General features: G+C 37.9%; 1 protein-coding gene and 1 long non-coding RNA gene across 4 annotated transcripts; both read left to right on the top strand.

The window, feature by feature from the left end:
* Positions 1-1,021: 1,021 nt before the first annotated feature.
* On the top strand, positions 1,022-10,892 carry LOC140250480 (uncharacterized). Its single transcript, XR_011903179.1, has 4 exons — positions 1,022-1,050; positions 7,465-7,550; positions 8,726-8,827; positions 10,107-10,892. It is a non-coding gene; the product is annotated as an uncharacterized lncRNA (long non-coding RNA).
* Positions 10,893-29,156: 18,264 nt separating this feature from the next.
* LYPLAL1 (lysophospholipase like 1) lies at positions 29,157-54,260 on the top strand. Of its 3 annotated transcripts, none has more exons than XM_072332682.1 (5): positions 29,157-29,558; positions 32,705-32,804; positions 42,332-42,501; positions 51,538-51,653; positions 52,266-54,260. In XM_072332682.1, the coding sequence occupies exons 1-5, from the start codon at positions 29,510-29,512 to the stop codon at positions 52,503-52,505; spliced, it is 675 nt and encodes a 224-aa protein (XP_072188783.1). In that variant the 5' UTR covers positions 29,157-29,509; the 3' UTR covers positions 52,506-54,260. The 3 variants fall into 3 exon arrangements, with proteins under 3 accessions (XP_072188783.1, XP_072188781.1, XP_072188782.1); XM_072332680.1 differs by having other exon boundaries at positions 29,159-29,666; positions 52,266-54,255; XM_072332681.1 differs by lacking the exon at positions 29,157-29,558 and adding an exon at positions 29,586-29,742.
* Positions 54,261-72,089: the final 17,829 nt, after the last annotated feature.

Below are 72,089 nucleotides of genomic sequence, written 5' to 3' on the forward strand. Positions count from 1 at the left end.
ATATCATAAAAAGAAAAAACTCCACTTACTGCTGTGGTTGATTCTTGCAAATACAGTATTAACCCACAGGGATCTGACCTCATCTTCTAAAGTATGGCCATCTATGTGTGACCCATATGATGGGAGATCTCACACACGTGTGTACTTGAGTCTTTTTTGTATCTTGGTGGATTGGAAATTTCCTCTCTGACCTACATGGCCCAGTTAATTCCATCCTGAAGGAGACTAGTTTGGGTGCCTACCTCACTGTACTGTCTCCTGATGAAGCCTAACTGAGCACTACTGAAGCCAGATGAGACAGACCCAACTCTTAGAGATGGTGATTCACTGATGTGATTCATTGCAGCCCCTCGGATGTTTCTGGGAGAATAGAACTATCTGGCACATATACATTTCTCACAGTTAACTCATGATGCACCCAGTGGAACCAGTACAAGCGCAGGGACTCCAGGCAGATGCGGCCCTACTGATCCTACAGCATCCAGACTTCAGAGGGCCTGCACTCACCAACCAGAGAGTGAGAGATTACACCCACACAGCCTCAGTGATTTCACTTACATGACACTGAAGATACTATCCAGCTCTTAATGTTTAATCTCAAAGAACACACGATAAGTAAAATCAAATGTAACCCTTCTGTGATATGTTGCAGCTGCCATATTAACTGAAGCTCTGCTCAAACACCATTATCCTTTTTGTCACTAAAAGGTATTTAAAATCTCAACAGAAAGGGATACAGACTAAATCTCTGAAATGCTCTCATGCCATCCCTAAATCTCTGTAGCTTTTCACAGATACTCCATGAATAGTTTTTAAAATATATTTTGGTGGCAGCGCATGACAGAACCTCATAAAGGAAAATTGGCCATTCTAGTGGAAATGCTAAATCACAGCCTGAAACTGTGATTGAGCACCTGGTGGGAAGGCAGGGCCAACCCAGGAGAGCTCAGGTGCATAAAATCCACCCCCTTCCCAGACCTTATTTAAGGGTTGGCAGTGGGGGCAATGGTATTTTGCTGTAGATTCCTGCTTAGCTGAGGCCTTATTGAGGTTAGTAACTCCTTCATTGCCATATCTGTGGTTGTTGTGTTTGGGCTTGTTCTCACTTGCTGTAGCTAAAGACTTTGTCACCCTGCTCTTATAATGGTATTTTCCTTCTCTTTATTGCATTAAAACTATCTATGGGCTTAATTATTCTACTCTTTCTTCATTTTATTAACACATCCACTCTGTATATGTATTCCCTATTTCCTTTCTTCTGGTTTTCTTCTTACTCCATTTTTTGTTTCAAGTCAAGTTAATGTTTAATTTTTGTTAAACTTGTATGACTAAAACAACCAACTTTCCTTCCTTCTCTGTCTCTCACTCCTTCTTCTTTTTTCCTCTCTCTTCTTTCTTTCCTACGTATTATTCCTGATTCATGTTTATTTTCCTCATTGGGAAATGATGTTGCTAAGTACTTCAGAACTGTTTATTTTAATCATTTTCAAGTAGCAGAAATATCTTTAGAACTGAAGCATCTTTTCATGGGTTTTAGAAATCTAGTGAGACACACGCACTATATATATATATATAATTTTTCTTCTACTCACATTTCAATCAGTCTTTTTGTTGTTATCTGTACAGCTACTTGTGTTTATGCTGTACAATTAATGTCTGTAAGTTTTCCAAACTCAGTGTAATTCAAGCTAAGGATAACTTTATCAAATTCCTACCAGAAACTACAGTGATCTAGGGTTGTTCTACTGCCTTACTCTTCAAATTAATATGAGCAATACTCAGCAATCGTGTTTGCTTTTAACTTCTGGTATCTTTGATTTATTGATTGGCTCCAGTTCACAAGCAAGCTAAGTTCATATGGATTTTGGTTTTGAGATGGCAGCTTTGTAAACAGGCTGGTAAATCAGACTCCCAGAACCATCTCTAGCAGAACAACTATTTTTACTCCTGGGAGATAATTCCTAACAGGATTGCAATATTACAGGTATCCCTTTTTAGTAAGACATACAATGGTCCCTTTTCCATCTCTTAGTTACTTTTCTCACTCTCCTTTGTGCCGGGGAAAATCTTTGCCTTTAGTTTCTGTGGCTATTTTTTTTGGGTGAGAAAAGGAAAATCTTTGAAGAGGCTAAAGTAGATTTTTGAATCTCTAATGGATGTTAAGATGCTTACTTTTGACCCACTGTCTTGGTTATATGCACTATTGCCCTCTACTGGCCAGGAGCAGAGCTATGTTGGGTCCTTCCTGTGGTAAAACAGCTTACTTTCCAGAAGATACTTTCACTGTGTGAGGATAACAGCTGTACCAAGATGCTTTCTTTACTCTCAGAAAGGAGCCAGGGTCTTGCAGTAGTACCAAGTTAAGGACAGCTGCCCCTTTCCAAGTCTGTACTTCCCACCTGGATAACCTCTTCATGGTGCTGATTTTTATCATCCCAAGTGTGCTTGAACTATGTATTTTTAGAAAGTGGTTTTATGTTGTCATATTTCTATGAAATTTAATTACTTGGTAAAAACAGTGAAATGCTTCATCTGCTGGAAAAACTACATGATGAGCTGTAGGCAATCCAGGGGGTTCCTGGAATGCATGAAGTGTACCTTCTTAAGCCAAATAATAGACAGCCCCAACAGGATGCATGCAATACTGGACCTGTTGCTTGTCAACACAAGTGAATTGATTAGTGACATCATTGGATGCTGCCTGTGCTGCAGTGTCCATGTTGCAGTGGAGCTCACACTTCCAAGGGATATGGGACAGTTAAAGGGTAAAATTAGAGTGCTAACTTTCAGGAAAGCAAAATTCCAGCTTTTCAGAGAGCTGGACAACAAAACCCACTGGGAAATAAGGGCAAGGGAGTGGAGCTGGCATAAGGAAGTTTTCCTCAGGGTGCAGGAGGTCTCCATACCCAGGTGTAAGAAGTCAGGAAAAGATGGCAAGAGACTAGCATGGCTGAACCAGAACCTGCTGGTCAAACTGGAAAGCAAGAAAATGCACAGCTGTGGAAGCAGGGGTAGGTAACCTGGAAGGAGTGTATGAATGCTGCTGTGCTGAGTAGGAATAGAGTCAGAAAGGCCAAAGCCTTGGAGAAATAGTTCTTTTGACTTTTCCATCAGTATTTGACACTACACCTTAAATGCAAAAAAAGAAAACAAGAAGATAAAGCTTGTCTCCTTTCCTACCTGACTCCCTATATTTTCCTATGATTTCAGTGTGCCAGCATATTAAGGAAGAAATTGTGCTGATACCAAAAAAAAAAAAAAAAGTTTTTTCATATTTTTCTTGCAGAAAGCTCATTTTCTAGATGAGTTAATTTCTACATAGTGAATCTTTTGAGTCATCTAAATTAGGGGATACGAGCCTTTTCCTTGCTGAGGGCCAAGCACACTTTTCATGCACCTTTTGCAGACTACACAGATCAATGTTATTTTATAATTTGGGAGAAAAATATTTCTTCAAGACATGGAATAAAGTTGCAGGCTAATCCGGCCAATGGGTTCTCACACAGTCTCTACATGACCTCCTTTTCATGGTGGACTCCCATATTGATACACCTCCTTGAAAGATGACTTGTCAACATTTTATTATGGGAAATACCACATGTAAGCATTCTGGGCCTGGAACAGTTCATAAGGAATGTCTCTGAAATTGTAAAGAATAGCTCATACCTGTCTAGGTGTTTAGCCTAGAAAGATACTTGCTGAAGCAAGAAGGATTACATGTATGTTCTTCTACCAGCTCCTTCTGCTCCCTGCTGTGTACACTATGGAGATGCTGGGCAGTGGCTCCCATGGATATCTGACACTGGATGCACTGCCACCCTCCCACAAAAGTAGCCATATTTGTGGAATCCATGTCAGCTGAGGGTGTGTGAAGTCTTAGGCTTGCAGTCTGCAGGTTTTCTGACATCGGGGCTAACAGTCAGTGCAGGTCTGGAGCATTCTGTGCACACATCCCTGTATCATCTCACAGTTCTAAAAGGTGTCTTATAGACAGATAACTATACATCCACTCTTTCCAAACTCTCTCCCTGTATTCTTGTCTTCTCTCATACATTGGAGGTTTTCTTTGTATCAGAGAAATCCCCCCACAGCTCATGATACACCTTTGTTCTCTTGGCAGTATTTGTTGACAAGGATGGATTAGATACAGAGAACAATCACAGTAAGCATATGAAAACATAACTAAAATTTAACTGGAGTCTACATTAATTGAGAGTCGATCTCAAGGCTTTTCTCTTGCGGATTTTAGGACTTCATATTCTCTTGCATGCTCTCACTTAATGAGACTATAGTACAAACTTGTGAAAAGCCATGCTTATCACGTTGTGTCACTAGCTGAGGTTCCTATACGGTTGTAGTTTCCCAGAATGTATCCTGTCTTTCTGCCTGGAAATGTTCTCTGAGTAGTAAAAGATAATTTTCCCCATTTGTCTGGATAAGTCAGCGCAGAGGAAAGGTAGCTCTCTGGCTGCCAGATGTCCAGTTGCCCCAGGCAAGCATATGTGCAGATCAGTGGGTAGATGCATTACTTGGTGTAGTAAGCCAGATGGACTCCAAACCCATCAGTACTGCTGTGCATAGTATCTGTGCCACTCCTTAGTTTTGGAAATCTGGGATAAAGAAACATGGAGCCCCATTAGCTAAAATTCTTTGGTTCCACATCAAATAGCAGTAGAGTAGTAATAGCCTGCAATTTCTTTTCTTAAAATACTTGTGCCTGACTTTCTATGTTGCCAGCACCTCACTTCCACTTGAAACCATCAGGCTCTGTGCTCCCTACTGCAACAATCTTTTCATCTAATCTGATGATAAGTGTTAGATTTAAGATATCTCACCAGTGGGAAAACCCCAGCCCATGTCTTGGGGAATAAGGGGATTCTGGTAGTGCATTGCTGCTGGGATGACTCCTATAGTATCACCTAATCAAGAGCATCAACTTTTGGCTATCTGAACAGCATCAAGTTGCTGGGAACTAGGCCAGTGGCTGAACCACTGAAGGTGAGGGGTGGACCAGCAACATGTGCTCCTGACCTCTCAGCTTAATGAGAAGCAGTTCAGATGTGATTCATAGTCTGTATATCTATGGAGATGGAGCTGGTCTGTGGAATTCATGTCTCTAACTATGTACAGGGATTCTTGTGTGTGTTTTACATACTGCTATAAAGTGATGTCGCTTGTATACCTAGTTTTGATCACAAGCTCCCTAGTAAGAAATTGGCTAAAGATACATGGCTGTGATGGCTCATGGGATACATAAAAGAAGACAAACACAAAATGGGCAATGGGCAACCGTACTGCTGAAAAGGAGGTCTAAGGTGTGATGTCAGAAGCAGACTTTTACGCTTTACTGTGGCTCTAATTTCACCCAGCAGAAAGGAAAGAAACTGGTGTTGGGTTACCCTGTAACCAATCTAACACATTTGAGAGTTCTCATCTCACCCTACAAGCTTCATTCGTACTGCTCTATGCTTTTCCAGCAAAACAGAGTAGGAATACTGCTTCTTCAAATCTACAGAAAACTACAGAATCTGCTCTGCATTGATATTGGATGACTTTCTTGAAGGTGTAGATTAGCCTCACAAATTTCCTTTGTGCACTGGGAGCTAAAATGAGCTAACCTTCTGTCAAGCAATGAATTTCAGTACATTTTTTCCACTTTTGCAAACATTAGCCTGTTTGAGCGAATCAAGTACTGAACATGGCACAATGAGGGGAACTCTGGGGAAAAACTAGTGAGCTCATAGTCCAAAACTGATCCAGTCACAGTATTCAAAGAAAAAGAAAGAAAAAAGTCTTCAAATTTTCCACTACGATAAAAACAGAAGCAAGTGTTAGAATAAGTAGGTTTTGACATCCATTGTTCAGTGTCATGAGTGTTATTTCTTCTTATATAGCAAAACAGTGGTTAATTCACAGCTCCTGGGATTTTTTTCAAGCATAAATCACTGCAGGGTTTTTTTTTTCCCCAATATCAATCAGTGGTTTGTAAAAATCTGCAGGGAGAAATAAACCATACAAGCTGGCAAGTAGTTTTAAATGCCACTAAAACTGGTAGTTATAAACAGTAAACAAAACATAGTAACCAATTTAAACACTAGAGATTGTTGTATCGTAGGAGCATAAATCATTAACTTAATAATTTCAGCAGCAGTGACTCAAATACAAAATTAAGCCAACAGTACCCCCTGTGGCAATAATGAAGTACTGTATATCGTACAGAAAACAACTGCCACAATTGGTGATTGCAGCATGGAGGTCCTCTGAAGGAGAACCTTGGAAGGGAGGTCTCCAATTCACTTTAGCACAAATGGCTTCTCTATAAGGAATGATGTCCCAAATGTGTTATTGTAAGCACAATCCTGAGCTGGTGAGCAATGGAGATGAGGCTAGAGACTAAGGAAGAGATACACACATGTAAATGTGACAGATCACTGCTAAGATGCAGACCACTCAGTGTTCTCAGAAAACACTGCTGGTCCTTTTTCTGAAGAACCTAGTGACACATCAGTGTTACTCAGTAGCTGATTTAAACATAGAGGGGTCTAAAGCTGCAGTGTTGACTCAGGCTAACCTCCTGTTATGGTAGGACTGAAGGGTTCAGATCCAAGTATCCCAGCTGGCCCTTCGGAAAACAGTGAAGCATATCTGAAGTGAAACTGCATTCTCTTCCCACAGCCAAATCCATCCTACAGCTCTTCCTACTGCCTGGAAGTGAAGTCCAGAGGGAAGCCTTCTCTCTGGCATTAGTCATGGAACTAAGGGGATTGAATCTTTGCTTTAACTCTCCTTTAGTTTTCTGAGAAAATTGCAGAACTTCTAGGATGTGCGAAGGCTTCTCAGCCAAAATTTCTTTTAATTACCATCTTCAGATTTTGATAACTTTTCAAAGAGATGAGAAAGCCCAAAAATGGCTGCCAGAGTTGGTAGAAAATGCTTTCACCTTCTTTCTTTCGTGTTGCTATTTCTCTGCTGGTCTTCTTTCCAGTACAGCATTTCAGATGCAAGAACAAATTGGGTATTTCTGATAATGGTAGGTACTAGAGGGGAAAAAATCCTGTCATAACATCTCACTTTAGAAGAAACATTTAACTAAGGCACTTAGTTAAGGCACTTATACACAACTAGATCTTTTATTCTGTGAAAATATGTCATGACATACATTACGGCTCACAAGAAGTATGAAGTCACTCCCAATACACCAGGGAAGATGCAGACTGAAAAGTATGTGAATGACTGCAAACATTCCTGAGCGTGAATACAAGCTATTGATTCAAGCCTGTGTATCATATATAAAATATACATTAACAAATAGAGATGATGAAAGGAATTTGCAGAAATGACAGGCTGTAGTGTTATGTATTCTAAAAATTACCCCCAATTTCTAAGATAAAATCTTACGAAACTTATCTAAGAAACCATCATCATCTGCAACAGTTTTAACGATATTACGTTATCTTCTTAAAGCACGTCTGAAAACCCTGGAACAATATGAGGTCTTTTTATTCGGTGTATCAGAGAAAAGGAGATACAGCAGAACACTGCTACTACTGGTAAGTAGTAATTAAGTAATTACTGGTAAGCAATGCAAACAGTATGTCTGGGTAACCACCAAGAGCCGAGTCGAGCCTCAGTTACAAGAAAGCTTTTCTCTTGGGAAGGCCTTCTGAAAATCAAAATGCAGAATCAGGAAAAGAGATCTAGACTTTATGCAGATCATTCTGAAGCTTGAAACCAGCATGGCAACCAGGTTATTAGGTAACAGAAAGGCTGAATTCCCAAACTCTTGGCAAAGCCATCAGGAATGCAGGTGGTAAAACTGCAGGGAGCCTGCACAGCAGAGGGGCCAACTGGGAGTCCAGGGGAAGATGAGCAAATGGCAACAGCAAATGGGGTCCAGGGCTCACATCAGCAAGCAGAGATGATTGTAAAAGGGATGAAGGGTCATTATGTCACCCACTGAAATCTAGAAGGCAACGTTCTCCATAAATTTACAGATAACTACATACAAATGTGGAAAGGGTATTGTCACATTTTGGGTAGCTTTAAGATAGTATCATTTACATGCTAATACACAATGGATTAAAATCCTTCAGCCTTGGTGCTCCAGAGTGAATTCTCAGATCACCTTCCAGAGGGATCATTCGTATTAATATCTATTTAATAACATGCAGACAGTAACCTGCAGCCATATACAATACCAGTGTATATGTATGTGCACTATGGCAGTGAGATGTGCCAGGAGATGAATTCAGTTCATATACAAGCATTTATCCATCACATCTAGCAATAACATGTACAAAAAACATCAAGTACTTCACTAGGGTTGAGATTTTCTTCTTTCAGATGTGCCCTGGTGTTTGCTTTAGTTCTGAAGCAGAGTTAGCCAAGAAAATCCTGACAATGGCCAGATATCATTGCTGTGTAGCCAAGCTGAGAAGTAATAACACATTTAGCCAAAAGCAGAAAGTTTAAGGATATATCCTTAGATGAAATGTTTTCAGGTATAAAACACTGCTTCAGATCTTTGCATGCAGAAGGTTTCTGCCTTATTCAAATAAATAAATAAATAAAATGATCAGGGAAAATCCTCTGAGAAGGCTAGAGACTAAATAGGAGGCCAAATTGCTCAGCTACTAGTAAAAAGTTATTTAAGAGGAAGAGATGTTTTGTGGAGTTTTGCATTGGACAGTACATGCTAGGTTTCATTTATTTATTTATTTTTTAGCTCAAGAATACTGGAACCTTTGGTTACATATAAAATCATTAACTTTGTCTGGGACTCCACCTGTGAACCCTTTGGGAAACTCTGAGAAATGAATGTCCACAGGTGAGTGCTCCACCACAGTCTATATCCTGGCTTTTTGGAATAAATAGGATTTCTTCATCAGGGAATTTTCCCACAATGGAAACTAGTTCAGACCCGAAAGCCATCGCTGAGTTGTGACCACCACTCAGGTCATCCACTGTTTAAAACACATTTTAAAAAACACTAAGAATTTGTTTCAGCTGCAGAGTTCATAGGTTTTTCAAAGTATTGCAAAATGGAGACTACTCCACAAAATACATGCTAATGTTTTTAACAATAAGAAATCAAAGAGGTCTCATTTTGCTATACTTAAGAAGGAACTATCTTCCTACTCTGAGTCTGGATTAATACACATCCTTGGAAGAAAATAATTAGGTTCTTATGTGTGAGTCAAATGTCACATTATGAATAGTGCATGTCTGTGCGATGAAGAAATGCTACATATGAGTTCAGTCTCTTAACTACATTCTCAGCCAAATCTTCTGGAAGTTACTTAATATGTGTGAACAACATAAACTGCAAGAAAATCTAGAGAGGGAATTTGGTCCTTGAAATACAGCTTATTTGGTCCTAGGGATTATCAAATCAGCCTGTTTGCTCTGCCATTAGACTCCCTTGAACAAAAGTAGTCTATTTGTCTCTTAAGTGTATGCCATAAATAACAGGATAATGTTCTGACAAAGTTGTTGACTGATGGGTAGTGCAGCAAAGACATGATATAGGGCACTGTGCTGTTCCTGAGCTCCTATCAAGAAATGATCATTCTACTCTCCTTCATTTTCTCTAAAGAGTATGTAAACATTTCATCTAAAATGGCAAGTCCACTTTATGATGATTCTTCCAGTGAACCTTTGCAAGCATTTAATCCTGATTGCCTAGTCTGTTATCTGGAAACATAGCTCACCATAAAGAATGGCTAGAAAAAAACCATAATGGCAATTTTCATGTTGCCTTTATTTTGGTCATGTGAACATTCTGTTGCAAAACAGCCCACTCTTATGCAGAGTGACCCATTAACTTAATCAGGTGGCTCTGACTATTCCAAGTGTCTTACTAAAACTCATACAACCCCTACTGTATCTCTGTAACAGAGAAATCTATAATTTTAACAGCACATACAGGTTAAAACCCTAAAAGCCATTTATGTTTAAAGTGGTTAAGGAAAATGTGACTATTGATACCTCCAGGATAGTTAGAAGTGAAAGGAAATTAGCTTGTTAAAGTTGCTTTATGAGGAGCCTTATATTTTTCAGAATGTGATCTTACTATTGTCTTTCTTTCTTGTTTCTACATCCTACAGCTAAAATTCTGAGATGGCAGCATGATGAATTGTATTGTAAAGCATATTTAAGGACAGAAATCTAGTATACATAATGTGTTTGAACTCCATAAGTAAGTGATAATGAAAAACATACAACCCTTCCAGGCAAAGAAAATCTATTTGTGATCCTTATTTACCACTCCAAAATCAAATGAAAGGATAAAATATGCCCATATAAAAACACACTGACAAGCCGTAACTACAGAAATCACTTCAGCATAATTTTTGAAGATTCTGCACGAGACCATGAATTATAAATAAGCATGTGTTTAATAGTCAATGGTATTTTTTTAATGTTATTTTGAAATGTCAGATACACCCAATAGAAACAGAATGGAAAAACATGATAACATCTGGTGGTGTTGGAAGCAATCATTTTCTTGAATACCACAATCAACGTGCCTGAACACTCAGCATTTCTAACCTGTCTTCTCTGTTGAAACACTGAAATAATTCACAAATATGTAATTATGTATTAGCAGCATCCAAGTATGTTCACAATTGTGTTTCCAACACTGACATGTATAGAAGCATCCATCAAAGTCTGGCCCCATGCAAGGTTCTATTCAAAGAAAAGAGGAAAAAAATGCTATCAACCTAAGTAAGACAAGATGTAATAAGGGCATGAAGAGAATCATGCAGCCAAATGAGAGAAGAGGTATGATAAACTGCTTATGTAGAATCACAAAATGTTCACAGTTAAAGGGGGCAATGTATTCCATCCCTTGCTGCTGCACTTTTTTTTCTGTAGCCCATGCCTAGAAAGGGGAGTAAGTCAGTTGTTTAAGCAAAAAGCAGTAAGTTCTGTATTGTACTAGTTTTTTGCCTCTGACAAAATAAGACATATTATTCATGCAATAATTCTTTGTATGCTTATACTATGATTCACAGTTGTAGCATATGTTTTGAGATGACCTAAAGAACAGGACGATACCTGACAGTCCTTTAAGAATCTAAAATTGTGCTTACATTGTTGATTCTACCTTGCATAAATTTACTATCTCATAGCAAACTTCTTCCTTGCAATAGCAGTTAGAAAAGTTATAAAAAGCTGATCGTGTAGGTGAGACAGAACCAGACTCTTCTCAAGAAGCCCAACCACAGCATAAGCAACAGCTACACTTGATAGAAAGGAAGCTTCTGGCTAAACATCCCAAAAAATCACACTGAAAATGGTGCAGAGTGGCTGTGAAATCACCAGCACTGAAGATATTTAAAATTCAAGCTACAAGTTCCCAAATAAGAGGATCTGACTTTGTGCTGCTTTGAGCAGGACTAAGAGGATTCAAAAGGAAAAAGCATATGCTTTCAGAGTTGTGCAAGAAGCCCAGTCACCTTACACCAGTGGAGACTTCTGTGTGTAAGGCCTGATTTCCTCAGAGGGAGTAAACATCAGTGATGTCCACTGAAGTCTATGAGAAACATCAATTTTTATTATTGTGAAGAAATTAAAGGAAGGTCACCTCAATTTAAAGACCAGATTTTTAAATCTCCTGTATGAAAGGTACTGAAGGATAATTGCAGACACATCTACACACTTAGGTGTCTGAAAACTGTTGCTAAATCTCTATAGAAAATCAGGCCCCTATTGTTTTATGTGTCTCCTTTGTTAGTTAAAAGGATCAGATTTCTTTTGCTATCCCACAGTGCTAATATGTGACGGTGTGTTTATTTTCCAGGTCAAGTAGTTTCATGCACTGGAAATTTAACTTTGAAGAAATAATATGAGAGGGGAAGAAAAAAATAGAAAAGAAAAAGATAATCTTAAATCTACTAAGTTTAAAGGGAAGATAAAAAAGTTGTGTTCACATGATTAACTGTCATAAGCACAGTACATACCATCAGAGGTGCCAAAGCCCAACTTGAAAGGTTTTAAATGTTTCAAGCTGTGCAAGCATGCGTTTCTTCAAACAGGCAGAACTGATTATGATGATCACAGGCAGAACCTTAGTTAAACAGAGGATGTGCAATTTTTGTAAATCGTTATACAGTGATTACTATTGATGTAAATGGCTCAAATGTTTATTAGCAAAGCAGACTTTTTTTTCCTTTCTCCTCTGTAACCCTGCAAAGAAAAAGGAATGCTGCAGGTGATGGTGAAAATACTTGTCATTATTAAAAGATATGCAATGGCTTTGGGCATAGTCAATTTGTTCCAGTGTTCTAGATTTCAATAAGTTTGGTGAACTTTGGGGTAGTATTAATCTGTGAATAACTCTTTTCTAACCCTAAAGAGATTTTAATAAGATTTCTTTACCCCTTTATTACTCACAGCCCACACATTCTGTTAGTAGAAAGATGCTAAATGAACACGTGCTCTCCACTGAGCCAGGAGATGCACACTCCTGTATTCTTCACATGTTACATGAATGGATACAAAGAAGCAAAGGAAATGTTGAAGGTAAGGATAGGATCATGAAAAACATGTTTTATTTTACAGCGCATGTTCTTAACTCTTAAAAAAATGTTTCTCAACCAAACTATACATGTCAGCTGGAGATTCAGCTGAGATTCAGAGCTCCTAGAATAAATCAAATCTATTGGCTACTTTTTATTTCTTTATTTCTTTATTCTGGGGGGAAACAAGAGGGATGCAAGCAGATTTATTTCATTTACAGTGACAAAACATCTTGATTCCAGTGCCTGGCTCTTGGTCACAGTTTATTGTTTCTTCCATTTTGTGATCCAGTACATTAAATAGGATTGGTTACCAACAATAAAAGCGTGGGGATTTTTTCTTTAAATCAAGCATTTCATAACAAACCGATGCATCCATTGGCAAGCTTCTCTCTTCCTCTGTAAATACAGATACATACTCTTCCATCTATTTGCACTGAGCTATTTCTCATATATACATAAACATTTATACTCTTTATGAATATGTATCACTTTCTGCATGCATTATGCAGATGGATAATATACAATTTCTGGTATATTGAGGTTGTCATTCTACAATATCTTTAAATTTGTAATGGAAAAAGCCTGATCCAGTGGGAAATCTGAGAGGTTGATTAATACCAGAAAAAGAATAAATAAGATTGGAAACAGAGTAGATGCCTGAAAATCTGACTTGTTTCTACCTAAGGTCACTAATTTAATTTTCTCCTACCGTCCATGTGGTTTTTGTTTTTTAATTTCCAGGAATTCCTGACTGTTTATTCTATAGCAAACCAATGGGATTCTGAGGCCATGGTATGTTGTGGGAAATGTCTCAGTAGTATGTGCTCTTTGTTAAAAGTTGCTGTGGAGTTGCCTTTGTGTAATTGAATAAACACTAACTATCCCACTTTTAAAAGGGAATGTAATCTGCACGGCAATTAAAGCCAAATGTCTGCTTAATGGTTAAGACAGGGCTATGTGTCATCCTCCCAATATTCAGCAATGAAGCGTTCATATCAAATTGCCAGCATAAAAAAAAAATGTATCTTCAAATAGACGTGTGAAGGCAGATGGCTTGTTTATACAAGATTTTAATAAGAACAGTGTTTTTCTAATAAAATTATGTGTGATTCATCCAACATGTCCAGCACAACAAAGGAAAGCAAGAAGTGGGCTTTAGGCACATGCACACCAGCTCTGATTGTACACAGGCCTCCAGCGCCTGCCCAGAGATGTGCTGCCTCCCACCAGCACAGCTGGCTCAGGGTGGAAAGCTGGAGCTGCAGGCCAGCACTTGGGTAAATGATTGGAACACTCTCCAGTCTTCCTCTCACCCCATTCCTCCCCACTTCTAACAAACCTTTCATGATACATACAGATGTAAACATGAAAGACCACTGTTGTAACAGTGCCACTGGTAGATATGTGCCCCTAATCTCAGTCCAACTTCACTTGTCCTTCCTTGCCTACTCCCATCAATAATATTCCTTCCAGCTCTTTGCAGTTGTTTTGTTATCATGCTACTGTGTGGTTATTTTTCAAGTGGCTTCTTAGAGCAGATGTTCTACAGGCACGTGCTCCTCAGCCTTCTGTTGACACTATTTCTCTTACAAAAGAAGCGTGTTGCTGCCCTACTCTTAAAAGAAAGAAAAATAAAACCCAGGACTTCAAATAAACAAACAAATCACTGGGGATTTTAAATACCTACTGATAATATTATGACATCCCTAATCAGCTTGGATGTTGTTGTTATTATTGCATGCTTTACAGCTCTTTCAAAATATCTCTTGCTCAGAAAGCTCTAGCTACCCTATTTAGTTGCAGAACAAATCCTTTAACACTTAGCAATAAAGGCTACATGACAAATAAAACGAGGCATGAGTACATTTAAACGCACATAACTCCACCAACAGATTTTGATTATTTGCTTTAGCAAAAGAAGTCCCAAAATAAAACAATCAACATTTGGTTTTATGCTAGAATGGGAGTTAATGCACAGTTCATACACTGGGGCATACTCCTACTTGAGCTCAACATCTTTCCAAGGGATGGAACATCCCCCCTTAAGAAGACAGGCTGAGTGACCAGGGCTGTTCACCCTGGAGAGGAGTTGGGCTAGATGATCTTTAAAGGTCCCTTCCAACTCAAACGATTCTATGTTTCTATGACCTTTCTGTTCCATTTCTAATACAGCGTTTCATTCTGATTGCTAACATGGACAAGCAAGTGAGGAAAAATTCATTGTAGCAAAGTATCACTGGAAGTTGGATTTCAAAGAGAAATGTGCAGCAAAGTAGTCATCTGGAAATAAAACTGGGTTGGAGGCACCACCTGGGTGGAGAAAATAAACAAATATCATACAAGTTTGGGAACCAGTGGCCAGGTTTCCCAGCGGGTATAACCTGGAATTGTTCCATTAATTAAAGCTTGGTTTCATAGGAACTTTGCCAGTTAAAACCAGCTGAAGAGCTAAGCCCACAGCCCACAATTTTTGGCTTTGACCAAATTGCACAACTTAGTATGTGCCCTTGATGTTGAAGCACGGACTTGAAGAATGAGCACAAGAGTAGAAAATGTTGACTCAAGCCACCTCGTGCCTCTGCTCCAGTTGGCCTTTCTATACAATCAGCTTATTAAACAATACTTAAAGTGCCTGATTCATCCTCTTCTATGCCAGTGAAATTGTTGGAACTGGACCAGCGTAAAACTGGAGCCACACACAGCTCAGCTAAGCCCAAGGATTTTGAAAGAGTTGAATTAGCTAATGCTTTTCCAGTTCTTGTTAATGTAAAGCAGCAAATGCATCTCTTTCTCAGAGACTTCCAGAAACTTAGAAGTGGAGCTGGGGGAGAGCTGCAGTGTGACAATGACAGGCAGTGAGGGAACAAGGTAGTCTTTTCACCAGGTTGCCTTCTGTAACCCCAATTTCTGCTCTGAAGCCCAGCTTCAGTCTCCTGAACTCATCAGTTTAGGGAAAAAGAATCCAACTTTCTCTGTTTACAGTCTCTCTGTCTAACATCACTCCTCTCTCACTGTCCTACAAACCACCAAAACATCTGGGCTGATGGCCTGTGCCAGAACTCACACCAAGAAGTCCAGTTGGTCAGATGTCCCCTAAGACAGGACATATGCCTCCTATCAGATGTCTCCCCATCCCACTAATAGGCTTGCTACACTAAGAAGGTCTCAGTGCAAAAAGAAACAAGAAGAGGAAAGAGTAGGATGTAAGCAGTTTGGAAGCCAGGGTGATGAGAGAGAGGAAAAAGGGCTAAATATAGTTCTGTGTGTGCACGGATACGTGCATTTGCACACACGTACATATATATAAGCTTGCCTCAAAATATACAAGATGGATTAGAAATTTCAAGAGTGAGTACAGAATATTACGAGAAAGCATAAAAGAAAGAAAGTAGCTGACTTTGACCAAAAAAAAAAAAAAAAAAAAAAAAAAAAGTGGAAAGTATTTTTGATTGGATTTCTACTAACTGTGGGAAAGCTACTAGGGAAAAGTAGGAAATGTTTAAGCAACTGTTGGAAAGAGCGCAGTTGAAATTCTTCCCACTTCAAGCTAAACCGGCAAAAGTGCAACATAGGCCATTGTGGTTAGGTATGGAATGAAATGTAAAGAGTTTTACAAGCAGAGAGCTGAAAGCTTTTAAAAAAAGATAAACAAATCTGTGCAGTGGATTTGGAGGCACTATATGTAAAAATAAGCAGAAGTAAGTTAAGGGATCAAATTAAAGGAGCAAATGAAATTACTGAATGCTAAACTACATAAATATTTCGACTGACAACAATGGGCTCCTTAGACATATTCGTGTTAAAGAAAAAGGAAAATATAATAGTGGTCTCCTAAAAACACACACACACGCAGAAAAATGAGAAACAGAGACAAAGGAAATGGTCTAATAATAGTATAGAGAAGGAAGGGAAAAAACAGGGATTAAGTTACTGTTCTTGATTTAGAGACAAGCGCTACAGGAATTGAAATGCATCTTTCTTTTCTTTCAGTTGTGCCAGGTAGAGGCAAGGACAGAAACAGTAGTGCAAAGGTGTCACTTGGTCCCCCTGTCCATAACACTGGTTGTGGGGAGCTCAGCTCAGGCCGCTGAGCATGGAAGAGGAGGCAGGAAGCTTCATTGGCTGCAGTGATGCTGGTGGCACCTCTCTGATATTTGCGAGTCACTGAGAGTCAGCTATTTCTGACCTCTTAGTGAATACAGCGCTGAGCTGAGGCCAGAGGGTAAGGTGCTATAAAGCTATTCCAAAATACACTTTGGCAGCTCAGCAACACTTAAATTAACCTACCTATTTTACTTAAACTTTGTGTCCATGAAAGGGAAAATGGGTATTATAAAAACAATATCAAATCTCAGGATAATGTAACAGACTGTGCAAAGCTATCAGTGACAATCAGATAGCCAGTGACCTATGATTTTTGGATGTGAAAAACTTACTTCTTTATATTGCTTCCTTTCATACAGGCTTTCAAAGCAAGGAACATATTCAGAGAAGGATTTAGAGCTGGAGTGTGTTACCCCCCTCTGAATTATTGCATGGTTATCCTGTTTGATGGCAAGAGGCCTTTGCACTGCTCTGGAGTAGATACACTGGTGCTTTTCCTCCAAGCTCTGTCTCCACATCTGTCTCCACACTTGGTATGTGTTAAATTTATTTTCAATGATGATGAAAAACATTCAAGATGACCTAATAGATGTGTATAAAATAACAAAGGAAGTGATAATGATGTACATGATAAAACATCTTCTCCCATCCAAGTTGTTCAACAGCCATGAAATGTGGCAGAAATGCTCATAACATAAGCAGGAATAAAACCCAGTAAGAACCTGTATATAAGAGATATAAACACCTGGAATAAATGGTCACACTGGGCAACAAGAAACAAATTGCAGTAGTAATTTAAGTGTTTTCACACTGTGAAAAAAATAAATAAATACATATATATATATGAAACACTGGAAAGCAAGAATGAGATAAAGAAAACAAGAGAAAAGACTCTTGAACGCATCCCTATGCAAACTGCATGAGGAATAAAAACAACTGTAAAATAGCAATTGTTTATTATTAGCAGTTATCATCATTTATTTGTATGAAGCCAAACATAAATGAAGCTGAAGCCAGGTACTTACAGAGTAAGTACATGCTTGCTTGCATGCTTTACAAGAAAAATCCTGCTTTCTTACCTTGAGCAATGACTGTTCAAGATGATGGCACTGACATATTACGCTTGACCACTCATGAAGTATGCCAGACTTTCAGAGATTAAGACCACTGTTACTAAGAATATTTGCTGCTTTTAAAAAAAGCCATCAGCCTCTCAAACTGATTTCGTAGAATGGCTTGGTTTTTAAGCGACCTCAAGGATCATTAAGCTCCAACCTGCCTGCTGCAGGCAGGGCTGTTGACCTCCATATCTAATACTTGACCAGGCTGTCCAGGGCCCCATCCAACTTGGCTATGAACACCTCCGGGGACAGGATTTATTCCTTTTTAAGTCTGATTTAAACCTGAACTCCAAATCTAAAACCTTGAAGGTGTTAAATCTGAAAAAAATCTGAAAATCTCTAAAACTGAAACCTGGACTCTTTCCCAGTACTGACTCTTAATTTTGGTACCACAACAATTTACACTTGCTAAGTGTGTGACTCTCTGTTTATTCCCTATAGACTGAGCTGAAAAAAGTACATCATATTCCCTATGCCTATGTATGTTTTAAGACAGCTTTTGAAAGTAATATTAAATAAAAATATTGTTAAAATATATATATATATGTTAAAATATAAGTATGGAAGTACATTCGGTTTCCTCTTGAATAGCTCCACTCTTAGTTCTGTTAATTGTTGCCCTGAGGCAAAATGCTCATGTGTACAGATAATACCCAAAACACACTGGATGACAACCCTCTGCTTATACACAGGACATACCACAGTCCAAGTTTCTCTTTTCAGTCCTCACAAGCTGCTTTTCATGTTGTTCTTGACAGATTGTGCCTCGGGGCAAGAAGCAACGTGGTTTCACTGCTGTGTTGCTTGGACAAATGCTGGTTGTCCGTTATAGACACAGGCTTTTGTGATGTCACAGCAGCACATCCTACTGACAGACCAGCATGGTGATGGCTGTCACTCCTCATTGCCCTTGAACTACCTTAGGAACCTGCCACCAAGAAGCTGCATCTTATTACTGGATACTGCTGAGCAACAATCACAGGCAATGATTGATTCAATTAATTCAGCATGCATAAATAAACTGAAATCACATTATTCCAGTGAAAACACCCAGATGCCCTTAGAAAATAAATATAATAACAATTGTATTGAGAAAAACTGAAAAGAAAAAAAACAATAACACTAAGAATTTCAAAAGGAGGAAGCAATTTGAAGCTATAGCTTTTATATATCAGAACCAGCTTGGTAAATCAGAACCTTTTGTAGTGTTATCAAAAGCTGATGCATGGGAGATGTGCACAGTGCAGGTTTCCTGTCCTGATAAAATACTACCACAGGACTTCATTTTTTAAACAAGAGAATCTGATTCAAAAAATTAAAAGTTTTGATAGATGCTTTCTATACCACTACTTGTACGCCCCCTAAATAAGATGAAAGTTTGTGTATAAAGTTTGGCTCACTCCCTCACTTTCTGGCTTTTTGATATGGCACTGGAGCATTTCGACATAACTCAGTTGTCCTGCTTTTTCCTTAATGTAATACAGTAATATTGGAAGATGAAGTAAATTCACAAATCTTATCCACATCTACCAAAATAATGAAAGGTCCTGGTAGAACTCAGTGTCTAATCCTGTGATTCTACACCATTATCACAAAGACTCAACAATTAAACCATTATTCAAATGTCTCATGGTGGCTTTTTGGTGGAATTTTGGATCCTACATAAAATAATTGAAATTATATTAAAAAAATAAAAAATAAAAAATTCAGCAATAAAAGTTGACCTGAAGAGTCCTGTTTAGTGGGACATTGGCCACATAGAATGGTATTGACCAGGACAGACAGGGATAAAAAACAAAATTCACCCCTACATCCATCCTATAGTACTTGATGTTTTAATTAAAAAGAGTAAAACTCTGCATTCCTAAGCATTGGCACCAGGTACAGAACAATTTCATGTGCTTTGAGATTCTGGCTATATATCTTTCAGAAATCCTTTTGAGGACAACATGATCTTATCTCAGTACTCTGAGATAATAAAATCTGGGTGAGGGGAGTGAGTGGTTCCAGCACTTTTCTCCATAATCATCCTCCTTTCTATTTGCAAGAATGTGAGATTCCTTTTAAAACCATGATTTCTGTATTCAGTCAGTAGAACTAAGCTCATATATGATCTTACGGAACAAAAAAAAAAAAGGAATGTGATACTGTAACAAAGATACTTTCAATTTTGCACTGCTATGAAGTCCTATCTTCTCAAGTTCACTGCTGATAACATCAACTGAAGTTGGATCAAACAGGACAAGTCATTATTTTCCTGCAACTTTAGCCTGGCCTACACGATCTTTTCAATATATACAATTCCTTCCTTAATCTTCTGTGTGAGTTGTTCAGTTCAATTGTGTGATAAAAAGAACATTTTGCAGTTTAAGGACCACTTCTCTACACTTTTAAATTAACTGGACTAATTATCTTTGATAAAAATATAAGAGCTCAAAACCTTCATCATCTCTTTAAATAAAATATGAGAACAATTTTCACTGTAAGAAAATAAACAAAAGCATTATTCGTACACATAAAATTCAGCAGAAACCAAGTTGCTCAACTCTTGCATACACAGTCATATATACATGTACAGCTGACACATGCTTTCATCACAGTATGGACTTCAGTACTTTTTCATTCTCTGTATCTGAAAAGTATAGTATGATATTAAAGACACAGTATTATTTTAAACCATTTTATCATTTAAGGTCTTTTCCAACCTGAACAATTCTATGATCCGACAATTCTATAATCATAGAAGAATAAGAGATTAACTCAAATGCTTACATATTTAAACTGCTGTTTGAGCATTTCAAAATTGATATTTTCTTGCTCGAGATCTTATTGCAACCATTTCAGATGAGGATCTTCAGTATAAAATACTGATTTCATTCACTGTAACACCAGATCATGACAGAAATCTCTGACTTCAGTCTGTGCTGAACTTTGGCTTGCTATGAACAAAATTTAAATTGCAGAGTCTTTTGTTTCCAGAGTATCTTCAATTAATAAATGCATTCATTTGAAAAAACTTCACCTCAAGTTCCTCCAGGTCCACCTTTTAAATAAAGGCCTATTTTCTCCTCCTGACATCATTCGCAGCAAAGACAGATAGATTGTGTGCAGAGTTTATTACGAGATCGATCAAGATAATTGAGGTATAATTTTCTCAGTGATTTCTGTCATCATTTGTAAAGGCAGGGATGATTATGTTTCTCTTTCACCCATCTGGGAAAACACACAGTGTTCTCATGTAATTTGAACGTTTCAGCAAGGATGTGAGACCATCTTTTTGGATGTAACTAATAGCACTGCCATTAGGCCATCCTCTCCTGAGACTTCATTTTTCTTATTAATAATCATCAACACTATCTCTCGTTCAGAAAAAAAACCCAGCCACACCTAAGACTTTTCCTCACTGGCATAAAAGCCAATTTCAAATTTAAAATGAGGCTTATGGTTATGACAATTCACATGTTCCCAATGAAAATCTCCACAGAGAATCCCTTTCAACCCCCCCCCCCACTTTTTAAAAGAATGTTTATTTAAGTTGCTCTTGTGGTTTTCTCTAAGGCCATTTCAAAACTAAACTCCAAGTCCCCTAATTTTGCTCAAGTAACCACGTGAAATGTTCTAATTTACACCAATTTTTCCTTGCCATAATTTAAGCAAATTATTATTAATTACATCTAACCTTTCAGTAGAACAAGATCCTGACTGTCTGCTGTTATTTTTTCTCTTGGTCTTTCCCCCCTCCCCCCGTGTACTATTCTGTTTTGGTAACTGTGATATCCTCTATCATAAAAAGCATTCATTTTCTGACATAAATTTCTTTGGACCAATATTAGATAAATTTCTGGATCTGTGGTGGTAACACTAAGTTTTATTGTGATCACCTATATCTCAGTCTACTGTAACCATTAGTACTCTACCCAGGAATTTTGTTTCAATCACTTTCACCTCTTAACACCCCGAAAGGAATAAGGCTTCAAGTTAAAGCTTTTGCTTCTGCTTATTACTAAGATAAAACCAAGATATCAAAGAGGTTAACAACACATCCATGACTGTATATTATTGTCTAAATAGTTTGTATTATTGTTTTGAACCCTGGTTTTGTTATTCTTCCATAACTGGCAGAGTTAAAGTGTTCCTTCTGGATATGAAATCTTTGATCTCTAAGGATGTTTGTGACATAAACATATTTAATCTTCAAGGTCCATCTCTAAGCAGCTATGTCCACATTAAACATTCTTTGCACTGTATATACAAACAAATAATTTCTGATGTACCTTCTGCACCAAATCCAGTCACTTTAAAAGCATAATCAAATGCAGTACTTGCTCTGCATTTGACTTAGAGTAATAATAATAATAAACTTATTCTGTTACAGCTTACTGTTTGGCAAGATTTTTTGTTTGCTACCAAAATAATGCATTGGACATAACCTCATTCCTGAAAATAATTATAAAACTTAAAAATAAAATAAAGTTAAATTGTAAACTTGGTGAATTTGTATCATAATGGTTAGTTAAACAAGACTTTCTTCAGGACCGCCAAAATCTATTTTAAAATGAACTGTATATTATTCCTTATCTATATGGAAAGTTCAAAGCTCTTCATGATTTTACCCAAGAGTCTGCCTGATCCGACTGGCAGCAAAATAAATATGATGGGTGGTCTGTTTAAAGCACCTATCCAGATCTAATGACATTACATTTCAACAGCATCAACATTTGAAAACAGTATAGCTGTTGCATCAACAAAAGTGCATGGGAATATCTCCAAAGCAGATGGCAACTAGCACATCACAAAAACATGCAGATTCCTGAGCCAATTTATAGAGCAAAACAGCATCTACCACAGAGCAAAGAGAAGAATAATTAGCATTTTCAAAAGTTCAGAACACCCCAACATCACATGGTTTATGCTAGGGACCATGCAAAGTAATTGCTGTCACGTAATACTGACTTTCATTTGGAAAAGACCCAATTCAAGCAGGGTTCAGTAAACTAAGTAATTCCTTTCGAATGTGAAGAAATACAAATTTGCTTGAAAATAGTGGCCAAATTTTGAAAAATGGGAAGTATAAAAACTCAGGCCAGGGTCTTCTTAATCCAAACATCTAAGTAGTTTGGTGTCGGCTCATTCAAAGAAATAAAGTTCTAATGACTGAATTAGAGTCTCAAGAGACACCATTTTCAATGATCTGCAAATAATGGTGTTACATTTGGAAAAATAGTGCAGTAGAAAGGTGATACAAAAGTGAAATGGCAGAAGGGACAAACAAGGAAAGAATGACCCCATCTCTGAAGATCCAGGTTTGCAGGGAAAACTCCACAAGGGAGGGATCTTCAACCAGAGTGGAAGTCAGTTCTTAAATGAGATCTAAGAGGGGTTCTTATCCTTCCAGTCACACAGCTGAATTTCCTTCAGCTGTGCTTCCAGGGCTGAGCTGGTCTTTTCCAAAGGTGATCATTCAGTGGTTTAGGCCATGACTCAACAGTTCCCATACAAATGGTACGCCAATGATCAAAACTAAAGTCGAAACATGGGGTGTGTGCAATCTTACCCAACTTTAGACATCCAGAATTCAGGTAGACATAACAGCTCTAATCCCATAAACAGCTTCTACCATCTGTAGAGAACAATCAGTGTTCTTCTTGACCACAGAAAAAGCCTAGTATTACCAACTCAGAAACAGGTATCTACACAGTTAAATTCCAATTAAGTAGACTAATAAAGAACTACCACATTTTTTACTATTCTTAGCCAACAGAAAAAAAAAGTATATGTAGAATTTATTAGCAGAGATTACACAACATAATACTGGTACATAATTGCTTTAAGAAAAATAACCAGGCTACAATTTAATAAATGTGTATACAACACTCACTATCTGTATTGCCTTTACATTCAATTGCAAATTTCCATGTATGAAAATGTATTGATTAATTATATCACTTATACCATACATGGTCTATGAAGAAAAAAAGCCAACATCACTGTTATTTATCTTCAGTCATTACAAATTTTAACTTAAAAGCTCAGAGGATGATATTACACCTCTCAGCTTACCTCAATGTTAATACTATACGTGTATGTACGTACATACATGTTGGACACTCTTTTGAAAAAAAAAATGGTGAACTGACATTAAGATAATTTAAAATAAAAGTACAACACATTCCATGTAAAGCAACTGGGTATCCATCATTCCCTGTCTGAAAATGGAACTATATATCTTTAGTATTCCTTCAGACTTCCAGTGTTCCAGGCATCTTGGACCAGATAGCACCAAATTGTACTGGAAAGTTGAACAAGATATTTGCTTTCCCAAATGAAGTACCATAAATTTAGGCCAATATAAACCTGTCAGAATTATGCCTCTATAAGCTTCACACCATGATGTGGTGCTGTACAGCTGAGAAACTGAGATAACAAGTGTTGAAAAATGCAAAATGCTGCATAATGTAAATTGGCACCAAAAAACCTGCTTGCAACTACACCCCAGTTTTTATAAATTCCAAAAATCAAAACATGGAAACTGTAAGAACAAAAGTCCCAATAATACAAATACGACTTCCTGAAGGGAGGTTGTGGTGAGGAGGGGCTCGGCCTCTTCTGCCAGGCAACAAACAGGACCTGAGGAAATGGCCACAAGTTGTATCAGATAAGGTTTAGACTGGACATAAGAAGGAACTTCTTTTCTCAGAGAGTGGTCAGGCACTGGAATAGCCTGCCCAGGGAGGTGGTGGAGCCGCCATCACTGGCAGTGTTCAAGAAGCGTCTGAATAGGGAGCTAGGAGATATGGTTTAGTGGTTTTCTGTAGGTATGGTAAAGGGAGGACGGTTGGACTAGATGATCTTAAAGGTCCTTTCCAACCTTGTGATTCTATACTTCTAAAAGCAAGAGGAAAGAAACAAAGAGGTCCATTAGGGAGATCTGTATTTTATGTTTCCTGAGTTAATAAAGATATTTATAGTTTACCTGCTGAGGTTCAGAAAGTATAAATTAACCCAAAAAACAATGAAAATATGAACACAGATAGTTTCCACAGACACTAAAAAGGTGATTTCTGACATTTCCATGTTCTAATGCCATGACAACATTGTAAGTCCAAAAGACTCTCTTGATTGGTCCAATTTAGCTTTGGGTCAACCAGAGGATTATTCCAGATTGACAGTAACGTAACCAAAACCAGATTTTAGCATTAAGAAAGCTAATTTAGATTTTGTCATGACTGTATAAAGACTTGCCAATATATTTATATGAGCAAAGCCCTCTTTCAGACTTCCAATTTATACTGGCAAATGTACTCCACATTGACATGAGATACTTTGGTTGGACAGATTGCATTTCTGTAGAGAAAATGAGAGGGTCTGCTAGCACAGCTATGTTATTTGAGAGCACAATGTGTTTAACACTCCCAGTTCCCATACCCTTGAACACAGAATGGGGCAGCAAAGATCTGGGCACACTCATTTATGAAATCCCATGCAATAACCTTACTAGAGTGCTCCATTAATTTGCAATTCTAAGTTAGAACTCAAAATAAAATAAAATAAAATAAAATAAAATAAAATAAAATAAAATAAAATAAAATAAAATAAAATAAAATAAAATAAAATAATTATGCGAGTTTAAAAACAAAAGTCTTGGGGACTTTTTCATGTGTGTCTGGAGTTTAGATTCATGTTTTCAAAGTCTTTTCCTCTACTCAAGATAGTTTTTGAAATAAAAACCCATGGTTATCATTTATTAACATATATGCAAGAAATAGTCTTCAAAAGAAATACCAAAGCACACAATGAAATCGCAAGCAGTAACAAAGGATCTTTCATTCTGAGATCAGAAATTTTTCCAAGGATTGGGATAATACTGTGCTCCTAGGACCTCCGTCTTGCCACATGGAAGCTCCAATGGACACAAAGTATCTCAAATTACTCCAGAAAGACCTCAACTCACATCTGGCTGCCAAGGTTAGTTCAGTACCCAGGGCAAGCATCTCTGGAGTACTGTCTGGTGCTTAACACAGCTCTGCCAGCAGCAGTCAAGTCAATATAAAACTAGTCATACCAGTTAGTAGCTCTAATAAGTAACATATTAAAGAAAAGGCAGACACCACAAGTCTCCGCATTAATAGAAAGCAGCTCTGCTGTTTGCTGAGAATACTGTTAATGCGTTTTTTGTAAGCTCCGTGCATGTCTGTGAGATTCCTGGGGGAATTCTGCTTGAGGAACATCCCTCCAGGTTCCAGCAGGATATAAGCTGAACAAGATGGATGAAGGCACTTGCCTGGGAGATGGCTGCAGATGCAGCAGCTGTGTGGACATCCAAGTGACTCAGAAGCAGCATACCCACTGCAAAGAACAAGCAGAAGAAACACATTGGCCCCAGTAACGTAGCCAAGACTGGATTTGTTTTGGCAGAGTGTTAGTGAGCTGCAGACTCCAATCACTAAAGAAGGGAACTGCCTCCTGTTGTCCCTGGGACTGTGCCCTTATTTGTTTTTAACTAATTAGATGGCATGCAGTAAATATCTGGCTTCTGCTAGAAAAATTATCTCACAAGACCGCAAATGCTAATTATCTATTGGGCCAAGAAGAACAAGATTTGTTTATTTATCACTTGTTTACCTTGATGTGGTAACTAGAGACATTGGATCAAGATCCCATTGTGCCAGAGTGTTCATTTGCTGAACACAACTTGTTTTTCTCTTTGTGGACTGATTTCCCTCTCCTATCTGCATGGTAAATAGCATCTTTTATTCACAAGAAGGGAGATGTAGCCTAGAGAAGGAATGGGAGAACAAGGTACCAAAATATATTTCTCATTGGACAGAAAAAGAAAACTTTTAAAATCCATATATTTTGAATGTTGAATAACTCTCAAAAAAAAAAAATCAAACTTTTTATTAAAAAATATCAGTATAAATACATTTTTGCTGTTGTTCTTTGGCTTTATGAGGGCATGAATGTTTAAGCTTGGTAAGTGGAGTACTAAATTGTGCATTGAATTGCAACTACTACTGCACTTTCTACCTCTGCAGCAGGTTAGCAGAGAACTCTAGGAAAAAAATTGTTAATATCACCTATGGAAAGGTGGAGACTTCAAGAGGAGACCTAAAAATAAAACATGCCATATAACTTTAGTGTTAAGTTACTGTGGAGAGCCAAATATTTTATATATTTTATTTGTTGCTTCTTTGTAGCCATCTACAAAGTACCTCAATCCAACCCACCTATTAAAAAATAAAAGCAGAAACTGCACAGTACCTAAAAACTATTTTTCCATGTGGTTTTCAAGGGCATTAATTCTGCATTATAAGCAGTGCTTCTGGATATGTACACATGCTGTACATAAAAATAACTGCAACATACTGCTTTCAGCTAAAGTTAATCTTGAACTGCAAAACCATTTTAAATAAGAAAAATATCAAAACAGTTGCAAGTAAATTAAACTCTTGTGGTTTCTTCTGAATACAGTCAGTATGAGAGAACACAGTCTGAACAGAGAGTACCATGAGAAACAGCCTATCAAAAGGAAGAAAACGCTTCACACTTAACAGCTATTTTCTTTAGAAAACTTAAAAGTGTCTCACTCATATTTCAATTTTTATGCAGCATTTAAATCAAAATTTAATCCATTTATTTCTATGAGGCCAGGAAAATTTTAAAGAGTGAAGCAGTTGCAACAGAATATGCTTTTAAGAGTGTGAGAAGACAGCTTACTGAGGTTGTGAAATACAATAAATTCCTTTTGGAGATGATATGTGTCAGCAGTGAAAGACTTGTAAAAAATAAATATGAGCATCAGAAGTTAAGCAGATGCCAGTTTAAAAAAAATTGGCAAACTATTTTCATATTGCCTATAATTTTCTAAAGCTATTAACATATTGTTAATTCATTCACAATAGTCCTTCCAGTTTTAGCAGCAGCTATGAGTTTCACGGGTTATGTCTGTCTGCTTTGTACACTTCACTTGATTAGCCCAGAGAAAAAGTCATAGCACTTTTCTAAACCATACTCTGTGCATATTCTCACCTTTGTTTACTGGCACTAAGAAACATTGCACCTCCAAGCTTCTAACTTATCAGTGCTGAGAATGACAAGACACAGCTTTAAAATGACTTGATGATGGTTTGCTGTTGTAAACGTGCAGAAGAGTTCATCCAAAGCGACCCATCACTGTTGTACATTTGTTCAGTCATCCTTCGCACAGTTATAACACTCATGAAAGATGACACATTGTATTAAATGATATTAAAATAATAGATTTGTCCTATAATCATGATTAAACATTTTTGGCTAAACCCCTCTTAGCCTCAATGTCTCAGATAGCACAATCACTTTGGTATACTGAAAGTCAAATGAAAAGTCACCCATGTCTTCGCTACCAGGCAGTGGCAATAGTGACTGACATGGAGATAGGGCTTTGCTGAGATTTTTTGTTCTTGAGTTGGACAAATGGGAATGTAGAAAATCTTGGATCTTTCATCCCTTCACACCGTGCAATTTTCCCATTTTCCACAAGTATCAGATTTTATTTTTTCCTTTATTTACTTCAAAAACCAGTTGCAGAATTCTTCTAGGTACATATAAAAGACAGCTGCACATGTTCTGAAGGGGTATCATAACATGTTTTTTGTCACTTCAGGTTTAATCAGCTCTTATAGCCTAGATATATAGGAAAATAGTAGTCAGGACAGTAATTTGAACAGAAATACAAGCACGGCATGCTCTTCATATTACACACACACCAATGCTTCATCTACTTAACCCACAGGCCATTCTTAAGGTAATAACATGCTACCTCAAGAGGCTAAGGTTTCATTACATTTTTAAGGACTAACAGGTGTGCCCTTAAAGCTTGCCAAAATACTTCATGATGAACTGCAAAGCTAATCTGTAAACTTGCTGCTCACCCCCTGGATCACACTGCACCTGGCTAGTGAAATAGCAATCGTGGAACTCATGCTTGGTCATCCTTATTCCAGTACTGCAGACCTCAAAGCACCAAGGCAGATGGTTAATCTACACATCGCTGGAAATAAACCTTATGGCTTTGAAGAAAGCACACATTAAGATGCTTTTTAAGAAGTTAATATAAAAGTGTAAAATATGTTTCCACTCTTTAATGCCGTACAATACAACCTACCAAGGGCCACTATGCTCAGAAACTAATTAAGGTCAGATAAGCTTTCAAATCTCTTTTCGGTATGTTTCATGCTGGCCTTTACAGACCCCTCGCTTTCTGGAATGGGGTCTAAAGGAGCCATCAAAGAGTCCCCCACCACCTGCTTCCCTTCAGCTCAATTGCCAATGGGGCCTTTTTTCTTTAAAACATGCACCTGGTGAGGCTGAAGCCTAATCACCTTTGCAAACATCTATGGCTACATAAAAGGGACAGCCCCCAGTCCTCCCACTGTTTGATCCCTCATTTGTCCACCATATGGTATTTCTAAATATAGGGTCTGTGCAGATGTACCATTTTCTATAAATAGACCGTGGCAATAGAGTATGGAATTAAAAGCGAGGACTTCAGAGTCAGGTCTAATCAGGACAGCATGGTGAGAGTTTTACTTGCTCTACCAAAGAGAAAAAAAACGAACAAGAAAAAAACCGAGAAGTCTGGTTTACGGACACCTATGGAAACTACAGTTTAAAACTGAGGGCGCTATTTGAGAAGACGATGAAGATATAAGCGGTGGACACGAAGAACAGCAAAAGACACCCCAACAGCGCCGCGGTTCCTCCCTTCGCGCTGCGTGGATGAGCACAGCTCTGCCCGCCCGGGGCCGGCCCTGCGCCGGCGCGATGGGTGCGTTGTTGGCTGGGCGGGGAATAGCGGGCATGGCGGCGCTGCGGAGGAGCGTGGTGTCCCCCGCGGGCCGGCACACCGCCTCCCTCATCTTCCTGCATGGCTCAGGTGGCTGCTCGCGGCCGGGGCGCGGGGCAGGGGCTCGCTGCCTGTTGGGAAGGGCGGGGAGAGCCGTCCTCTGCAGGTGGGCTCTGCCAGGAGCGTGGCGGCCCTCTCTGGAGGGGCAGCCGCCAGGCACGGCGTGGCTGGGGGGAAGGAAGTCCGGCTTCGGGTGCCTCGTGCCCCGCTGCTTTAGCTTCTCCTTTCCGTCCCTGGCGCCTGACCCCATGTGGAGGGTGGGCTTCGTGTTTGGGCTTTCCAAGTTTCCCATCTGTCTTGGGTCACTCGTGGTTTGTGGTTCTGTCCTGTACCTGCTCAGCTTGCTTTGCCTCGAAGCTGTGCTCCCGTTAGTTTGATACTCTTATTTCTGAGTGTAGCCATGTGTGAAGGATGATTTTCATAATTAAAATGGGGCTCTCAGCATCCTGATCGAGCTGTAAGCATCCCTGTTTATCACAGGGATTTGGACTAGGTGGCCTTTAAGGTTCCCTTCTAACTCAAATGATTCTATGATGCTTTTGGAAGTACATGTTAATAGGCTGTGTAAGGCACCTGCTGGGAAGATTCCAGCCTGTGCAGGTAGACAGCCTGGCCCTTACAGCAGGTCCTCACCAAGTGGTCCAAGGGCAAGAGGGGAGGGTTCATTCCAAAGGTTAATATTAAACAGCAGCCACAAAGTCCATGTAACTTTAAAAAGGAAAAAAAGGCAAGGAAAAGGATCGTAGGTCTTTATTAGATCAAGGACTTGCAATCTGTTCTGCTGAGTAATTTGCATATGATGACATGCTTAACTCCTTCAGTCTTACTGTAAGTTTTGGTTGTTTGTTTTTTTAGGTGATATAGGTGCTTATAAGTTATTGTTTTTTTTCTTTTTAAATAGTTCAATTACATTTTTCTAAAATCCTGGAAGTTTAAAAAGTAAAAATGAAAGTGAGTTTTTAAGGTGTGTTCAGCCCTTTCATTAATACTAATGTTTTAATGCTCGAGGAAATAATTACCTATCTTGTTGGAGGAGGAAGGGAAGATTATGGTTAGAGGTTTGTTCTGTGTGTGGTCAAAGCACTCCACAATTTTTCATTGTTAATGTGATTTCAATCGTAATGTTTGCAAGGGGTGCTTTTATTTGGGTTTGTTTAGCAGTTCCGCAGGATAGAATTTAAAACAGAAGTAGCCACAGTGCCATTGCTGTGGGCTGGTGTATAAAGCTGAATTGGTACCTTCTATACAGAGCTTGTGATGGGAAGTGGCGGTCGGGTGGCATGAATCCACTTTGTTAATAATACTTGCTGCAGCCAAAATGTAGCACGTGGAAAATGTAAATACAAAATGTTATAGGGGGGGAGCTAGATAATTTCTGGTACTATACATCCAATTTTAAATGGGGGACCTGTTTGGCAGCTCAGAGAAGAAGGGAAATGGTTGTAAGCCAAACTTAAAATTATTGTACATTTGATCACCTGAAGTTTACAACTTTATATAACAAATGCTAAAAGAAAATTTGAAAGTGAAAGATATATTTTAAAGGAAAATGATTTGTTTTACTTCAGGGCGGGAAGAAATACAGTATTGCTACGATCAGTTTATTTCGGGTTTGGAAACAGAATTGACCGTTTGCCCCTTAGTGATGGTCAGAAGGATAAACAGTGCTAAAACTGAAGAGCAGCTTCAAAGAGAAACGTTTTGGACTGCTGTTGTGCTTTGTTTGGTGTCACTGTTTTCTATTCCTCTCCTCCTTTCTGTTCTTAGCAAATGCTGATTTCCTTTTTTTTTTTTTACCCCTGCATAGAAGTACTTGTAGGTTGCATAGCATTTGGACCAGGGGAACTCTTGGTGTACAGTAAACCACTGTCAAATTAATGAGTTTTGTATCAACTTTACATTGGCAAACCAGTTTCAAGAGCTGTAGATGCTTCTGCTAATGCTGGCAAAGACCTTACAACTCATGGAAGGAAAGTGCTGTGGAATGTGTTTTGTAGCACCTAGTTGAAGATGTAACTTTGACTTTTAACATTTAAAATAGCACAATAATGTGTTGTTTTGGGGATCCTATTGTTTATTGGCTGCTTGTTTATTTTGCTCAGAATGTCATGGTTTTGCTATGTGCACAACAGAGGGGAAAAAAAAAGATGTGCTGGTTTTGGATCATTCTTGTTTTCCATTGTTAATTCGAAAATGCACTGGCTGTAAATATAGTGAAGTCTGTAAATTTTCTGTGAATGGTAAAGCAAGAGAAAGCCTTGTCTATTGGGGAATTAGTGTAGTAAGTTGTTATATTCATGTGTCACTTTTCTGAGGAACCCATGTAAGAGAGAAGAAAGCATGGATTAGGCCAATTTGAATTCATCCTGCATATATGTTGATAGCCCTTGTATTTGTAGGGACTTTGGCTATAAGCTGAGTTTGGATGGTTAATAATAAAGCTTGCAGTAGAGCTCAGCCAATGTTCAAACAGACCTGTTGGATTAATGGTGTTGAGGAGCCTGCCAGATATTTGAATTAAAACTTGAACACAGTTGCAAAAAGCTGGGGGTGTATAACTGATGCTTCCCTTAAAGCCTACATATAACATTAGCATAATAGAATCTGAAGATTCTCTTTATTGCTTGACTGTGTTTTGTAGTGAGTTAGTATAAAATGTTGTTCCCCTTAAAAGAGAAAGTCACGTTTTACTACAGCAAGGTTTCTAACTCATTTGTGGAGTATCCACTGGTATTCTTTTATTTCTTTTTCTGTCAGCAAGGAAGGTAAGTTGCAAATAAGATGTAAGACCCTGTGTCTGATTAGAAGCTTTCAGCTGCTGGATGTACTAAAGCATTTATGAAACTTATGATGTGGAGCTTCCTGAGGAATCTGTTTCTAAGAGTATTTGAGTCCATCTTCATTTTAAAGGTAATTGAGGGTATTGAAAGTTATTTTCTGTAGGAGTTTGGGGAATTAACTTTGTGATTAAGAAATAAGCTTAATCTAGTATAAATGCATTTGATGTTGTGCATTTAGAGGGAAAACAATACAGAGAAATTCTTACTGTATTCTTCTGTGTGTTACAGGTGATACTGGCCAAGGAGTAAGAACATGGATAAAACAAATTTTGAATCAAGACATGGCTTTCCAGCATATAAAAGTAATTTATCCAACAGCTCCTGCCAGGTATTGCTTAGTACGCTTTAATAATACAATTAAATTATTCTAATCCACTACTGTAAATTATGCTTGTAATTATTGGTACATTGTTGTAATGTGTCCTTAATGTTTATGCCTTCTGGCAAAATCAGAGCTGAACAGTCACTGCTGCACTGCATCTTCAGTGCTGAAGGATTAAGATTTCATGTAAGTCACGGTTTCCAATTCACGTTCAAATATTGTCCTTCAGCCTTTCAACCTCCTTGATATCAGTAGAAGATACTCCAGTGTGTGCTGTAATTGAATTATGGAGCTGTATTCTGTGTCTCTGTTCTATCTGTGATTCTGAAAATTCAGGAGATCAAAAAAAAAGGCCGTAAGTTGGTCACCTGTGCCTGTCTTTAACTATTTCAAGATAGGGTCTCATATTTCAGAGATGCTTAATTTTTCCATAACATCAATTTGTGTGTTTTGTTTTTTTTAAATGACAGTGGCTCTAGGTTAGGAAAGTGTCTTTAAATGTAATGGGGCTTAAAGTTCTTTACAGTTCTGTGCCAGAGTGTGGCTGTATGCTGAAGGAAAGGAAGTTGTGATATTCTACATGAACTTTCAAGGTACAAAGTTCTGAAAGTCAGGAAAAAAAAAATATTCTTGGAGCATATTAACAAGTATAATAACAGATCTTACCTGGCAATCGCTAATATGTGGAAAACCTTTCCTTGACCTTGATCCACTTAGGCAGGAAAAGCAATTGAAAGACTGCAATGTGAATGTGCTCACAGTTATAGAAGTGTCAAGCCCATGACAAGGCTTTAAAGCAGTGTATTTTGGGTTAGTAGGTATTGAATATGATTGCCTGTAAATAGTGTGATCATTACTTCATTAATGACAGACTAAAATGATAGGTGGAATTTTCAGTGTCAGATCATACATACTAATAGGCTTTATTTCTTCCCTGTCAAGAGCAAGTACTAGAGAAATGCTGAGGCTTTGCTACCCTATGAAATGTCAAGTGTTGGGTGTAACCAGAGTGCTTGAGACCATATCTGTAAGGCTAGTGCTTATCTTTTCCATCCCATTGTACTTCTTGGATAAATTTTTCATTTATTTTTGTGGCTTTTTGGATAACTACAGGTATAAGCTTTGTATAAATTAATAATCAGAAAGATCAGGGCTAAATGAGTGACATTAATGTGGACATTAATTGTTTTTGTCTTAAGACTTTGGATTTCTTTACTGTTATGAAGAGACTGGGAGGAAGATATGATCATAATTAAAAGATCTGTTTAAACAGGCAGCTTTTATTTTAAAGCAAAGGCTATTTTTAGTCATTTCTAGAGTAAGAGACATGCAGGACTCAGTTAAGAAGCATTTCTTAGCAAAATTATGAGCAGTATTGAAAGACTTAAAAATACGCACGCTGTTTCTCTTTGCCAATGTAAATTATGTTTAGGAATATTAGTGTAGACCCTTCTGTTGCTGATAAGCACCATTAGCTGACATAGTGAAACAAAACAGATATCCTTAAGTAAAGTGAAGGTAAGTATTATCGGTTTAAACAGAAATAACAGAAGCCTTTGCAGACCCTTTCAGTGTTATTTTGGTATTCAAGTTCAAGCACGTTATACTTTTAAACATATTTGCAGTGATTCTTCTCCTTGGAATCATAGAATTACCAGCATTGGTGGAGACCTCCCAGATCATCCAGTCCAAATGTCTACCTACCACCAATATTTGCCCACTAAACCATATCCCTAAACATTATCCTTCCATCCACAGTAAATGAAAGCAAGATCTAGGGCATCCAAACCTAAATTGCAAATGAAAAATCTGCATTGGGTATTTGAATGTGCTGTGATTTTATATATGTACATTTATATATATGCATGTGTATATACTTATGTTTGTGTGAGTGTGCTTCTTTTGGTAAGAATGCCAAATGTTTCCAGCACTAGCTGGAATTATCAGTGTCCTTGATAATGATACCTGCAGGTGGGCAGTTGTGTATGTGCAAGTATGTACATATGGTTCTGATCCAGCTTTTGAGCATCTGGAAACAGATGCTGATGAAAAGCTGCAGTGATGAGTAAAGGAATATCTCTGTTGCCCACTGCATTGTCAGTTTTAGCAGCAGAGCAGAAAGTTTTGTGAGTGGGTTTTTACACTAATGATGAAACCAAGGAAGAGCTTCAAGTTAGGCAAGACCATACTAGGATTGCTTGGTTAATATGCTCTTCTGGCAGTATATTGCTAATGTGAATATAGTTCACAGTCTGTAATAAAATCCTATCTTTGCCAGCATGGCTTACCACATACACATTGAACACTCTTAAGGCGGTCATGCCAGTAAAAGCAGATTTAGTATAACTGCAATGCTAGAGGCTTTGACAGGGTAAACTGCATTTTACAGAATACCTCTTCAAAATTTTGACTGTTCTGCTGGTAGGTAAGTATTTAGATTTGGCTCTTTGGCTCTTAAACAGAGTTCTGAACAGTGGCAGAGCTCAACATTCTCAATAAAACATTAAATCATACGTTCTTTGTGGAGCTTTGATGGGTTTTGCTTTCTAAATGTTATTTAGAATTTATCCTGAGCACTAATGCACATTTGTTTCCTTTATTGCTGAAGCATCAGACATGCTTTAATTCAAGAGCCAGGGCACTTGAAAATTATTTTGGAAAACCAGCCCAGCATGTAAGTTAGAAGAATTCTAAGACATGTTTTCTGTTTGATTGGCATTGATTCCAGCAAGCACTCGTTAGGATTCTTCCTTTGTGTGGGTAAAAGCAACAGAACATGTCTGAACTGTGTTTTGTAAGAATTGTTTGGAATCTCTGAAGGTCTCTGTAAAACACTTCAGTCTTTTTTAAAGGCTTTTCTTCGATCATTCACTTTTGTAATGTTCAATGATATTCCACGTGTCCCCCAAGCAAATGAGGTGTGTGCACCTTTTTTGTACTTTCCCCATTATTTTGGAGTGTTTTGAAGTTTCTCAAATTTGCCTGTTTCCTGACTGGAGGTAACAGAATGTAGTTAGAAGATACGTAGGTGTTCTAACAACAAATTGCTGTTACAAACAAACTCTATGGTGAAGAGTGTACTTAAATAAAAAATGGCTGAAGATGGTTATTTAAAGTCTCAGTGAGATGCAGTGAGAGTAGTGGCAGCTGGAAGTGCATTATGTTTGGAAATTAAATGCCTGGATGTGGTACACGAAGGTTTTGTTCAAGTGACTTCCTTTACAAATTTATATTTGTAGTTTTTTCTTCTTAGAGAATTCTTGTTTTCTGCTGCATAGGCAACTGGGATACTGAAAATCCATAGGTGTGTTTTATTTTAGTAGGTTGTTCTTTCAGCTTTAGCTTTCTTTCAAGACCGGTGCTAATGTACATGGATATAACTTGCTGAAGACAACAGAATTGTATTTCTTCTCCTTTGTAATGCTAATATATGACTTCTAATTAAAATATGAGATCTCAAACTGTAGCCCTAGTAGCTGATGCAATGCTTAAAGCCACGTCTACAGTAGTAGTTTTAAAGGAAGGGCTTTCCTTTTTTCCTTTTTTTATTTGGGTCAGGATGACTACAGCTTTAAATACTGTTTCAGCTGCTATGGCTGTGACTTAAACATTAGATTTCTATTGAGATTCTAAGTCAGAGCTGAATGCTACCCAATTTAACTTTTTTTTTTTTTTTTTTTTTAATAATAGAAAGTGATAGTTTAAATTGGCATTGCAGGAGCTAACGTGGTAAAGTTAAAACCATTTAGGCTCCACTTGTTTTAATAAGTATACCTTACCTTCTTTAATTCCCTTAAAAAAAATCTAGGTCAAAGATTCTTTGCATTGTCTAGCATTCCATTCTGACAGTCTTCTTCTGCGAGTCAGAAAGTAAACTATAAATACCACTTAGGCTATTATGTGGATCTTTTTTTGACATTCGCTCAACATACCTTTCTGTGGCCAACAGTTCTTTGCAGAGTTTGTCTATTTTTTTTCAGTGCACTCTGATTTTTGTTGTCGCTAAGTTTGTGGCTGCTTTAAGCCGCTCAGCATTACGCGCACTGTTCTCCATCCTTTCACCTAGGTTTGCATCTCTGCTCACGGGTGGAAATTAGTTTCATCTCCTCGTAGTCCCCACTTGGCTATACTGCAAAACCACCAGACAGTTTGGCACCATTCAGCACCTTTGGCAGTCTCTGCTAGTGAGAGGCCTAGGATTGGAAAAGCAGCAGGAGTACTGCAGGTCAGACTTGAGATGGATTGGCAGAGCCGTGTAGCGGAGCGTGCATGGTGCCTATCATACTATGCTTGGCTCAAGCGAGTGTTATTAATCCCTTACTTTTGTGAGCCCTAACCTCATTCATAAGTGTAACACAAAGTTGTTTTTCAGAATTGGAATTTTAAGGGACAAGTGAAAGGTTTTGGTTGGTATCATGGGGTAGTTCTTTCATTCTAAGCAGAAATCGGCCGTATTCTGCATAATAATGATGAAAGCATGTTGTGAGAAGCTTCATGTCTTCCTTTTATTTCTCCCTTTCTGTTAAGTGAGGAAAGCATGGATATGCATATGTATAATGCTTTCCTGTGGGGTGGGAATAGTCACAGTCTACTCGTCCACAGTGTTATTGTTCAAACAATCCCCCAAAATGGCATCTTTCCTCCCTTTCCCCCAAATCAAAAACAATTAAAAAATAAATAATCTGTCTGACCCGCTGAGTTTGAGTTTTATGTCAGCTGCATTTGAAACTTCCTGTGTTTTGAGTGGGAAACGTTTATCACCAGTAAGGAGAATCAAGTAAACATCGTTTCTCCAGGTAACTGTTATGTATTTGCTCAGTTGTTAGAATTTCAGGCAGCAGGGATTGAGAACAACTGTTTTGAAAGGATTTGCGTTTACACTGATGTGGTTGAGTGAAGAGGCACAGGATGTTCTGCTGAGCAGATGGAATTACTCCTTGTGGAGATTACTCTTTTTTTTGTGTACTTGTTGAAGCTGTTTGAATTTCTGGCACATTTTATGTTGTTACCATACTGTAATGCTTCATTGTTAAACTGTGTTGAACCTCAGATTTAGCATAAGGTATAACTTAGATCAGGTCTCTGAATAATGCTTCTTGTTTGAGTATGCAGATTCTCTGCCCTCTACCTCCTGCCTTTTTTTTTGTTTTGTTTTTTCTTTTAATTCACTTTAAGCTTCAGGTTGACAGTGAGATTTAAAAGCAGAGTTAATAGCCAGGTATTCTGTTGTGGTGCATCAGTATCAGCAGTGTGATTGTGCAAACAGAGTTTGGGATTAGGGAGTCAGATTGAATGGCTTTGTTGTTTTTTTTTTTCCCCAATGGAAGCAGCATTAGCAGAGCTGGGACTTGCTTCTACATCTTGGATTATCTGGCACTGTGCTTTGTAGATTTTCTTGAAGAGGTGTGTAGACTTCCGGTAGACCGTGTTATGATGTCTTATGTGAGTCAGTGCCTCTTAACTTCCAAGGAGTTGAATTTAGGAAGGAAGCAAAAATAAGGATTTCAAAAATTTTTGGTGTATCTTTCTTCGAATCTTGAAGCTTAACTTTGCTATAGATTCTCAATTCTGTCTGGAACTCCAAAAACAACAGCAAAAAAAAAAAAAGGCCTTACAGTGGTCTGTATTTCAAGTGACTGTTAGTAGGGGGATCTGAGTGCTGAATGCAAAGACAGTGATGAAACTGTGCATTAAGAGGAGGAATTAGTGAAATATATTTATCAGTGTGCTTGTCTGCTACTCTGCACTTCTTATTGGAAGTAGCTTGTAGTCTTGTTTTATCCTTTTATGTCTTGTAACATAATGTTTGATGGACAGTGATTTACAGGTTAATAAACAAACACCTGTTCTTTTATTTGACTTGATATGAAGGTAACGTTTTGGAGATAACTGCATGATTTTAGATCTGAACTTGAACTTCGCCACTGTTTGCTTCCTCTCTGCTCCTGTTGACTTAAGATCACTTCAAGCTACTTAGCACAAATCTGTACAGGCTTAAAGTATAGAATGTGTAATCCATGCCTCAGAAATGTGGAAAAAGATGGAGGCGTTGCTGTCTGCTTTCATTCTGCTTTCTTTGTTAGTATGTAAACCACGTTAGCAGATGCTAATCTATCTTTAACTTGTAAAAACATAGTTGATTGGATTTGAGTGGAAACTTTGCAATGAAATCAACAACAAATATTACCTTTGTATTAGAGTGTATGCTTAAAAATTTAGAAGGATGACCAACAGGTACCAGAGCACAAATTGTTCTTTTAAGACATTCAGTTGGTAGGTGTGTAGGATATTCCTGAACTACAGTTTCATAATCTATCTTCTTCAAGAAGTATTCGCATGAGGTAAGCATCAATACATACCCTTAAAAAAGATGACCTGTCAAAATACTAAGAAAAAAAAAAAATCTAGAATGACGTGAGGAAGCACGTTAAAGATATTTTATTTTTTTTTTTCCTGGGAGTTTTTGCAGTTTCTTGAATGCTTTTTGCCATGTCTCCTTTCCATCCAGTCTCTTCACTAGAGAGTTGGTGTGACTTGTAGGAAGTTGTTTCAAATCTCTTAAAAATGGGTATACATTTGGAAGTTGGATGTATCTGGGAAAAACGTTTCTTGGTTCATGTTTTCTGATGTGATTTTGAAACTTTTTTAATGCCCCAGAGGCTTAACAAGCAATGCAAAAACACACCCTTTAAAACAAAGAAACTAGCAGAACAAACAAGCTTTGGGTTGTGGGTTGGTCTGTGTATTTTTATTCAGAATCTCCAAACCACGTTTTAGGGACATGGTGGTGTTTTGTTGTCTTTTTTTTTTTACTACCATTCAAAAGGTGTAAGAGAATTGAGGCACATAAAAATGCATTGGGATTAATGTTACACGAGTTTTGCTTGAACTTAGGAAAGCAAAAAGTGTGAACTTAGTGACCATTTGATTTGACACTGTCCTTAACTGACCAAACTTAGCTTAACAGATGAAGATTTCACTCCAGTCTCTATTTCTTTGCTTTTGTGTATTTTGGTTCAATCTCTTCTGTTCATGTAGCATAGGAATTTTTTTCTTTTGTGGTTTAATTGTATGAAAGAATTTTATGCTGTATTCTTGGAGCTGTTCAGATGGTTCCATGCCAAGCATATTTGTTTACCGTGGTAATGTCTGAGTTGTTGTATGCCAGCTAATAAAGAGATCTATATAAAGAACAAGGTGAATGACTAAAACAGATGTGCCAGTTGGGTGAACCATTAAAAGGACCTTACTTCCCAATTTTATGTAAAAGTTATTCTCAATGTAGTTCTGAGAAATCAGGAGTGGTTGCATGCTTTTTGAGACAGCTGAAAGAATCTCATCTATTTGCTTGGGGGTCTTTACTCTGGGATTAAGGCACATTAGTCTTTCATCTGTTTCGCTGTAGAACTTGCAAAGTCGTGAGTTTTGACTTCTGATTAAGCATTATAATCACAACATGGGTTTAGTCTGACTCTAAGTTGTCTTACAGTTAAGGGGAAATATGTTTTTATTTTTTTTTTGTAATAAGTATTTTCCATAAATAAAACACATCTTTATTACATGGGAGTCCTTGGTCGACCTCCTGTAATAATAATATAACCTTACACATCTTTTTTCACATATACGTGTTACTCTGGTTTTACTAGAACATAAAGCTCTGACTGCTAAGGATTTTTACTAGGACTGGCGTATAAGTGGGAAACTAATCCTTGAACTAAGTTCTGTTTAAGTGCTTAGTCTCTACAGCACTTTGTCCAAGAGTCTTCCAGAGCATCCATTGATTTCACTGTTGTTGGTGTTTCTGACTGGAGTCGATACTCTTAGAAACTGATAAATAAATAATAAATTTTATAGTCTTGTTTCTTGGCATCGATGAATTCATTTGGAACGGATCCTGGATACAGCCCTAATGTTATGGAATTAAAAGACCATTTTTTCATCTATCTTCAGCTTGTTGGGTGTATGAAATATTTCTACCATGTATCCTTAAATTTAGTGGTTACACATTTTTAAAGGACAAATAAGGACGGATTTAAATGTACACATGTTAGTTCTGATGGTTAACTACATGGTTAGTTTTGAATAAAGTAAATGGGGGACAGCCTAAGGTACACATTTGAAGTTGACTATCTTTGAGTATTGATGGGTTGTTTTGGTTTTTACAGACTGAGGCAAAGTAGGCAAAACTGCAGTCTGTGAGTGCCTTCCTGCTCTTCGTTGCCTTTCTTTATTTTTGGCTTATCAGCTTTTAAGTCATGGATCTTACATACTTTATGTTCATAGTGCTTGGTAGAAGAAATTCTGTCCTCTCATTTTTCAGTTGTGTGACTGAGAAATGCAAGTAGTATTCAGCTTTTTGCACATTTCAGCTAGAGGTAGTTTAGAGGATTTGTAGTTTAGAGGTAGATGCTGTCATACGAAACCTCTCTGGTATTAATAAAGGCAGAATTTGTTGTTTCATTAAGAGTAATTGAAGTAGTGCCTTTCTCATTTTAGGCCAGTAGTGTTTTTGTTTAATCCTAGTACTGCAGAAATCAAGAGCACAGAAGTCAGCATTAGCTTTTCAGTGGGTTCTCATCCAGACAGATTTATCAAAAGCTGTTTGTTGGTAGGCAGTGATTGTAATCTGATCTGAGCTCACCTAAGCTTAAGTAAAAATGAAATATATTCCCCCAATCAGACATTGCAATTAAGGATTTTAGGGGGCTTGGTTTTGAGCTGAAGCATCGATCTCAAAGCAAGATTTTTGGTATTAAATTGTGAAACCATTGCAAGGCAGTTAGATCACTTTTCTTGGGATTCCAGAACTCTATTTATCTTCTTTAGTTAAAAAACAAATAAGAGTCTGCTTTCAATTGGAGCTTTCATGATGGTGAGGTATAGGCAAAACTTAAAAAATATTAATCTGACAACACAGTATTAGAGTGAAGGGGGAAAAAAAAAATTGCTTTCCCATTAATTTGTCTGTGCACCAACCAGTAAGCACGTGGCACTTCTTTCAACTACTTCTGAGTAACTTACTTTATTAAGGTGAAGATGACTGTGTTTAAGAAGAAAAAATTAACAAAATAAATGTCTTAAAAAGCATGTGGAGGCTCATAATATGTATTTCCTGTTAACTTCAACAAAAATAAGACAACTGAATCGCATAGCACTAGTTCCTTCAAAGTTATCTTGTTGAGCAGTTACTTAAGTTTGTTCTATTCCTTCTGGGATTTCAATCCTAGCTTTTGGATTAAGAACATCTTGACAGGGTTATGATTAACATTTAGCTGAACCGATCAACCTTCACATTAAAAGTTGCAGTCAGTTCATTTTATACAGCAGCCAGATGCTGCCTTCACTCTTGAAGAACAGTCTTTTGAATGCAAAAAAGTGCAGAGCGGTTGGAGGTGAAGTGAATTAGAGCTGAAAGACATTTCTTCTTTCCTTTGCTGGAGAAATAAAAAATTACTTTCATTTACCAATTATGTTGACAACTTTTGATCTTATGCTTAATTAATCATTTGTCTCCTTTCATTCTACCCCTCTAGGCCTTACACACCGATGAAGGGAGCCACTTCCACTGTGTGGTTTGACAGATATAAAATATCTATTGACTGTCCAGAACACATTGAAAGTATTGACTCGATGTGCCAGGGACTTACAGACTTGATCAATGATGAAATGAAAAATGGCATCACAAAGGACAGGATACTAATAGGTAAGACTTAATTTTTGGTGTCTTTATTTTAACACTTCCAATTATTGAGCTCATCTGCTTGGAAATTAATTCACCCTAAAAGCCTATTAGCCTGTCTTGCTGTTGCCAAATAACTCCTTCAGCAGCCAATCCTCGAGAATGTTCAATCATTGTTTAAACCTATATCACATAGTGAATGTGGCTAACTGCAAGCAGTGTCCTCAGAAATGTAATATATAACTATTTTAATTTGTAATGATCATTTTTCATTGTAATTTAAAACATAGTGAGCAGTGCTTTACTAGAAGCAATGGGAAATATGTGCCTTTTGCTTCTAGCCATTTTATTGGGTGAAAAGGCATACTTTTGGCATGCTTTGCCAGAGAGGCTTGTCGTTTGGAGAGTGCAGAGGTAGCATATAAATTGTCATGGGCTTTTTCCATGCTGCTTTAGCATTCTGATTTAAGTTACTGCACGAGGAAACAAATAGCATGTTATACATCGCTAACAGTTTGCACTTGACAACAAATTATGTGCTAGTTGTCATATTTCATTCATGCATCTATCTCCTTGTTGCTCTTTGTTTCCATGTATTTCTGGTGGTTTTCACAGTACTTCTATGAAATAGGGAGTGGGATATCGAGGCACAGAAGTTGAGGCCAAAGGAATAGCCTACATGAGAGAGGGAGTGAGAATTCAGGAGTCCTTGGCTCCTTGTCCCTTCCCTAGACCACAAACTATTTCAGGTTGGGGAAAAAACTCCTAATGTGGGAACTTTAAAATTTATGGCCAAGTGAGTCATTCCATCGAGCTCCTGCGTGGTGAAGCCACTGCCCTTCAGCCTACATGTTTTCTTGGTCCAGCCCAATGTTACTCTTTGAAGGCCTCTGTTTACTTTCCCTTTCTGGCTTATTGCCCTGGCTGTGGAATGCATTGTTTTGGATGGCTTTCAGCACAGTCTTTGATCTCTCTTTCCTGTGCTATACCTGCTGGCTTGGAAGCAGCTGAAGAAGTGCAGGTGCTTTTTCATAGGGTGAGCTGGGAGATGTTCTGTTTACAGGTCTAGGTTGCTACTAGCATTTTCTCCTTAGTCTGTAGCCCTCAAAATCAGTCACAGACTGCAGGATAAGGTGTTTTTTTTCTTTCCACAAGTTTTAAACAGAGTAAAGTTGATGTGCTCCAATTGCTTCAGCATGTATTTGGAAGTCTCTGTCTCTGCGGACCTGCATTTCTCATCTGTAAAATAAATTAAAAAAAAAACAACACACACACATTTTCCTCACTCTGAAGAACATTTGTTTCAGGCTTCTAGAGTAAGGTGCTGTTTCTTTGTAACAGAAGCTTCATCCTAGTGAATCTAATTTTCACGCAACAAACAAAACAAGACAGTCCTGAATCAGTTCCAGAGTACAGAGGTAAAGAGCTTGTGTGGGTATATAAAAAAAAAATTAACTAGTGGAAAATGAATTGTCACTTATGGCTGTTCAAGTCTTAGTGTTCTTCCACAATAACTTTGTGCCTTCTCTGTGCTGGTTTTAATGGTTAACCACCATGGAGTGCAATGGAGAGTGAAGCTTAAGAGATCCTGTGAGGATTCTGTGAACAAAAGTTCACAGATTTTAATGTCAGTGAGAGTCAGAGTACTGGAGCAGACTTGGTAGTTTTTGATAGGCCTTCTTGAAGTAGTTTAACATATTCTGGCATTGTTTCTTACAGAAAAGCAGAAGTCCTGTAAAGGCACTTGGTAGCTTTATAACATTTTTCATCAAAATAATGTGACACTACTGGTTAATTACTTGGATATATTCAATCCATCTGCACTGATCTGTAAAGCCTGTAATGGGAAGATCTTAAATATATGAGAAGGGGCCTGGAGGATTGACATCAGTCTGAAGAGCAGCAGGGGTCCTTTTTGAGGTACATCACAGAAGCCAAGAACAGTTGTTTGAGTAGGGAGGGGAGTTACAGAGAATGAGATACCTTATTAAAGGGTTATGGAAAGCTGGGCTGTGGGACTTTATATTTTGCAATAAGTGGGTGTTTTAATGAGTGGAAAGAAAACAAAATAACTATGAGGAGGATAGCAAGATTGAAGGTTACAGTTTTATATAGAATAGTGGACTAGAAATTACAGGCTGAGGATGTGTCAGATATTGTTAGATGATGGCAAGCTAGCTGTTAGGCAAGCAGGAAGGGGGAAGCAGGATAGGCACCCAAACAGTGGAAATGAGCAGCCCGTCATCAGGTGTTCTAGGGGATGATTCTCCTTCTGGAGCAATCAAAATTTCCACCAGGCTGAAGACCATGGATACAGTAAGATTATCTTCTGAGAGAAACAATAGCCTATACTGTTACTTTGGGTAGCAAGGTTGGTTCTGAAATCCAAAAGCAGCTGTCTGTAAAGCTGAACACTGAAACTAAGGATGAAGTTTAAGCACGTGATGGTGTACAACAACATGACTTACATGGAAAATGCCAAATGTTTAAACAGTCTTACTCATGAATATGCTGATTTGTGATAGAAATGGACACTTCTCATTAGGAGTGTAAGGATAGGGTTCACTTTAGTCAACTAAGTTTCAGTGAGAGCCCATCTTTTTGTTCTCTTCATTGTTCTTGATTTAGTACTTCTTCCCTATTTTACAGGTCACTTTTTCTGTAGTACAGAAATGCTGATCCAAGCACGTTGGGCTCTGCCACCTGCAGTCACTTGTAAGCAGCCAGTGAAAATAAACTTTCAATAACAGTCCTGTAGATTTGACTGTGTGCCAAAACACACACACATGATTCCTGACCCCTTGTACTGTAACAATAACAAGACACACAACCACTTTTGTTTATCGCTAGACTTCTTACACAGCTACTGAACCATGGTGGAAGTAACATGAAAGTTCTGTGCCTCTTGTAAATATTAGCATTTTCATCTCTGTGTGTGTGTGAGAATGGGATGGGGCGGAAAAACCTTTGGTTTGACATCCCTGAGAGAAGATTCTGTAAATATGAGAAGATGAAAAATCAACAATAATTCATTAAACCACAGCATGAACTACTTTGAGACATGTCACAGAGTTCACGTTGACACACACTTCACAACTGTGCCTATGGGGTCACAGAAGAGAAAGGCTTAACAAGGTCAAGTTCTCTAATCCATCTTCATATGTCACTGCAGATTCAGTGCTACTTAAGCAAATACTTACCGTTGCTTTTTTTTCTTAAAGCTCTTGAGTTGCAGCTTTCCTACACCAATATAGAATTACTCTCCTTTTTTTTTTTTCCTATTTTAAACCTTGTAGACTGTCTTAATGCAGTCTCACTTTTAATTCTTCTTAAGGTCCCCTGTTTTACAGAAGATAGGTATCTTTACTGCGAGCAGTACATATTTGCTAGAGGTTTGAGTCATAGATAGCACTTTCTGCAGTGAAACAAAATAAATGCTGCATTTTTATTTTTTTAAGGAGTTGAAAGCAGAGAAGGATTAGCATACCAGATGAGTTTACAATTATATAGCAGGTTGCATGGAAGAGGCAAAGGCGTGAGGTAATATAAACATATAGATGGGAGTAGCAAGCAAAGCTGAGAGATAAACAACAGGAGTTGGAAAGCAGGTTTTCTAAATTCATTTTCCTTGATGCATGTTTAATGATGGGTGAATATCTTTTTTTTTCCCTAGTGCTCTTCCACCTGATTTTTCTTCTTTCATTCTGACTTGGCCTCAAGGGTACTCCTCTTCTGCTCCTTGTGTAAATTAAAGCTTCTCTTGGTTGGAGAAAATATAATTTTTGGAGTATTTTCTGTCATCATGCATCTTTCTGATTACTGCTGGTTATAGGCAGGAGGAGGGAGAAGAGGTACGTGTCTCTAAGCTAAGCACTGTAACACATGTGCTATGAGGTCTGCAGATGTAAGTGTTTTGGAAATCAATCTCAATATTGCAAAACTGAGCTGACTGTATTAGAAAAACAACAACAAAATACAGCTAAGTGTGGTGAGTGTGGTGGGAGGGCTTTGTTGTCATCCTCGGAAACAACCATGAACACATTTGAGGTGTGGCTAGATCCTTAGGTTTGGTAGAATAATATCTGAATGGAAGTTCCCATGAGACTTAATGGCTTTTTACTTTCCTTCTAGGTCTGAAAGTTGATTGCTTATGTTCTGTTTTGCCACCTACTTCAGTTGAAAATACACAACTAGATTATTGGTTAACTAAAGTGATGCTTCAGAAACTGCTCTGTGCTTTTTACAAGAAAACAGTAAATCTAATGTCACTTAAATACACATTCAAATATGCTGCTGGTTGTTTTTTTTTATAGTGGGAAAGTTGAATAGCAAATTTATTCCAGAGAAGAAGTGGCTGAGCCAGTCATGGGAATTTGCGTTTGTTCTTGTAAAGACAGTGAGTAACTAACAAACAGAATAGAAATGCTGTTAGGGTTTAAGCCATTCATTTCAGTTCTGTTAGTTTGGAACTTCGCTAAATATTAAACTTACAAAAATAAAAGGAGAAAAAGGCTGGTATGAGGAAATTAACTTGAGACAAAGTACATAGTAAAGCACTTACACAGGAGCAGTGTTCTGGGACTTTTGTAGAGAAGGGAATTTGCCGTTTCACTGGAATATTTGTGCTCTTCTCTGATATTCATATATGAGCACTGTTAAGTGTATATAATACTTCCATTCATGTATGGAAAAAGAAAGGTCAGAACAGAGAGTCAGCTTCTTTGCAGTTGATGTGTAGAACAAGGATTTGCTGTTACCATTAATAGAAGGTAAATCACAGAAAGTCCTTAGGGAGAGCAGAAAGTAAACTGAAATGTAGCTCTAGGGAAAATTCATGATAATAAACTGATTAAAGCAACTGTAAGTTGAAATTTCAAAAAGGAGGAACGGAGAATGAAAATTGCTATGAAAACAAAAAGAAAACTAGGCAAGAGCGTGTAATAAATTGTGATGATAACAGAATAGGCAACGGCAATTGCCAGCTGCTGGTGTAGCCCAATAGAACAGGAGGGTAATTGTCTCTGATTGCACAGTGCTGGTACAGATGCTGTGACATTCATCTCGTGCCACTTTGTTACCAGGGCTGCACTGACAAATTTGAAGCAATGCAGAGAAGATGAAAAATAACTGTTAGAGAAATAAAGGAAGAAATGTTTAAAATAAGCACTTCAAAACCCGCTCCTATATCTAAATCTGTATCCTTATGTTAAAAGTCTGGGCTTAGCTACTTTTCCTCTTGATGCTGTGCTGTACTGAACTAGTTTCTAATTCTGCAACAGTAACTCGTGCAAGAGGAGTCCATGTTTTATCTCTGCAAATAGCGGATCTGCGAGTTCATTTGCTAGAGACGTCTGCTCTACCGAACTGACTGTTTTATACGTGCTTACGCTTACTTAGCCTGTGCCTAAACCTCTTTTGTAAAGCAATGTAATACTATTGGTTAAAAAATTAATTCATGTGATTTAATGCTTCCCAAAATTGCATCTATAAGGAGAAATGATGTTACTTCATCACTTAATTTTTCAACTAATGATTACACATCACTTTAAGAATAGATATGAAGTGAAAAAATAGAAAGTGGGTGCAGGTGTTCTGTGAAAACATATTAGTAAAATCTGAACTTTGTGTGCAGCCTTTTTTCTGGCATATACATATGTCTCAAGAAGGTCTTGCCTATCTAAGGTCAAAATATTGCACTGTGATTTATTTATTTTTTTATCTTGATTAATTCACGACAGTCTTATTAACAATGCTGCAGGATTGGAGAAGGCTCCAGGGAGATTTCATTGTGGCCTTCCAGTACTTGAAGGGAGTGTATAAACAGGCGTGGGAATGGCTGTTTACAAGGGTGGATAGTGGTAGGACAAACGGGAATAGTTTTAAACTAAGACTTGGGAGGTTAAGGTTAGTTATTAGGAAGAAGTTTTTCCACACAGGGTGGTAAAGCACTGGAGCAGGTTGTCCAAGGAGGCTGTGGATGCCCCATCCTGGAGGCATTCAAAGCCAGGCTGGATGTGGGCAGGTTAGTCTGCTGGTTGGTGACCCTGCACATAGCAGGGGTTTGAAATTAAATGATCACTGTGGTCTTTTTCAACCCAGGCTGTTCTGTGATCTAGGTATTGGTTATATTGAGATGACAAGTGTACGTAAGCATGTTGTACTCCATTGTGTTGCTTGCGTTCTCTCACTTCATACATTGTTTCTTGTAATATCTGTACAATGCCTGTTATTTTTCCTTAATCTGAAACCTGAATTCCTGTAGTAGTTACTGGCTGAATGTACTTTTTTGGTGTTGCGTTGAATTTACATTTACAGTGTCATACTTGGAGTTGAGATTTGTCTCCAACTGCAAATGCTTATTCAGATCGTTTCAAAGTATTTACTATATGCTGTTTGTTCAGTGATTATGGTGGTGTTAAGTGATAAAATTCAGGTTTTCTCCTGGAAAACCAATTGCAAAGAGCTAGATGTCCTTTGTGTTACATTTTTCCTAGAGTAGTGTGAGCTACATGAAAGAACCATTACCTAATATTCTTCTAAACAGAAGGTGACTGCATTGTCAAAGACTGCTGGTGAGTAATTGCAGATAGAGTTGCCAGACTGTGACTAACTCGGTACAAAGTTTTAGATTAAATCATTTACAAACTAGTAATGAGTTTTCAATGCAAACTTTTTCTATTCAAAAATATTTAAAACAAGCTTCATTTTTTTTTTTTTTTTTAATGTGGACAAAGCATATCTGCACTTTTTTGTAAACTATTATAATATAGAAGTGCTTCTTGCAGAGGATTGACATAATTAGTGTCATTCAGACTGATCAACAGAAAGGGGAGGAAATGACTAGGTTCCACAGAAGAGAATACAGAAAAACTCAGCTGCATACATGATGTTGTTTATGTGATAGATGTGTAACTTGCTGTATTTGTAGGTACTCCTGTGGAATTTATTTTTCTCTCTGTGAATGTGGAGTTGGTGTTGAAATTTTCGGGGTTACTTGGAGTCTTTTGCAACGTGTGTTTTATTTCATTGTTGAATCCTCATACATATGAAAGAATGTATTTGGTGGGGAGTGGTGATGCAGGTGAAAGGCCTGCAGTGTTGTTTTCAATGTTTTTGTGAAGACAAGTTTCTTCAAAACTTCAGGTGATGTGAACTATCTGAAGTTTTTGAAATGTGTTCTGGATTTACTTACTCATGCATTCTTCAACTACCTGTATTTCTGAATCACCACTTAGACTTATTACTTATAACATTACCCTTGAAATCAACCTTTAGTTTAATCAGCAGATTCTGTCTTTATTTACCAGAGATAAGTATCAGGGTATTATCAGCTCTCCAGCATATAGGTACAGGATTCCAGGTTTATCTCCTAGTTTGAAGATACAACTCTCCTGATTCATTTGAGGGTCATTTTTGCAAAGGAAGGCCAGACTCTAGTCTTCCAGACTGTGTGTTGTTCTTTCTCCCTCATATTCATGTAAAATTGGGATATTTCGGTTACAGTTTTGGCCACATTCACTTCAAGACTACAAGATGACAGTAACAAGAAAGAAGAAACAGGAATTCAATAATAATTCTGGTCACAAATTGATCAGAAATTAAAAATACTGTCGTGTGAGAGAAGCTGAATGCAATGATTGGATTAGTCTAGTGTTTGCAGGAAAATTTCTACACAAGTCAATCCCAATCTTCCAGTTACAATACAAGATGTTCTGCAAGCTAGTAGGGTCTACAATTATACTTATTGGAGGACGCTTTCCTGTTCAAGTCTGTCTCTCTACGACCAAATAGTAATTATAGAGTGCAGCATTTTGTGCCTCTGAGCTTGTGTGCCCCAATGATATTGTGTGTGGTTGCAGCATTCAATGAAGTTGAATATCATTGGGCTCAATTTCAGTATTGCATGCGCTTGTTGAGCTTTGTACAGCAACCATATGAAACTTATGTGTACAACAGAACAAACTCAAAACAGAGGGCTTGCATCTTCCTTGCAAATGAGCTTTGTTCATTTTCATAATCATTGCATTTGATCACTTCAGCTAAAATGGCTGCATGCTTTGTGTTTTTCCTTCAAGCTGCATCTCCTTTTGTATTAAAAGGTCTGGGTACAGAATTTTGCTACTAATTAGCACTTGGATACAGACTTTTGCTACTTATTAACATGAGTTAACAGCTAGGCACAAGCCAGTGACCTCACTAGTACACGTGTACTTGTGCTGCTCTGTGCAAGGTTGCTGTCACAATCCTTCTGCCAGTTTTCTGTATGCTGGAGATGTTTTAGCCAGCCAGTCATTTCTCATGCTAGTCATTATCTGGATGCAGTCAGCATAGTACCTGATGTACTGCATCCTTGTGAAGTAATACTGTGGTCTGGATTTCTTTCCTGATGAGTATTTGTCATATAAAAAGGAATTCTTGCATAAGAAATTAGCACAGTTGAAGATACATACTTTAACAGAAGGCTGTTAGATCGGAGATCTCGTTAGAACTCAGTTGCTCCTGTTCATTGATGGGGATATTGAATCTTTGAGATCCCTTGCAACGTAAATGATTCTATGAACTGGGGTAGGCTGCCTCACTGTTTTTCTCCATTTATTGTCTATTCTAAGGAGTAACAAATACAACAAAGACCTCAAACTCTGAGAGGCCTAACGTGAGGGTTTATTGCCTATATACAACAATAAAACAGATCTTCTATGCTTAAATGGTATTAACCTTAAAAGCAGATGAATTTTGGTTATAGAATTTTTCTTTGTTTATATACAAATAGATAGACATAGTGTTTAAATACCTGGAATGGGGCATACAAAAACAGCTTCCAAATTCACAGTGTTTTTGTTTTTGTTTTTTTCTTTCCCAATGATGAACCTTTAGTAATTTTTTAGCTGCCCAACTTTTGAATTGAATCAACTTTTGATTTAAGATGTTTGAGTAACAAGATTACAGTATCGTTTTCTGTTGCATTTTGCATAAAAGGTAGAAGTCTGAAGATGAAAACAGTCAAACTGGATTACAAATGTATAGTCAAATCCTATATTTGTTTCTTTTGTTGCATCTTAGGAGGCTTTTCCATGGGAGGTGGAATGGCAATGCATTTAGCATATAGGTTTCATCAAGATCTGGCAGGAGTCTTTGCACTGTCTAGTTTTCTCAATAAAGACTCTGCTGTGTATGAGGTGAGTATGAAAAGCTTTTACAGTAATGTTGGTTAGCTTAAAGAATAGCATGATAATTAAAATCAAGCATAGCATGTTTCTAAATCTGGGGTATTAGATTAACATTCTAAACCTACATTTCCTAGAAGAAGGTAAGCAAAGTGTTCAAGAAATAAGGCTTTAATGCTGTCCTTACATAATGTTTTGTTGCTTTTTAACGGACAGTACAACCACTAATTACATGTAGAATGAGAATTAACAAATGAATGGTATGTAAGTTGTCAGTAGTTTTTAGAGTCGATGTAGATGTAACTGCTCTTTGAATATTTATATTGAATTGCGGTACTCATTGGCTCCATCTGCTGCCACGAATTTCCTTCCTTTCTCTTGTTCGGTAAGGGACGTAGTCTTAAATTTAAGCCTTATCATTAGTCAAGGCTTACCACTAGAACTTTGAAGTTTAGGTTTTTTTTCATCATTATTCCTTTGTGTGCTTTCATAGAGACAGTACAATATCTGCGCTAATAGGCAGAAAGGTAAAATTGAAGTATTATGTAAATTATCACCATGTAATTGTAAATATTCTTTGAAAATGTATGGTGATGTGTTACACAGTTTTTCTTCTCCGTCTAGGCTTTGAAAAGAAATGAAGGTGTCCTTCCAGAGTTATTTCAGTGTCATGGAACTGCTGATGAACTAGTTCTATATTCTTGGGGTGAAGAAACCAACAAGATGTTAAAGTCACTGGGAGTATCAACATCTCTTCATACTTTTCCAAACCTCAATCATGAGTTAAACAGAAAAGAAATAGAAGAACTTAAAACCTGGATTCTAAAGAAGCTGCCTATTGAAGCTGAAATGTCAAATGAATAAAAGATGTAGTTCTTATATATCTTCTGTTGTTTGTGGGTTTATATAAGCACACTTTCAGGTAGACACTATTATATTCTATAGAGTTAAGTAGTGACATGATGGTGCTGGCTATTAATACCCACTTTATAATGTGGATTTCTTTTTGGGTTTTCTTGTACAGATTTTAAATACACATTCTTGTCAGTCGCTGGGACATAATGACTGATAGTATTAAAAACTTTCTTAAATTATTCAGTGTTCGGGAATCAAAGGTACGTATTTCTGTGATACTTGTTTCTTTGTGCAGTTGGAAATTACAGGACATAAAGCTATAGTTGCATCCACTGGTGTAAAAGTAGACCAGGGAGCAGACTTTATATAATGGACTTTTACCTTTCCATATAGGATTCAAGTTAGTTAACCTAGTGCAACTGTATTGGCTTCATGAGAAATTTCATCATGTGGGAATGAATATGTATCAAAGCAGAGTTGGATGTTACCTCACAAAAATAACTAATCCTGGTGATATAGTTTTTCAAGGGAGTCACAAGTAGCAAATGTCTGTCTGTATCACAGGCTCTTGGTATTACTTGGTATTGTAGTTGCGCTTCTTAGAGATTCTACTTTTATGTGAGTTCTTTGAGCCCTGTGTCTCTCACTCAGTAGGTTTAAAAAAAAAAAGTGCCACGATCCCTGGTAAGATCTCCTGTTTTTGAAGAAATCATTCTTTGGGCACTATTCCTGTAGAAACTTAGTTTTGCCAACAGTTTTATTTTGGCTTGCAAGATCACATTTTAAATTAAAAGACGAGGGTACTTGACTCCTCCGTGAACATTTAGAAGAGTTGTAAATAATAATTGTGATATAAAGAAACCTTGTGTCCATTTTAATGGTGGATGATTCATCTTTGTGTCAGCTTGATAAATTAACTCAGAGTATAAATATTCTTATGTAATTTTTATGCTTTTTTTTATTTCTCCCCCTCTGCCCTGATTTCTCCTCCCCCAAATTCAGTAATTTTATTAGCATGACAAGGTATTCAGCCTTTTGCCAAAGTCAATAGATCCAAGTCTCTTGCTTAATCTTCTCCTTCCCCCTTTTCTGAAGAGTGGATCTAGGACACTGTTGTTTGCTCTGTCACAGCAGATTGTTGCCAGTATTGGCTATGATTCCAGAAGTGTCGGCCAGCTCCAGGGGACTAAGAGTTTTGTTCAAATTCTCATGCATGGAGACCTAAGCCAGCTTTTACCTATCTTGAGGAATAAGCAAAGGGGAAAAAATGTCACTGTTCAAGTACAAGGCATGTAATTGGCAGTAGCAAGTAACAACTTCCTGCTGCTAAAAATATTTTCCTTTATTTCATTCTGCTAGCGTTAGCAAGTCAGCAGTCTGTTCTGAAAAACAGGATTTTAAATGGCACATGAAATCTCTGCTGTTTGAAACAGTAACTGGAAAGCTCTTTTTTTTTTCTTTTTCTCCCGGTGCCCTAGGCTTCTTAATTACAAATTAAATTGAAACAGGTGTGTTCAGAAGCAGCTGTGCTAACATTGCCCTGGCCCAACTCTAATTACAGTTGTTCACAAGTACGGTTTTAACATTGGAGTGATGGTACATCATTTAGAGATTTGCACCATTTTCTGTTCCTCCTGCAGTTTCTACCAGGAAGCTGTTTGAACCGCTGGTAATGCAAGGTGGTAATTTGTTTTGGTGACAGCTGAGGCTGGATGGGAGATGGGTAGTTTTTTTTTTTTTGTTTTTGTTTTTTTTTTTTGCAAGAAGGATTTTAACAAGGTCAGAGAACAGAACAGTTCAGAAGTTGTTACCAAGTCAAACTAAGTTTGTGGCTGTTTATTTTATTTATTTACTTATTGGGGGTGGGGAGGGAGGGGAAAGGAAGGTCAGTCTTGACAACTGCAAATACAGTTTGGTTTTGTTCTCTTGATATAATCTGAGAAGCAATTAAGGTCGGTATTTCATGGTGTTCTTAGAAAGCAGTGAGATCCCCAGTTTGTCTGTTTTCTTCCATCTTCCTCAGCCAGTCAGTGAAATGACAAGTAAAAGATGCACCATGGCATAAGAAATCTGGAATATGAGCAACCTCAAAACTAAAAACATTTGGAGAAGGTAGAGGACAACAGTGTTTTCATTTGGTTTGGAGGAAGGTACAGTGAGGGCAGTGTGATGTTTAGCGCATTGGTTGAGAATGTTGCAGTGCCGTGCTTCAGATGGTGCCTTGCTAAGACTGGACAAACAGATTGAAACTTTGCCTAGAAAAAGTTGGACTGCTGTTGGAATTGAGAACCAGCCAGAGGCAATATTGGTCCTTCAAGACCACGGGCCTGCTATTAAATCTCTAGTCAAAAGAGAATTTTAATAGCTGAAGTTATCCCAGCTGCTTGACAGAACGTTACAGGAGCAATCCAGATAGATTTTTGGCTGTCTGGGCTTACCTTTTTGACCTGGCCGGTTTTTATGACAGTTTTAAAATTTCACTTTTAAATGGATATTAGTTCTCAGAGCAGTGGTTCGTTATCCAAAAGGGCATCTCAGCAAAGCATAAGGCACTACAGCTGCAGGATGTAATTAAAAAATTGCTGGGTGGAGTTTTAAGTACTTGATAGAATGCTTAAAGGTTGGAAAAGAGTTTTCTCTTAACTAACTGCTTGCATGTCACTTACTCAAAATTGTTGAGTGTCGCTTGCATTTTTATTAATGATCTGATTGCAGGAGTTAAATGAATCCCTAGCAATGCTTAGAGCTGCAGCTGAGATCCAAACTAGGAGGTGCTGTTGACTCCCTGGAGCCTTGCAGAGAGATCTAGATAGGTTGAAGCATCTAGTGCAACAAAGATGTAAAAGGTGAGTCCTGAGAGGAAAGCCCGAGGACACTTGGACAGTCCAGTCTGGTAATTTTTTGATGAAAATCAACTTAGTGAGCAAAAGAGAACCAGTTTAAAAGAAACAATGTTTTTGTGCTCAGTGAATGTATTCTGCACTGCTTCAGAAGCAAAGCAAAAGCATTTGGACTCTTCTTAATTTTCTGACTTTACACTTTTATATTTCAGATGTCTGAAACCTGTGACTAGATCATTGCTGTGAACTTGTATGCCTTCTGAGTAATCGGTGTTTTAGAACAAGAGTGCAGAGAACGAATGTAAATAAAGCAGAAATCAGCTGATCAATGCAGGAAGCCAAAAATCATTGGTAATGTAATTTTGACATTGAAGTAAGATGTTTTCTACTTAATCTATTCTCCTGTTAAACCTTTAGCTTTCTTTCTTTTAGTAAATAATTTTTAAAGCCATTTAACAAGTCACTACAGATGAAGTGAGCCAAGTAAGTGGGTGAATGCAACTTGTATTCGTAAAGATGAGATCCAGATGGCAGTAAATGGAAATGGGAACCTAGCAGACTATGTTATAGTGAGATTTGTTAAGGCATAGATGGAAGAAAGCAATAGCATTTTATTGTCCTAGAATGTGCGTCAACAGGAAGGCTTATTACATTGTTTGAGAGATCTCAGGAGAAAGGAAAAAAAAAAAAAAAGCATCTATTCCATGGCTTTTCTTTCTGGAGTCAGCCTTTATTTGTGATGTATCTAGTTAAAGGTGCCCTTGAAAAAGGAAGTAATGCAATTACCAATTCATAATTCATGTGTTTTCCTAACATTTATTTACTTTTTTTTTTTTTTTAAATCCCCTTATACTGGGGGAATGTGATATCAGTACTCAGAAGAAACAGCTGGCGGTTCTATTTTCAATATCAAATTACATGCTTGAATGTTTCTCTTTATGCTGCCATGGGACTTTACTGCATCCTGTTCATGTCTTAGTTACTGAGTGATCAGTAGCATTGGCCCAGAATGTGGGAGACAAGTGTTTTTCTTGTACAGAGCTGTGAGTAAGAATATTTGTCTTTATAAATGAGCACCAGAAGGAAAAGGCAGTGGTTCCCCCACCGCCATTCTGTACTGTAATAGTTAATGTTAGCTAAAGACGTGAGACACCTGGATTTAATTCCTCTGCCCATCTGTGCATGTTCACCTGTGTGCCTATATAGTCAATTCATCAAATATCTGTTTAGTATTGACTATGTACCGTCATTCACTGTAAGAAAATCTCAGCTGATTTCTCTCTTTTGCTTAGGTGGGTAGCAGGAGGACTGAGTTATGCTCATTCTCCTTATCTCCCATAAGAGACTAGTTAACTGTTAGAGTTGAAGTAGTGAAGACGGAGTATCCTGCACTATTCTACTGACCACTAGTTTGAGTAATGTCCTGCAGATGTGGAATGCTGACTGGCACTTTCTTGGGGAGAGGTGGGAAATGAGTTTGTACCCAGTGTCTTTAGTGACCACTGTGTTTCTGAACAGTTGGGTTTGAAAAAAGAAGTCAGTATTGCAAGTGATGTCGACCTAGTAAGACCTTGTACTCTCCAGGGCACGGTGTTTGGCCTGGCAACCTTCGTTTTCCTAGCATATTGAGGTAGCTGTTGTGTGTGGGATTTGAAGTACAGAAATCCTATTCTTCTGTTATGCATGTGAGGCCTGTAGATGCTGCCTTGGCGAGGAGGCATCTGAAATATTTTGTGGGTTCATTGTATAGGCTCCTCTGAAAATGCAAGCAGATTTTGCTTGCTCCTTAGTGACTCAGGTTTTCAAAAAGACTTGTGTATTGAGTGTTGAACATTACTCTAGGGTTGTGAATTACTAGTGACAAGGATTCCTGAGAACAAAGCCAGTGAGACTTCATAAGCTGGGCCTTAAAACATAGTGAAGACAGAATAGACCAGAGTACACTTACAGTTCTTCTAGGACTTCATGGGGCTGGTATTTTGTGGTTGGAGGATACAATACACAGGGTTTTGTGAACTGCTTATTGTTCTCAATTAACTGCAACACAAAGTAGTAATAATCTAATGCTTCGATACTCAGAATTAAACCACAGAAGAGTTATGAGTTGGTTGTTTGTGCTCTCTTGGTATAGTTGAAGGTGTTTGTCAGAATGTGTACTGGTAGGCATCTAACATGAAATCATAGTTTGAATTTAAAAAGCCATCAAGAGATGTTACTTTCATGTACACAATAGGGAATTTATACCTGTGACTTCTGCTCGTTCTTAGTCTTTGAAACATGCAGAACTAAATCAGACTGCAGGGCTTGCCTGTCGTCATAGTTGATCTGAGATTTAAAAATCCTCTCTGGAGCATGTTTCAGCCAAATACTTGATTGATACTCAAGCATATGAACAACCTCTACTGCCTTAAAGCCTATGGTTTCCACTGATTAATATGTCTGACTTCAAAGATGGAGTTTATTTTGTTTTAGATTGGAGGGTTTGGGGTGAAGTACTTAATGTAGCCAAGGTCTTGTGGAGAGGAGCCAAAATCACCGTGAACCTCGGTCACGGTAGTATGCCAAAAAATGCTAAGGCAGTGATTTAGAACTTCCAGAGTAGGAAGAATGGTTAAATGCTTGACAGTCCTCCCCTTTCATAGCTGTGATTTTTAATTACTGATCTTCAATGTAGAATGTAGACCCTGTCTACATTAACTAGATCTGTGGTCTACACTTACTTCCTCCTGAAGTTTAAGATAGGATAATTTGCACGTTGAAATGATGCATCATTCTGGCAGCAAACTTCATTTATAATTAAAATGGATTTTCCCTTCATTGTATTTGCTGTGCAGATGTAGTAATGACTGGTGACTTTCTGGGTGAGAATAACTGCATTGCCATCAGTAGAATTTTTTCAAGTATGCATAAGCTTAAATCAGGTTTTATCTATAGGTCTATCTTTATTTAGGTGTTGGTCCTGCACCTTTGAGAGAAATGAATGTTTTCCGGGGCTTCCATCAAACAGTTCCCAGTCTAAATTAATGAAATAAACACCCAGTGAGGAATTTGGGGTTTGGAAATTGGAGAATTCCCTTACTTGTTATGCATCAGACTTATTTTTTTAGTTAGTCTTCCCTTCTTCACCAGTTTGGGGAGGGAGAAGTTTGTTATTATTAGATTCCTTCTTCTTTTGGACAATCAGCCTGAAGAGGAGCGATTGTTTCCATGATGCAATACGTGAGCTTTACATTTAGGACCCTGAGTAGAATTTTCTTTCTAAGTAAAGATTTTCATGCTGAGATATCACTTGTAGCACATGCTAAGGTGATATGGAGTGTCATGTGTTAATTTAAAATATTTTTGTAAATAATGAACCAGAACGAAAATGAAGGATGGGGCCATCCATTTTTAATAATATGTCGACATATTATTTGGAAGCAACGTGGTCCATGCTTCTGTTTGTATTTATAATTTAGCATGACTCATAACCAGAAGTCAGAACTGTCCTGGTGAAAAGAAAAGAATGTGATATTTAGATTGCAAGTGCCAAGGCAGATTTTGTGTATTGAAAGCTGACAAAAATAAATAAATAAATAGAAAAGACAATTTGCAGAGGTTTCAGTAAGTGCATCATTAAATCATCCTTGGCTCCTACTCAATTGTTGTTTTAAAATGCTGCTTCTCTAAGCAAAAATATAAACATGTGAAACGCTGAAGGTGACTTTCTTGGAAGAACTGTATTTTCTTCACTAAGGAAACATTTTTTTCTGGAGATGTCCAATTGATTAATGCCAGACCACATGGAATTATTAAGTGAAATCCTCAAGATGTTCTATTGTTTTTATAGCACTACTCAGTCACCAATGTTTTTCTGCATATGAAAATATTTGGCAACTTTGTTGACCAGATAGGAAACAGTGTTCTTATATTAAGGCCCTTGTTTCACAGCTAAAATTTGAGATGTTGGTGCTCAGCTAAAGTAGCAAGCGTCTTCATAATTTCTGTAGAGCACTGTGAGTAAGTAGAGCCTTATAATATGTTCCACCAGGACTGGACACAGTTCTTTGCCTTTTCTGAAAGTGTTTTCAGACACTGAGCGTGAAATCATCTGCTGACTTCAGCAGTTCTCCCCCATTACTCTACTGGTGTTACAAGACATCCCCTCTTTGTAGCAGAGCCCCTTACACGTGGTGTGAGCAGCACTGAGAAACATACGTATTGTATAAAATCCCTTCTTGAAGCACTACCAGTACTTTGGTAAAGCCACTGTAAAACTACTAGTATGCATTTGTTCATAGTTTGGAAAATACTGTTTTCATTACAGTAAACCAATATAAACATCAGCAATATTCCTATCAAACAAATTAGTTCTCAGTGAAATGTATGGTAAGTAAATTTGTTGTGTAGCTGAATACTGTGTTATTTAATGGAACTTGATTTGATGCCAGCCAAACATATGGATCTTTAAATGCATTCCCCTTGTGGCTATGTTGAAATCATCCACCAATAACATGTGCTGAATTCCCTTCCAGACTTGACGTCTGGCTGCCCTTATTGAATGAGGTTTTGAAATGCAACAAATTGTAAAAAAAAAAAAGTAAAAAGAAAATAAAAAAAAAATCAGTGTGAATTTCTGTTTTGTTAAAATTGTTGCAAAAATTTTACTTGAGCGAAGTTTTTGTCCTCTAATTTCTGCAGGTTTTCTGTGTAGAAGAGTTTTGCTTTATCTTCAAAAGCCACAAAGGCCTCCCATTTCTTTGAGAATTTTGCCTCCATTTCTACTTCTTTCCTTTTTACCACTGGAAATGGATAGAAGAGAAAATGGTGGAGGAAAAAGAAGGGAAAAAAACCAACAACCTTTTTCTTGTGGTTTTTTTTTTTTTTTTTTTTCTGTGTATATGTACATTTATGGCTGTGTGTAGTAGTATTGGAAACCAGAATAATTCACTTCTTGTAATGAAGCAGATACGCAAGTGTCAATGTTTTTAACACATTGTTCTTTCGTAGCACTTTAAAAAACACTGTTCTGTAATTACCTTTAGTCACTTAAATTTAATGTACCTCACTGACATTGCTTTAAAATCTTTGTACTTAATCAAATGCTGAAGTGCTGCTAAGTGTGATGGGCCCAATTTTACTATGCCAAATTCCCTCCGGTGCTATAACCACAAGTGAATAAGTTATCATGGCTTATATGTATAACATCTGCATACACTAATGTCTTTCATAGATAAAATTGTGTTTTGGCTTACTGAGGCTATTAAATAGCATAAGTCATGTTCCTGCATTTGTGCCCAGTGTCCTGTTCAAACCTTCGGATGTGTTTAATTTCTGGCCTTTTGGTAAAACCTCGTAAGATTACCTGACTGTGGCACCCCAAACCTGCCAGCATTCAGAACAGGCTTAGCATCCAGCTCCAGGCACTTGACTTGCAAACACCTTGGAAGCACTGTAGAGTTTTCAGTAAATAATTAGGACCTGTTAATGCTATATGGAGTAGAGCGGTATTTATCCTTCTCTCTCCAAAAATGAAATTAAGGTCTAATTATGGAGCCACTGATGTAATGGGAACATTCTGACCCATCACTATTGTCATAAACACAGTTGTAAGTCTGGTAAATTAAAAGGTCTGTTGTCCTTGCTTTCTGCATGCAACTTCTGTTTCATAGCATTTTGAGCTATTTCAGGGTTGTTACTGCTCTCCGTAGGTGATCAAACTTAGTCATCAACAGCTTGACCTGTAACCCACCTTAGCATGGCTCAAAACATTGATGCTCCGTTTTGTTTGTTCTCCTGAAAACCTCGTCATTAAAGGTGAAGTGTGGTTTTAGGAACCTCAAGTGCCTGACTGAAAATTTGGAGTTCTGTGCAGGTGAAGCAACCTGCTCTTTTGTTAAAATCTTGAGGTGGGAAGGGAAATGAGGAGGTCAAGCTGTCTGTGGGGATTGAGTCATATGTTGTACTTCTATTGTGCAACACAGAGCAGTGTTTTGGTAGCACGCACAGTTTATTTTTCCTAGTAGGGCACCATCCACTGCAGTCCCTAGAACAGGAGATCCTGTTGCAGGCGAGAGGTGACACATGTTGGGAAAAGGCTCTGTTGTGGAGGCATTTGTGGCCACCTTGGAGGCTGTATGCTCCTGATAGTGTTGTGTGGCAGCACAGTTACTTCTGTTCTTCTTCTCCAAGAATCAACAGATCATAGTATAGTACATATTTGTGCCGTTCTGCAATATCAGTATATAAGTCCAAACTCTGTCCTCAGATGTTTGATGACATATACATAAATTTAGTGTATGCTGTTAGAAAACACTAATGGAAAGTATGAAGATACCTGGTCCCCTCCCAAAGTTGTTTTGTGGCTACTTTCCAGGTTTACTTGGTGACAGCAGCAAATTCACTTCGGAGTGGAAATAGCAGGAGCCTTCTGCTCAAGAATTTTCAACTGAAAACACCAAGCTGAGTTGTGTGGTCTACATGCTGGTGGGAAGGGATAACTTTCAGAGGAATCTGGACAGGCTGGAAAGGTGAGGGCACATTGGGGTAATCTTAAACACAGATTCAGGCTTGGGACATGAGTGGGCTGAGAACAGGCCCACAGAGAAGAGTTTCCATCTCTGGAACTGTTCAAGGCCAGGCTGGATGGGGTTTTGGACAACCTGAACTAGTGGGAGGTGTCTCTGCATGTATACAGGAGCTTTGAGTTAGATATCTTTATGGTTCCTTCCAGTCCAAACTATGCTGTGATACTATAAATAAACTGTAAAAAGTAAGCCAATTCCATAACTGGATAAATGCGGAACTAGAATCTCTTGCTTTTTTGTGGCAAGTTTCATGGTTTTGTGATGTATTTTTATAAAGCTGTAGCTGCTATGGTCTTGTGATTATGTGAGATTTTTGCTTATTAGTATGTCCAGTCTCTATGATTGGAGGGAGACTTTGAAAATGTGCTCTAAAAATGCAAGAAATACAAAGGAAAGGGGAAAAAAAGCCCTCCAAATGATCTTCAGTAAGAAGGATAATGTGTTTTTTTAAGTTGGTCTTACAACTTAGTAGTATATATTTGAGTGAACTATATTTGAGTGCTATGTTTCACCACCAGCTTCAAAATGATTATCCAGCCTCAAGAGAAATATTTGCTAAGTAATCTGACCAGGTCAAGATGAGGCTGATTCCACTGCATGACTTCACTACCATGTATTTATGAAAAAAATGTACAGACGTAACTTAAAACTTCTTTCATGCAGATAAACTTACTTTTTATTACTGTATATAAAGTGAACCTGGAAAGCATCTGATTACTATCCTCCTCACCACATTTTTTTTTTGCGTATCGGGAAACTGTTAGCACTTATCCCTTGCTATTCTATTTCTAGATGAAATCTAAGTTCTTTGGACTTCCCTCATAAGTCATGTTTCATAGGTCTGTATCCTTTTTATTGTTCTTCTTCTACTCCTTTTTAACACATGATGCTCAAACTGCTTATGCTGCTCTGGATAAGGTCTCACCATTGCAGAACTGTACAGAGTAACTATTGTCTGTCTCTGAGGAATGGTGTTCTTTGTTTGTTTGGTGTTTTTTTTTAAACACAATCCAAAAAGCCCTTTGCCTTGTTGCATTGTAGTGGTATTCACACATGGTTTTGGTTTGTCATTCAGTACAACCCCAGTTACCAGTATACCGATCTATGCTTTGTCTTAGTACAAAAACTGACAAAATTATTCTTATTTTCTTAACTGAACTGGCTTTAGAAAGAACAAATAGAATTTAACTCTCTTCTTATATATATAACAAATAAAAGGAGGGGAGGGGTGGGAGGGCTGGGAAGAGGGGAGAATGAGTTTCTGGGTGGAGAGCTTTTATTTCTAGTTTCATCCCAAAGCAAATTTTTATGGCTGAGTTATAAACCCCTGAAAATTGCAGTTCATAATGGAAACATTGGCAGACCCTGAACGGCGCCACTGTAAAGTAGTACGAAGCTTTAAGTTTTTCCACTTTTAGACCTGGAATAAAACTAAATTACAACACTTTCCGTACAGGCATTTGATTTTTCCCCCCAGTAATTTTTGCTGGATCTGTCCAGTGTTTCCTGACTTTCTATGTTGCCATTGGACTTTTTCCTATTGACTAGGCAGTTCGTTTCATTCAGTCAATAGACCTACCAATGAAGATGCTCAAAGTGTTGTTTATTAGGGCAGGGGGTGCTAGAAAATGTTATGCTGGCCTGAAGAAAGATACAGTTTTGCTGTGTGGAAGAAACAGTCAGTCAGTGGGTCTGGAGTGCAGAATATGGGATTTACAAAAGATGAATCGATAAGGATCTTTACAATGTTGGTCTACTGAATGGAAATGTTCCTCCAGACTTCATACAAACTCGCTGACAAAGCATATGCAAAGGCACTCTAAGAAGAGAATATTAAGGTTCTTTTCCTTTCTCAAAGTAGGAGAAATAGAGCAGTAATGTGATTTTTTGTAGTTTCAATACACTAGAATGTTCCAACAAGGAACAATTTTATCTGAAAGTAGATGTGAAAGCAAAAAGGCAGAAGGGAAGTCAGCAAGTGGACAGGGCTTTTTCCTGGAATTATTCCTGGAGTCATTTCTCATGCTGGCACTGGCTGCAGGAAGCCAAAGATCAACATGTGGGTTATTTATAGCCATTTTCTAAATTACTTCAGTGCAAATGATCCATTTAGTTGTTTCAGACCTCAGGGCAAGAGTAGCACTGCCACTCATTTGTCCCCCATGGTGTTCTTCTTAAAGATTATGGAACCAGGGCATAACCAAATAATGTACCCTTTCTCTTCTCTTTTGTGCGCTTCCTTGAAGAAGATTTTTTAATTATTATTATTACTTTTGTTTTACATCATCACACATCAGTGGTTGCTCCTGGTGTGAACAGCTGAGGGCAATGATATTTTCTGTGCTGGTTCATATTTAATTGTGTTCTCCAGGCATTTTTATCTCAGCTCTGTGACAACTACCCAGGCTGTTCAAGGTAACAGAGACTTTTATGTCCCTGATGGCCAGCGGGGACCTTTCCTTTTGGTTGTAATGAGATCGATTCAAACACAAGTTGTGGTTGCCTAAAAATTAGCCCAAAAGTTTACATCCCACAGGTAACTGACTGAGAATCATTTCTGAGTTGTGAATTAGCTTCAGTTGAAATAGCATTTCCACTGGAAATTTTATCTATGTTCATGCTGTTTCTGTACTTGCATTTTGCTGGATTTAGGGACAATGCTTGAAGTCTGTTGTTGAGAAAAGAACAACTGTTCTTTTGTAGCCACATGGAAAACTTTGTGCCTTATGGAGGAGTTGCAGTGCTGATACCGAATAATGAGAATTCTCTCTTTACTTACTTACAATGAGAATTCTCTTCTCTCTTTACTTCAAAATAAATGGATGTAAGCATAAAGCATCTCCAGAACTCACCCTTCTAAAAGGAGTTTAGATCCAGACCATAGACAAACTTCTTCATTCTGATGTTACTGTAGATTTTATCTGTTATTTGCCAGAATTCACAGTACCAGTAGTGTCTGAATAATTGTGCTTAGTGTTGAGCTACCAATAATGATAATGATAAACAGGAGAGAGTCAAGAAAGCCATGATACTAAATCATGGGAGGTTCTAGGAGCTGCTTAGGGAATGTGTTTGATTGAGCTGGGGAAGGCTATGGGTGTGTTGCTGTCTTCCAGCTGCTGTTTTCCATTGTCCATTTTTTTGAGAAGATGGGATTGGACTCTCTGAAGGAGTTCATGCCAGAAGGACAAGAGGTGATGATCACAAGTTGCAATGGTGGCAGTTATGTTTGGGTATCAGAAAAGCATCCTTTGCCATGAGAGTGGCTAGGCAACCAGGAAACATTGCTACATGGAGAGTTTTGAACCTCAACGAGAGCAGACCTAAAGCAACTTGGTCTCAATTCACTGGCACTACCCCAAGTAGTTTGTAGCTTTTTGAAGTTCCTTGCAATCTATTTTTTTCTATGACTCTGAATTCATTTTAATAGAACTACAATCTGAGATGTATTAAAATAAATAATTCTGAAAATAGAGAAATGGGTGTATCCAGGTAACCAAGGAAGAGAAATGAAGTTCCAGCTACTTCTAAAACTTCTAATATAGTTGAGTTTTCCTTTGGAAAACAAAATCAGGAATGATTTTTTTTTTAAATAAAATACAGTGCTCTCCAAACAGCATTTAATATTATGAAAAAGAAGGTGATTTATGCCTCAGCTAAAGGAAAAATATCAGGAATGTCATAGAAGGTAAAAAATATGAAGAACTGGTCTTTTCCTATCACTGATACAGCAGTCAAAGTCTTATTGCTTTGCATTAGTTTTACTCGCCCTGTAGAACTTGCAGTCTAACTTGATCAGATGAATAAATAACGGGAGTCTGGATAATCCATTCAATATAGCACAGTATGACATGCTTGTTGTGGAGGCTTTATTCTGTAGAAGAGCAGGAAGGTAGGTTTGGAATGAGAAACCATATCTGCAGCGTGGGCAAATCCAGATTGCTTTTCCCTCTCCTGCTCATTGCATTTGTTGTCAGTACAAGTACTAATATCAACCAAGAGCAGGTAACCCTAGGCTATATGATCCTAATAGTATTTAAACACTGATAAGGGAACTTTGTAAGATCAGCTTTTGATTTGTAACTGTTTACTTTTGGAGGAGACTGAGAGATGCTAATGTCTCTTCTGGCATTTGCAGTTATTTTGCTTTCTGAAGATTTGTGGGTTTTACATGGCATAAGATCAAGCAATAACAAAGCAGTGATAGGCAGGAGTGCTGCTGAGGTACAGAAGGAGTCTTTTGGCTCCAACCATGTTGCTTACTTTGCATGTCAGTGTCTGCTTGCCCCACTGACTCCTTTTGTGGAAAGGTCATTGATTCAGATACAAAATTTAAAACAACAAAAAAACCCAACACTGTTGTGTTGCATCTGTGAATGGATGAAAGAGGGATCTGAGCTGGGATTTCTGTTCTGCTCAGGTAGGGATTTTTCCTGTGCCATAGATGTCCTCACAAGACAAGCAAACGTACTGTCTGTTATTAAGCCAAATGGAGCAGATAAATCTGACAAATTCTGTTTTTCTGCTATTTTTCTCTTCTTGGTTTATAGAAGGTCACAGTGTGAACCACTTCAATGTCTTCCACTGTTTTCTTTTACGTTTTATAGTGCTTGCGTGATCTCAGTGAGGGAGCATATTTATTGTGCGTGCCATTCAATTTAGTTTCGACTACAGCACATGATTACAGCAACTTAGAGGAAAAAACTGGAAAATAAGTCCCTGATGTAAAACTGGTAACTGAGCCAAAACAGTAGTGCCAGTTATTTCAGTGCCTCACACAGTGATTTACGAATTCACTGCAAACACATTTAACAATTTATTGGGACAAGTGTGCATATTAACCAGCTCTCTTGAAACCTTGGATGCAAACTTCTTTTGATGATATTTTCCCTTTTAATATTTTACAGAGAGGCATTTGAAAGTGGCAGTAGGCAAGCCTTGCCTTTGCATCATACTTTTCAGTGCCACCCATGAGTTTTTTATCCCTTCAGCCTCTGTGGTATTATTTTATTTGGGAAAATATTTGCAATGTCTCATGGAAAAATGAATGACTATAGGACTGATCTGAATTGTATAGATGCGTAATCCATTTTTTTTTTTCACGGAGATGTATTGCTCATGCATGTTCCTATGTGGTTCTTTTAGGCTGCTGAAGAGTGGGAGAAGCAATTTGTAGATAGCATCACGGGTGGTCTTCCAGCCTTTGCCTTCTTTTATTTATTTTTTTCTTAATTGGCACATATTCAGCCTGCAAGGCTTACAAGGAAGGACACAGCTGAAATGAGGATTGAGAGTTGCAAGCAAGGACAACAGACAACATTTTAGGAAATGTCTGCCAATTTCTTGACCTTAGAACAGCTCACGCAGATGGGATCCTTTTATTTTAGGCAAGCATTTGCTTAATTTTTGAATAGTATCTATCCCTTCCTTGTCCAAGAAGGGGTTTTACAAATCATTCTTGTGTTGATGGTAACTGCAGAAGCTATATCCAACCTTTCAAATAGTGTATGAGACACTGAAGTAACTTTTGACTGGGGAATATTACAGCTGTGTTTCTGCTAAACCTGCAGTGAGGAAGGACCAAATACAACCTAAAGAATTTCTAAAGGTAAATGGAATTAAGGAAAACTCTGTGTTATTTCTTTATGTTCAGTTTAGAGGCTAAAGCTAGATTTATTTATTTTTTTAATCTGATGACTTTGCATCCCACAACTCTCAGCAAATCCTTTATGGTGCTAAGGTAATGCAGAGCAAAGGGCCAGAACAGCGTAGATAGAGCTGTCTAAGGGTTACAGCAGGAAATTGGAAGGATGGGTTTGTAATTGACACAATGTGAAATCTTTATCTGTGTCATCCCATCTGCCTGATTACCTGCAAGTAAGATAGATACAGTTCAAAATCCTTCAAAAATATACACTTCTTTCTGTAAATGTTTTGTGAGGCTTGGGTGGTATCAACCGTGGTGATGATCACTTTCCTCTCGCTATGTACATACCTGTATTCAGGGCCCAATGGTTTCAGTCCTGATGTATATCTATTTTTAAAAGCTGTGTTTGTGTAACTTACATACAGAGCCTCCCATGCACATTTCCATGCTACAATGAGGTCATTTTTCTGGATAATTGGGAAAGTTAAGTAATTGCCTGAAAAAGTAAACATTTCTTTTAATGTGCATGAAGCAGGTCTTAGAGCCGTTTGATACCTGTACTCCTGAAATTAAACAGTGGTTTACGTCAACATGAAATCCATCTTGAACTATCCTATGATGTCATGTGGAACTGCCAGGGAATGTGCAGGCTGCTTCAATGCCCCTCATTCATGATGGGGAGCCTCATTGTGATTTCACTTTTCCCTTTGACAGCAAAAGGCAATATATAAAATGTGGTGTCCATATGATTTGTGTGTTTGTAGCGTACCTGTTGACAGCTTAAGACACCGGTGGGACAGGCTGAGTTTCTCCACAAACTGGCGCATTGGGTGTTCTCTCCAGCTTTTATTGCTGTTATGCTCTCCAAAGCATAACCTTGTGGCTTTTAAACAATTTGCCTGTTGGTATACTTGTGTGGCAGCAAGATAATTTCTTATTTTATTTTATTTTATTCTGTAATTGTTAAGTTTATTCAGTACAGATCTCAGTCCACGTCTAAGTTTTCTTATTTTATGTGGGCTGGGATCATAATTTCCTATGTCAACCCTGTTAATGATTGCAGCTTGTATGCTGATACACCCAGCTTTTGCTCCATCACTTTAGCACTTTTCTCAATAGAATTTCTCATAAAAGTTTCCTAATTCATCAATATCCATATAAAATTTAATTATTATACTTTCTTTGCAATTTGGAGAGTGATTCTGGGTTTGATCACAGTTTGATCACTTCTTTGCTTCCTCTTCATCCATATAACTTTTACTACCTTACATCCTTTGCTGAACTCTTTGTCTCAAGCTCCTTCAGACAAGACTTGTATTTTTTTTTAATTTATTAATTTAATATTAATGAGCGAAGAACAAAGTTTATAACCTAAATGAGGAAAGAAAGAAACAGTTACACTGTTGCAATAAACACTAGCGAATGGGTTAGGAGAAAGGGAAATAATTTCTCTGGGAGGCTGAGATTCTACACAATAGAGTGGGTAGCGGAGATGTCAGTGCCTGTAGCAAAGATGAAGTGCAGGGTTGGTAGTTTGGTTTTTTGTTGTTGTTTTTTGACAGTGTGAAAAAGTAAGAAATCCAGGATGAGTTCTCACAGTGGCTGGTAAAGGAGTACTATGGTAGCTGAGCTTGAATTGTCGGTCGTGCTAACAGGGAGCAAAAAGCGAGTGGAGAAATAGACAGCAAGAACCACAATTGGATTCTCAGCAGAAGCCGCTGACTGATAGGCCCAGCCCTCTGATGGGTGGTGGTTAGTATCTTGTAGTACTTCAGAGGATGTTTGCTTGTCCTTCAACCCGTTAATTTCTTTATTAGTTCTGAGTACTTCTTAGGCTAGTATTTGGAAGTTTTCACATCATCATTTCAGTTCTGCTTGAAATGTAATAGATAGCTGTAGATTTGTATGCTCAGTGCAGATTCAATTACTTTCTTCACAGGAATCAGAACCTCTCAGGAAGGATTTCAGTATGTCCAGGTGCATCTTTCTGCTGATAAAAGAAATGTCACATTAATTCTATTTCTCTGAAATAGCAGAAGTATTTGCTCTAGACTAAATAAACTTGTGTTGCCCTTTGAAACTTGCTGATTATGCACGCTACTTTCCAACCAGTGCATGGGTTTATCTTTCAAACCCACAAATTCCCTCAAAAACAATAATTTGATTTGCCACTGTACCTTACTATGCTGGTTTCTTCTGACAATGAGTGGCACTTTCAGCATTATTGTGAATTGGAATGGGACAGTAGAGAAAACAGAATTCTGTGGTTTCTAAGGGCTTATATTTTAAAGCAGATTTACACACACAGAGTATGAGTTATCATACAGCATCTTAACTCAAGGATAATTTGACCAAAAAGTATTTCTAATAAGAGCATTACAAATGGTGATCACAGACCCAACTCACTTGTCAAAGGGCAGAGGATAAAATTGCCCCAGCTTTCAAAATCAGAGTAATACAGGCTTTGAGGCCTCTGAGGTAAGGTGCCAAAGAACAACACTTAAGATTGATTTTGCATTTAGTCAGAGGTCAGGCCATGTAACAGCTACAAATCCTGAATCCTTCCACTTCTAGCTGATAGATAGATGACTCAGTTTACAAGACCGGGAGGGAGAAATCAATATAGGTTAGTGACCTATTATTAGATAAACAGTGAAACCTTTGAAATGCTGCCAGCCTCTGAGCATTACCAGCTCAGTGGTGTGAGTGTTGTCCTTGGTGAGCATCAGTAAATGAGGCAATAACATTACATATAATGCCTTGGTACTTTTGAGGTTTAATTCCTATACCAAGGCAGAGATAAATGAAACGCATTTTTCAGAGTAAATAGTGTAATGAGAGAGACCATTAAGATGAATTTGAGGAGTTGTTGCTCTAACAGCCTCGGAAAAATCCTCTTATTCATTTGTAACAGTCACTAGAAGTGCATTATGAATTTACTTGTGTTCCCTCTCTAGCAGCATCTTATTACCATTAGGATCTCACTCTTTTGCACTTTTGGGTCAGCATGAAGCAGTTTTTTGCTCTCTTTGACATCTGTTTTACACATTGTAAAATGCAATGCCACAGCTCTAAGCCATGACTGAGCACCTGGTGGGAAGGCTGGGATGACTCAGGGTAGCTCAGCTGTATACAATGCACCTGAGTGACTGCACCTGGTGGAGCCAGGATCCACTCCTTCCCAGACTATATTTAAGAGTTGGCAGCTGAGGCAAGGGGGATTTTGCTGGAGAGCCTTGCATGCCTGTGGCCTTGTAAAGGTAACAAGTTTCTTCCCACCTCCCCTTTGTTTTTGTGTACACTGCTGCATTTGAGCAAATCCTCACTTGCTGCAGCTGAGGACTTTGCTATTCTGCTCTCATTGCTGTGTTTGCAAAGTAGAAGCCAAAGGAGAAGTTTAAGTGTAAGATTTCTCTATCTAAGAAGGAAATCAGAATTAACTGTAGTTAATTGCAATGGTTGTCTTGTCAAAAGGGCTGGCATCTTTTAATAGGCTTAATTTAATCCCATATGCGTCCTTTACCTCATCAAAGGTTGAGTCTGAAATGGGCTCAGGTTTGATTTTGATTTCAGTTTGTGGTGGAAAATTTGTGCTTTCTTAGAGAACAAATGAAAGCCGCAAGGGAACCTTTAGCAAGCATCTTCCTAGCTTGACAGGAGATATCATGTTTTGAAATTTATGAAGTTTCCTATGTTGAAATATCCCTAATAACAGAGGTCTAAACAGTGTTTCATGCCTCCTAAGGTTTTTGTGCAGTGTGTGTGAGGATAAAGGGGAATTAAACACAAGAGACTCTAGATTGAAAAATATTACAAATGATTGAGAAATATGATTTGATTTATTTTCAAGTCCCATCTGAAATGGATAATTCCATGAGAGTAATATGAGGATATAGCAGGGCCAATAATGCTGTTCAAAACCCCTTTTGATCAAAACCAAATCTTTCTGCATGCTTTCCAGGTGTTCCCCACTGGGCAGAAACATTGCCTCAGGTGCTTCATAACCATATTCACTAACACCTCCAGCTGCAGAGATATTGATACAGGAGGGAAATAATTGCTAGAAGTTGTGTGCAGAATTTCATTACTGTTGGTTGCTTTTAATCTGCCTTCATTAGAAATGAGAAATCAATATGCTAGTACACACTTTTAATCCCAAAGACGGCAGGAATTATTTAGAAAACTTCCAAGTATTTCACCACAAAAATTTTGCAATTCTAGATTCCCTGCACAAGCACCTTTCTTTTTCTTTCACTTTTTGAAGTACAGATTTATATTTTTTGGCATTTCTTTTTAAGTTTCTGGACATTTTAAATGACTATTTCATTATTAAGGACCAGTTGAAAAATCTTCCCTAACTCTTAGAAGAAGAGTGAGAGAAAAATAGCTTAAAATTTTAACCCAAAGTTGAGGAAACACATGCTGTGTTTCCTAAGCAAAGTGTTCTGGATTGAACATAGATTGCTGTGAAGAAACATTATTTATTTAAATGTGTTTCTTTTTTGAGAGCACAAATGATGGCTTGGAATCTATTTGTCTT

This window comes from Excalfactoria chinensis, chromosome 3 (assembly GCF_039878825.1).
Source record: "Excalfactoria chinensis isolate bCotChi1 chromosome 3, bCotChi1.hap2, whole genome shotgun sequence".
Lineage (NCBI taxonomy): Eukaryota > Metazoa > Chordata > Aves > Galliformes > Phasianidae > Excalfactoria > Excalfactoria chinensis.

Bases quoted from the DNA above. Each gene is read 5' to 3' on its own strand.
- LYPLAL1 (XM_072332680.1), top strand. From the start codon at position 29,510: ATGAGCACAGCTCTGCCCGCCCGGGGCCGGCCCTGCGCCGGCGCGATG. The intron at 32,805-42,331 runs GTATTGCTTAGT...CTACCCCTCTAG, and splicing joins TATCCAACAGCTCCTGCCAG to GCCTTACACACCGATGAAGG. The intron at 51,654-52,265 runs GTGAGTATGAAA...TTCTCCGTCTAG, and splicing joins AAGACTCTGCTGTGTATGAG to GCTTTGAAAAGAAATGAAGG.